We start from the raw sequence: 68,455 nt of genomic DNA on the forward strand, positions 1-68,455 counted from the left end.
TTAAATTCCCTTAACAGGAAGAAATGGCTAGAAATCACTCTGAGGGCTGAGAACTCTGAAGGGAAAAGTGTAATCTTCTCAGTAATACCCTTAAGACCATTCCTTTGTATTTGCTCTCTCCAGTTGTCGTCCCCTGGCTATTCAGGACATTACATTTTTGTTTTCCCAGGATGAGAAGATCACTGTTAGCCAAGATGTCCCAGTGCACGAAGGGAAGCCTCACATTGTCCACTTCCAGTACAAAGTCACAGAGGTGAAGATCTCCTCCTGGGATGCAGTGCTCTCAAACCAGAGCCTCTTTGTGGAAATCCCTGATGGATTATTAGCTGATGGAAGCAAAGAAGGGTAAGTTCTGGATCCCAAAGTTGCTTCTGTGGGGCAGGACTGTGCTTACATGGGTGATTGTGGATGGATGTCCCATCCCTGGAAGTGTTCCAGGCCAGGTTGGACAGGGCTTAGAGCAGCCTGGTCTAGTGGAAAGTGTCCTTGCACATGGCAGGGGATGGWACAAGATGAGCTTTAAGGGCCCTTCCACCRCAGACCATCCTGGGATTCCAAGCTGTGTGCAGGGAGAATGGGTTGTAAAACGGCAGCTCCATTGGTGGTTTGTGCACATTCTGCTCCCTTGTCTGCAGAGTCCCCCATAAGGARTATTTTCTCCCGGTGACATTCCAGATGAGTTACCATTTTTGAGTCCCAACACTAATTAAAACAAGCAATAAATGAGCAGAGCGAATCTTTGCATGCTTTGATATGGAAAGCCAACAAGCTTTTCTCTGATATTTTATTATTTTTTTCATTTTATTTTTCTGCTGGCCACTTGGCAAGACTATCTTGGCAGGTTTTCCTCTCTTTCAGGGAAGGAAAAAACCCTCCATCCTATTGATGCTCTCCTTGTCAGTAGGTGGATCTGCTGTTGGAGCGCTGCCGCACTGGCGCTGGGCTCTGCCAGGAGCTCTGATTTTTCTCTTGGCAGAATCTGGTCATGTTTTGTCCAGACAGCTCTGCTCTGGGAAGTTTGTGTAGACGCAGCTTCCAGAGCAGCTCCTTCCTGCCAATTGCCGTGCCAGAGGTCTCTGCTGCAGCAGAGATGGGGCTTTGCTGGATTCCTCTGTGGAGCAGTCAGCTCCTCCTAAACCTCCAAGAAGGCTTCATCCTTCAGTGACACGAGTTAATTAAGAAAAACCCGTCGTTGGGCACCTTCAGGAAGTGGCAGTGTTGTTGCTGTCTCACACTTGTCTCATTTGACTCCGAGTCCAGATAAATGTTTGTGTAATTTCTCTGGTTGGCCCGTAAATCTCTGGGCTCTCCGGGGAGCAGGTCCTTCTGGGAGGGGATTTATTTGCCAGTGTCATTGTGACTTAAAGCACAATTTTGTCAGGTTATTTTTAGCTGGGTGAAACAGCCGAGGAGAGGCCATAATTAAAGTAGTTCATTAACATATTAACAGGACCCTTGCAAATTTAATCTCCTGCACTGCGCTGACGGCTGGTTAATGAGATGTGGAGTGAAGGCCTGTTTGTCACTGCTCTGGCAGCGCCAGTGGTTACAAGTGACAGCAGTGGCTAAGCGTGCCACCCTGGGGGCTCRCAGAGGGGTTCCTGCAGCACCACTTCCATCAAGAGGTGGCAGAAATAATCCAGCTGGAAAGGCAGGAAGCGAGGATTCAGGGGGCAGCAGCTGTGCCATCCAGCGATGCGCTCAGGAATGGCTTTGCCTGCACACACATGCCCTGGGGATGGTTTGTTCTCCTTTGCTGCCTGCCAYGAGCTCAATTCTGGGTAGTTTTCTTTCCCGAAAAGCACAAAACCCTCAGATCCCCCATGTACAGTGCCAGGGAATGCAGCCTGGCCCGGGAGCAGCTGCGATATTCCGCTTCCTGCCTACAAAGGCTTCAGTCCCAAAGCACCACGGGTGGGGAGGGTGCTTGCGGCTGCGAGGACAGGGACTTGTTGTGACTCGGAGCAAGGACAGCTCTTGGATCTGCAGGGCAGGAAGCCCATTGTTTCAGCACCCATTGTTCACTGGAAGGGGACTGTAAACAATCTTTGTGTCTGAAAACATCCAAACACTTGATAATTTGATAATACTCAGGGGCTTCCTTGGGACAGGACTTCCCAGGGCTGATGTCCTTTTGTCTTCCCCCTCCTTGGCAGGTTGTCAGCACTGCTGGAGTTTGCTGAAGAAAAAATGAAAGTCAACTATGTCTTCATCTGCTTCAGAAAAAGCAGAGAAGATCGAGGTGAGGGCTGGCCCTGCACTCAGGTTTGCTCCTGACATTCCACACAGTGCTGCTGAAGCTGTAGAGAAACTCGGTAATCCCAGGGCACGACCCACAGGACCCTCCTGGTGCAGGGGTTGTTATGTGCTGAATTCTTGTGGGAATAGTTTCCTGAGAAGGAAATAAGCCCTTTCTGGAGGGCGAGGATGAGGGTGTGTTGTGGTTTCTCCAGCAGACCTTCTGCATGGGGCTTGGAGCAACCTGGTTTAATGGAAGTTGTCCCTGCCCATGGCAGTGGGGTGGAACTGGATGAGCTTTAAGGTCCCTTCCAGTCCAAACCAGTCTGGGACTCCATGATAAGATCTGCTTTGCTGTCCTGCCATTAAATACTCYGGTGCTTCTAAATGCTCCTGAAAAAAGCTGCTCCTGAATGATTTGGAGGGATTTCCTCATCCAGAATCAGTTAACATTGCTCTTTTGGTGAGCAGTGAAGTCTCTGTTTGGCACCAACCTGCTGTGGCTGGAAAATGAAACCAGGGAGGTGTTATTAGATGGAAAACAAGCACTTAGAGCCTGTTGCTCTGAAATTCATYGGCTTTTTAAAGATCTCCTGGCACTTTTGTCCTTCCCAGGCTTACAGGTAATCCTGGCGCTGGTTCAAGATGCTTAGGGCTTCAGGGGCTGCATTAGGATCTAAAGATAGATGTGTTGGGTGAGGGATTATAACCCTAGGGGCTGGAGGAGGTACTAGGCTGGGGACGTGTCACCCTAAATCCCACCAGACTCAGGCTGTATCCTGGCAAGTAATTCCAGCCCCAATGCTAATTTTACTCGGCAGCTTCATGAGCTGCACTCTGGCTTCTCCGAAATGAAAGGCCTTAGTAGAGCTAAGCTGAGCTGAGCCCRAGAAGATGTCATCATCCCATATTACCATGCCAAGAATAATTTCCAAATCAAGTCCTGGCTGTTATGTCACCACCAGTGCCAGTTGCGTAGGTGGCCCCCRCGGAGGCTGGGGACAGGGGACAGCCAATGCCAGCGGTTGTTTTAGGAGTTCTAGAGTGCTCCAGATCCTGGCTCCTTGTCTATGCAGCTGAAATTCAGTGCTCCAGGAGCTCCTCCACATGGTCACTCAGTGTCCTGGAGCTGTGTAGGGATGGACACTGCACGAGGGTGAGTGTCACAGGTCACAGGGAAGCCATTGCTTCAGTGACACAGGCACAGTGTCAAGAGAACTGTGTCTGACAGCCCCAAGGTGTGGGGACTTCTGGGCTGGCCTTGCTCTGAACTCTCTCACGTAACCCACAGTGGTTTTCCTGGGGTCCCACCCCCAGCTGTGCAGAGCTGTCTGGAGTCTCCACTGAGCTCCAGGACCTCTGTGTGGAGACAGCAAATGTCCGCCTCGTCCCTGAACAGGTTCCTGTTGCTGTCTGTCCCACTGCCAGCACTCCAGAGGTGCTGGAGCAGGATAAAGCAAGGGATGGCCACGTGCACCTTGRGAAAGCAGGGATGTACAGCTGGTACAGGCAGACAACCAACCATTGCTACTTCTCACAGGGGACAGAAACATTGCAGGAGAAACAAGGACAAAGCTGCTCCGCTGCACAGCTAAAATCCCTTCATACTTAGGAGCATCGATGAGCCCAGGAGGAGACAAAATCCCCTGTTGGAGAGGGCTGTGCTGCTCTGTACAGGGAGCTCTGGGTGCCCTCACAGAGGGTGTCCTATGGCTCAAAGGAGAGGSGGGTAAAGAGGATTATTCCTGCTGGTAACAGATCTCCTTCTCTTTGGTAGCTCCACTCCTGAAGACATTCAGCTTTTTGGGCTTTGAGATCGTGCGGCCTGGCCATCCCGCTGTCCCATCGCGGCCGGACGTGATGTTCATGGTGTACCCCCTGGATCAGAGCTCTTCCTCTGACGAAGAATAGCTGCACAGGGGGACTCCAGCGGGACCCCAACATGCTGTGGAGGGGAGAGAGGGTTCCACCTCCTTTCCTGAGGAAAGGGAAGCCAAGCTTCTGTTGGACTGCATTTCTCATTGTTAGATTGGGCTGTGTATCCCCAGAGTTGACTCTCATTGAAACATTGCCTAGAGAACTATCTATCACACATGTAACCATCACTAGGAAAAGGAAGATGTTTATGAACTGGCATAGGAGCTCTTCCCGTGCAGCTGCATGGTGTGGGAGCCCCGGGGTCGGTACCACCTCCGGGACTCCTCTGAAGCCGTGTCTGCCTCCTGCCCGCCYGGCGTGGGCTCAGCTGGGACACGACCTGTTCATTTCCCACTCAAGACTTCAAAAACAGCCTGGTTTGGTGTGGGGCACGTGCAGGAGACGCTCAAGTTTATCCTTTAACACTACATTAAACCCCCCGTGCGTCTCCACTCCGATGCTGGTTTAACTGCTCTAACCRTTTTTTCCCTTTTTTTGAAACTTCTTGCTCTTCCAGCTTTTGTTTTATGCGGTCTTAACCCTGTTCCATGTTCCCATTGCACTATCACAGCGTTCAATAAAAGGGGCATTCAGATGAACTTCACACACCTGGGGCTGCTTATTTGTGAGGAATGCTCTCCTGACCTGCACCAACATAGTTGGAATGGTCCAAAGGGCCAAGCAAAGCTCCTGCCTTTACCCTCCACCCCAGAACGGGCCCAGAGCAACCCTAAGTTTTCATTTCTGCTCCTGCTCACCTTCCCACAGGAATGAGCTCAAGGCTTGAGATGCCACCAGTGCTGTATCCAAACCAAAGGGTTGTGTGGGGGCTGGCATGCTCTCCTGATCCAGGGGCTGTTCTGGGAAGGCCGTGGTGCTGGCAGGAAGGCACAGCTCAGCCCAGCCTTGTCCAGTGCTGAAGAAGAAGGTGCCCTGTCCCTGTGGCATGGACTGTCCTGGCTGTCTCTGTCAGGCTGCAGGGAAGGGGGATGTGTCCCAGGGCTGTGACCTCAGCTCTTCCTGGCCTGGCKCCTTGGTTGTGGGAGTGTCCCTGTTGCACTCTCGCCCTTTGGCAGAGGATTCTGCTGGAAGCTGGACCTGAGTCATTCCATAACCATCAAGGTCAGTGTTTGATGTGGGAGAAAAGCACGGCTGGGAKAGGAGTGTGTGTGAATAAATCAGCTTTGGGTCTCTTGTCCTCTGTCCCCTCCACACAACCAAGGGGCCAAAGGGAGCTCTGCTCYCTCCAGTAGCACATGAGACCCTACCTGGCTTTAAAACCCGAGCTGGGCAGTGCTGATGGACTTCAGACACAGGATCCTTTGGGAATGGGCTGAGACTGCTGAGTGCTGCTTTSTCGGCTGGAGAAGGGCCCAGTTTYACCCTTCTTGCAGCTGGAGGTTTCYGCCACTCCAGCCCGAGACTGGCGTGTGCCAGGGGCCTGCTGCCACCCCAGGGTGTCCAGGCTGGCACATCCCAGGCAACAGGGTGGGAACCACTTTGCACCTTTGAACTGGTAAAATGGACTGGTAAAGTGCAGGATTCTGGTCACAGGAGCTGGAGTGAGGCCAATCCGCACTCTTCATTGTGCTGGAGACACGAGGCTGTGCCACTGTGTGCGCTCTCTGACAATTCCAAATCCTCTCCTGCCTTGCCTCGAGTAAAAGTGGGCAAATGTGGATTTCTCAGATAAAATGCTGTCAGAAACACCCTCTGGGAAATCTGGAAAGTGTTTCTGGTGTCCCTGGGTGCTGCCTCACACACGGATTACCTCTGGCGAAGCTGAAAGAGCCAAGCCCTGCCCTGCTCGTCCAGTGCCTTCTCTGCCCCGGGGCCATGGTGTAGGGCAGAGCCTTGGTGCCCARGGGTTCAAGCCTGGGGGGTTCTGCCTCAATTTATTGGATCTGAGTTCAGCTGCAGCGCCTGCCGGAGCCATCAGTGCTAGGGCAAGCCAGGTCCGGGGGCGCAGAGCAGGAACCTTGGATAAATGAGCACCAGGAGACTTCTCAGATGCCTGAGATGGGGAAACCCTCTCTCCCACCCCCAAAAATCACTGGCCACAGCTTTTGGGGCTAAAGGACCAGACTTGAAGGAAGAGGAAGAAAAAGCCACCCTCACAGGTTTGTGATTGTCTCTTAAAAAGATTTATTCTTCCTCCTTGCCTAAATGTACAAAGGCAAGAAGAGTACAGTTTGTATATATATATATTTATATATATATATATAAAAAAACAAGGAACTCGGTAATAATGTACACTTTACAGAAGGGCAGAGTCAGGAAGACTGAAATGAAACCCAACACAGCAACGCCAATGGAAACAAGCTATAAACACCAACGGTCTGACGCTGGGGCCAGGGGCGGTCCCGCAGGCAACAACTGGCCCAGAGAACCCGGGAAACGTCAAACCTCAAACCTATTCTGCATAAACCGTTGTTTCATTTAACACCTAAAGGGAGACTCAACTGGGACCCAAGTGGGAAGGTGGGGAGCAGCCCCCCGACCCCCTCCAACTGCCAGCAGAGCCTGCAGCACCCCCCAACACCCCCAGGCACCTCCTGTGCGCCCCTGGAGCCGCTGTGGGCCCCGGCCRTGCGGGGAGCCGGGCTGTGCCGGGCCGGCCGAGGCTGGAGGTAGGAGCAGCCAGCGGGACACTCCTCCACGGGTGGGATGTGGGGCTCTCCAAAGCACCCCGAGCCCGCCGGTCCCCAGCCCCGTGGCTGCGTGTGGCTCTGGTGGGYGCGGGGTGGGTCCATCACCCACCCTGTCCCTGCGGAGTGTGCCGGGCCACGCGGCCCCATCTTCTTCCAAAGACAAGGAAGAGTGGAAGGAAAATGAGTCAAACAACAAGAGCAGGCTGGGGCCAYTGCTGCCAGCGCCTGAACTGGGGCCAAGAGCAGCCAGTGCCGCCTTTCCAACCGGGTACGGTGAGATGGGGGAGAAAAGGGATAAGAAAACAAAACCCAAAACAACAGCTTTCAAACAATTGCTTTTTACAGTATGTACAGAGCCCGGCGGGCAGAGCATCCCCGTACAGCGGCCCTCGGGGCCGGGTGCAACACGGACACACACAACCGAGACCGATGGCCCCTGTGTCCCCCGGCCAGGCAGCGGGAGAGGTGAGGGAAGAGCGGGGGCGGCCTGGCCGCTGCGGAGCCGAGGTAGAGTGTCGGCCTGGGGAGAGCCACTCTGGGGCTGGGGGCAGAGGACCAGAAAGCCCCTGTCCTTGGAGCTGGGGAGCAGCYGGAGTGGGGATCAGCTTCCTCCAGGACTTGCTGACCCCAGCCCCGGCGCGAGGCCAGAGCAAGGCCCAGCACGGCCCCACGTGCCTCTGGCAGAACCTAAGTGTGCTTGTTCCTCTCTGCGCCCTGCCTGCGGCCTGGGGAAGCCGCCTTGAAAGATAAAGGTGGATGAAAAGGGGAGCMACAGCCCCCCACAACAGGATGTGCTGTCCCGGGATTTGGGGGGCAGAGGAAAGGTTGGGATTTGCAGGGCTGCAGCTCAGAGACCAACTCAAAAGCTACAGGCAGAAGTTTCAGACAGGTCTGGACCATGCATGGCCCGGGGGGCCCTGGCAGCCTTGGGGGTGACAGACACAGCCCTTGGCTCTGAGATCCGCTGCCCCCAGCCCCATGGAGCCCCAGCCCCTGAGAGCAGATGCTGCTTTGCCAGGGCCAAGAGCTCCCCAGCCTGCTCTGGCCATCAGCCATGCGCTGGCAGCTCCTGCCCACAGGCACAGAGTGGTGGGTGTTGGACCAGATGAGGGACTGGGAGAGCCCCGTGGCTGCCTCTGGCCGGGCTGACACCCCCCCGACCCAGCTCRCAGCAGCCCCCTGACACCCACCAAGGCTCTGTGAGCCAGCCCTTCCTTTCCTGAGACTGTGGCCCCATGGCAGGCTTGGCCCTGTGCTCCAAGTGCCCACCTGCCCCCAGTCCTGTGGTGAAGCAGCAGCTCGCAGAGACACGGTGGGGTCCCAAATTCATCGAGAAACCTCAGTGCTTCTGTTTCCTCTTCATATGCACCAGGCGGGCAAGTCACCTCCACCCCGAGTGYCGGTGCCCAGTAGAATAAATATTCCCGCAGGTACCGGCTCGCCCACTCACCAAAGAGGGGTGTGGGGGGCAGTCACTGAGTGTCCGACYGGGGGAGAAGACAGAGTCTGCCTCAGATCGCGGCAGGAACGTCAAGCAGAACAATTAACACCATTCAACTGATGTCTAAAGGAGTCTCCAGCGCTTCCCCATGTGAGCCAGTCACATGTCTCGTATGGCCCAGGCATCCTGGCGTGTCACGTCCTGCCACGACCCAAGGGCAAGTCAGCTCCCACGAGCCTCGGGCCACGGGCAAACCCGAAACCCTTGAGGGCACCCCGTGAGCACTCATCCCGGCCACCCGCGGGAAGGTGCGGYGGGAGCAGAACCTTACCGTTCTCACCTCCGGGGAGGCGGGTACAGGGAAGGAGCGGAGCCTTGCTGGCTGGCAACGATGGCTGTGGACGAGAGACCTGCGGGGAAGAAGCGCTGTCAGGAGCCGGCAGACAGGGCCAGGCGCTCGCGGGGACAGCGCACGGGTCCCCCCCCCCGGGTCCCCCCAGCTCCCCCGTGCTCACCTGTTGCATAGGGCAGGTTGTACTGCGCCGGCAGCAGCGAGTAGCCGAGGTGGTGGTGGTGGTGATGCGTCGAGAGCAGGCGCTGTGAGGGTGACGTGCGGGGCCGGTCGCCGCTCCTCTCCCCTGCGCCCGCTGCCCCCACGCTGCTGCAGCTCCCGCCGCCTCCCACCACCCCGCAGCCGCCGCGGTCCCGCTCCTGAGACGTCTTCTCGCTTATCTGGAGAGGGGAAAGCAGACACGCTGAGGGATGWGACCGGCTACCCCGGCGCACATATTGGGATTATATTACCTCTGCCTTTACCCAAAAGCATCCCGTGAGGCTGATAGGAGGTGGTGGGATGGCCAAAAGCCATGCGGAGGATGCAGAGCCTGTTTGAGGACAACCCATTCCTCACTGTGTCCAAGCTCTGTCTCCCAGTTCAGCCCAGGAGGGGCTGTGGGATGGAGACAGCCCCCACATCCCACCTGCCAGCTCCAGGGCTGAGGACAAGTGCCACCTGGTTGCTGCAGGGTCTGGAGAAGTCCCAGTCCTGGGGCCCAGGTTTGGCCAGTCCATCCCAAAGGATGGAATACTCCATGGCTGCAGGTCTCCAACAGCAGCAGACACAGTAAAACCACACAGCAAGTGGAGCTGCTCCCACCTGGCTATACGATCCAGGGACTACCCACAGAGCTGGGCAAAGCCAGCGCCCTCCTGACCCTCACCGTGGGTGATTTGCTCTTGTAGTGGCTGGCGTGCTGCTGCAGGATGTCCAGGGCCTTGGACTCAGAGCTGGATTTGCAGCTCACRCTGGGGCTGGCTCGGGACTTGTCGCTGTCATCGCTGCCGGATGCCTTGCTCCCATACGGAGAGAAGGAATAGCTGGAGGGTAGGTATGATCCTGGGGGGACAAGAGCAGTCAGGACACCAGGAGCATTCAGGCAGCACAGGGGAGCATGTGGCTCTGGATGTGTGTGAGAGGATGTCCTGCAGCCACCTCCCACCCTGGGAGCAGGGACAGCTGGGACGGRACACCCCTGGATGCTCCCGGCTCCCTACCTGGGTAATTCTGCATCATGACGGTGGGCATGGCGCGGTAGCTGGGGTGGTTGGGGTCGTACGACTGGCTGTAGGAGTAGCCGTGCATGTAGGGGATGTAGGACTGATGCTGCGTGAGGGGGGAGGACACGGGGACGTGGACGCTGGGCCTGGGGTCCTTCCCCACCATGCGAGCCTCCTCAGTGGGGGTCAGCTTGCACTCGGAGCTGGTGCTCTCCTTCCCATCCTCCTTGGATGAGGCTTCTTTGCTTCGATTTCTTTCTTCCTTCAACTTTCGGTCCCGCTCCTCTTTCCACCGCTCGTCCTCTGTCTTGATGTCAGAGTACTTCGCTGGGTACACATAGGTCCACATCCGGGGCTCAGCTTCCTGCAAGAACAGCCAACCATCAGAGCAGCTGCCTCCCCCTGGCCCCGCCTTTCCCAAACCCAGGCTGGGTTTGGAGGAGACCAGTAAACCCCACTCCCCTTCCCTGGGCTATCCTTGGCCCTTCCATGACCTCCACTTCTGGCAAGAACAGCCAGCCACCAGGGCAGCTGCCTCTCCCCAGCCCCACCTGTCCCAAACCCAGGCTGGGTTTGGAGGAGACCTGCAAACCCCACTCCCCTTCCCCGGGCTCTCCCTGGTTCATCCATGGCCTCACAGCCCCATCCTTTTCCTGGCCCCAAGGGAATCTCATGGAGTCCCACCACAAGCAGAGGACAACACGTGTTCTCCAAGGTGATGGCCCCAGCAAAGCCCAGTGACAGGCCTCCAGGAGCAAACCCACGGCTGGGCTGGCAGACAGGGCAGGGTATTACCTGTCTGTACCAGAGCACAGGGTCCACCTCCGCTTGCCGGCCACACTCGGAGCCAGCCTTGGTCTCAGCCGTCTCCTTCCCAAGGTGACCAGCCTCACTCAGCTTCACCTTGAGCCCCTCGGCGACTTGGCTGCCAGACAGCTTGGACGAGTCCTCCAGCTTGGGGATGATGACAGATTTGGCCATATCAGGACCTCCCTGCTCCTTGGGCTTGCTCAGCCCTGACTTGACGAGGTCTGTGAGGCTCGGGGCCTTGGTCAGTGTCGGGGGCATGGGTGGCTTCTGTTTCCACTCCTCTTTGAGTGCCACCTCCCTCTCTTTCAAGCCCAGCTCCACCTTCTTATCCAGCCCTCGCTGCTGCTGCTGCTCAAGRCTCTGCCGCTGCTTCTGCTGCTCCTCATACTGCTGGCGGTAGGCAGGGTTGGTGCTCAGCAGGTGAGCGTGGTAGCCCTGCTCGTTGTAGCCATAGGGGGGCACATAGGCATACTGGTTGTAGTAGAGGGACTGCATGTACATGTTGGGGCGCTGCTGGATGACCGAGGGCTGCTGGCTGGAGCCGCTGCCGAGCTCTGCCTTCTTCTCTTCACAGCCTTCGCTCTTCACCTTCACCTCCAGGTTCTCCTGCTCCTCGTCCTTCTTCAGTTTCAAGGCCTGCGTCTCAGCCGCAGACTGCCCGCTGGGGTTCAGGGGCCCCGGGCTGGCCTGGGGGTAGCCAGGGGAGTAGTAGGTTTCAAAGCCTTGGTAGTAGGGAGACTCTTTGCTCTGTGGTTGTGGTGGGAAAAGAGCTTTCTTGGCGCCTTCCTTGACCAGCTGCTCCGGATCCTTTGCCTTCATGCTCTCCAGCTTGCCCTCCCCATCCTCCCCAGCGTCGGAGATGTCGGAGTAAGCTGGGCTGTTAGTCTTCACTGAGCTGGCCTCTGCCCCGTTCTGGGTGACAACATGCAGCGGGGTCAAGGGCTGGGCTGGGGTGGTGTTCTCCAGCCTGCTGGCACCGCCGATGGARGGGCTGGGTGCATTGTCGGTGAAACTGTAGATTTTATCCGCCTCAGCCTTGATGCTGGCGAGCCGGCTCTGGTGGGGGTCAGATGAGCCGTTCAGGAGGCCCTCGCCTTTCATCCCCAGCTCACTGGATTCCCCCCGGAAAGGGCTCTTACCTTCCTCCGCTCTGCAGGCTTTGCCAGGAGTCAAAGGGTTTTCCACCTCTTTGGGCTCTTTCTTCTTCTTGTCTTTCTTTTTCTTCTCCTTGGAAGGGGTGAGGGCAGGGTTGACGGCRAAGGGCTCTCCCATCACCGTTGGCTTGGGCTGGATGGGTTTGAGCTGGGGGCTGTTGGGCATGGTCTGGACCACGGTTGTGGCAAGGCCACCGGAGGAGACAGGGCTGGCTGTGGTAAGCGTGGCAGTCTGGAAGGTGTAAATCGGCTGCGGGGGGATGGCTGGTGCAATGGGTCTGGCCGACTTCAAGCTTTTGGAAGGGATYTTCTCCTGTTTAGCACCAGAGGCTTTCTTTGACTTGTCCTTATCAACGCATCGTTTCTCCAGAGAGTCAAAGTCGTCATTACTCGTCTCATCAGCCACCGAAGGACCGTCCTCAGAGCCGTCATTGGACAGCGCACCCGGGTCTGTGTCCCCTTCCCCACCCACCTTCTTCTTRCAGGGAACCTTGGCGCTGAGCTTGCTGGATGGGGAGGGGCTGTGGGGCTCCATCAAGCGCACCTTGGGGGTGGCCGAACGAGCGGGTGAGAGCGAGCCCTTTTGTGAGCCGGCGGCACCATTGCAGCTCCCAACGTCGGCGTGTAGGGAGGGCTCCTCACCATACTCACTGTCCACATCCGCCTCCAGCTTGCTGTCATCATCCGTGTGTGCGTGGGCCTGGTGGTATTTCAGCCCATTGATGTGCTTGTACTTCTTGTTACAGTTGGGGTGGGGACAGTCGATGAGGATGGGAGAAGGGCAGTTGCGGTCCAGGACAGCCGGCTCCACTTTGACCGTGGCTGGTGGCACCGTGGCTGAGCCCATCGAGTTTGTGCGGATGCGTTTGCTGCCCTTGGAGTCCTCTGAGCTGGAGTTCAGCTCCATGTCAGAGAGGGGTTTGCTCTTCCGCTTGGTGACGGAGGAGGGACTGGCCTTCACGTCCTCGGCGGCGCCGCCAGGCGGGGTGCGGTGGTCCGAGGAGTTCTGGCTGCCCCGGCGCCCCTTGCTGTTGGCTCCCGCCCGGGTCTTGCTGCTGTTGCTGGTCCCTTTGCTGTCCGAGGCAGCAGCTGTCTCGTTGACCGGGGTGTTGCTGTTGGGGCGCATGCGCTTGCCCCTGCCCCGGCCGTTGCGCATCTCCAGGTCACTGGTGGGAGAGTCACAGAACCTGCAGGGAGGAAACACAGAGCTTTGAACCGAGACAGGGCYGTGCTGGGCTGTGCCATGTCCAAGGCACAGTGGGGCCCCCCTTACTCCCTCAGCACCAATCCTGCAGACTTATTCTTCCCTACTAACCGACAAAGAGGAACCAGAGAGATCYCCTGGGATGTGCTCAACCATCTCCAGTCCCCAGAATAAGGGATGTGTGACTGCAGCAGCAAAGAGTCATGGGAGCCGCTGGGTTGGGCGAAGAGGAGATGCCAACCCCCGTGACAGCCCCAGGGCACAGGGCAGACTATCCTGGGTGCCAGGGAGGCCACACAGGGCTGGATTTGCCCTCAGCAGTGGGAACCCACCAGAGTCCCCTGCCCACTTACCGGGGAGGTGCCCAGTCATGCTGCGTGCAGTCCAGCAGTGTCCCCACGTATGTCTTGTTCCTCCAGGTGACGTTGACCACCAGCATCCCTGCAAGGCAAGGGAAAAGGGTCAGACGCAGCTAGGTGTAACCCCACAGTACCAGGAACCTGTCCCTCAAGACAGGCAGGAGGAAGAGCTCGGCTCTGGGGCTGAAGGGTGGTGGACATGGGGTCTTGGGCTCTCAGAAGAGGTGAGATGTAGGGCCCAGGGCTGGAGAGGCACCAGGATGGGAGCTGGGGACTCCCAGCTCATCCCTTCCCTTGGTATGGCTCACTTAACGTCTCTTCCTGTTCCTCGCTTTCATGGGTATGTTAAAACCCAGTGACCCCCACAGGGCTGTGGGATTTCAGGGACGACCTGAAGATCCAYATTTGATCCATGTGTGCTCAGGTAGAGTAGGGAAGGTGATCTCTGTGGGAAAAGCGCTGGTGAAGCCCTTGAGGGAAATGCAGAAAGCCACCAGGAAGGCTGTGGAGCCCCAAGTGGAGCTGCAGACACCCCAGCAGGCCATGAACCATGAACCAGCATGGTTGTGAGCCTCATGACCTCCAGAAAAGGCTGTTACTGCCACTAGATGGCAAGCTGAGCCCAGCATTCCCACTCAGGTGACTGTCCCTGACAGGAAAACTCTATCCTGGTGGAATAACCTTGTCACCCTGCGCCGGTTTGCTCCAGCACCTCCAGGGACATCCCTCTGCCTAATATTTCCATCTGGAGAACCATCCCTGGAGCCACATCTTCCCATCACAAGGCAAAGTCACTGAAAATTCCRAAAATTTTGGAGTTTCAGCTTTTCCACACTAATTCAGAAGAGGAACTGCCTGGCTCACACCCATGCCGAGGCCATGGACCTCAGCCCCTCTTTTTGGAGGCAGAGGGGTCTTCCACAGAATCCCTCAGTGTTGGGGTATCTCCTCCCCTGYTCTGATTTCCACACAACTGCGAAGCAGAGTCCATGTATCCAAGCAAGCTAAAACTTGGGAAATAGGAAATGGGTTTGCAAGGGTTGATGAGCGCAGGGAGATGTACAGCCCCAGGAGATGGATGGAGCTGAGGGAGCCCGGAGCAGCTGTGCCTGAAGCATGTTTATAAATCTCAGCCCACATCCCCCGTTGTGCTGTGCCAGCAGCCAGCTGCAGGCTTCGGCTTCGGCATGGATAATAATAATACATGGAGCCGAGGCCCAACACGTGGGGCTCCTTCAGAAAGAGAAATGTAATGCAGACCTTCTCTTTCTCCTTTTCYTCCCGGAAAATGTTGGGAGCAGGTCATGGAAAGACATGGTGCCAGCACACGGCCAAGAGCCACAACCAGCTCATTGCAGTGAGCAAGAGAAGCTGGGCCCTGCCTCCCTGCCTTAGCACAGCCATGACAACCGAGGGAGAAAACAACTGCTGGGAGCCCATGGCCCCAMACATGAGAAAACTGATGGGAAGAATGGGATGCTGGTTCCAGGCATCCCAAAGGGGCTCACGGAGTGTGGTCTCCTGCTCCTCCTAATGCAGCGCTTTTCGGCAGGCAGGAGCCTGTCCTCCTTTCCTTAAAACCCAAAGAAGCTCCTGGCTGCATCCTGCACCCCAACCCATCCCCACCACTCCCAGAACACCTCCGGGAGCTGCTGTGGGATGTTCCCTGGCAGCCACTGAGGGACAAGCAGCACTAACCCAGTCTCTATCTCTCCCAGTTCCTGTGCTGTCCCCACAATTCAATCATTCTTTGAAGCCAGAGAAGATCACRTGCACCACTGGACTTAACTGCACGACAAACCACTGGAGTCTCTTGTGCATTCCAGGGCCCGTGTGCAATATTAGAAAGGAAATGCTGGCATTTTTTCCACCCTGATACCAGTCACAAGAGAGAGATGAAAGAGGAAGGGGCAAAGCAAGCCAGCACCGTCCCTCCTTCCCTGTTGGAACACCAGCCCTCCAACACACACCAGCCTATATTTAACCCACTGCAACCAATCATACCAAATCCCTCCTAATCCTCCAACAATAACCCAGGACAATTTAAACCCCGGGATAGATCCTAAGCAGCTTTTTTCACCCGCTGTGTCCCCCTCCCGTGGCAGAATGATGAGCAGGCACAGGCGTGACAAGGGTGGCAGCAAGGAGGCAATGCCCTCATGTCTCTGAGAACAGAGATGTTCTTGAACTGGAGGAATCCCACTTGGCTAACTCCTGTCCCACATGGTTTCATGGGAAGGTGACATCTTTGAAGCTCTTAAGSAATGGATACCTCTCAAATCTGGGCACAAACCACTCAGCATCCTAGTTACTAAGTATTCACACCAGACTTGTATCCTGGCTGGAAAGTTTAAAGGTGCGTATGGTACAAACTTGCCATGAAGGAAGGCAAACATASGAGAAAATCCCAGGATTAGAYGGGATGGAAGACAATGCTGCTGTGKCACCAAGAACCACATTGAGGCACATTTTCCCCTTTTCAAAGATTAATCCCCCAAGCCCAACCAAGAACATGTCCATGAATTGCTCCTTCAGCTGCATCACTTCCAGGATGCCCTGACTCTGGSATGCCCCTTCTTCCATTAATTTTTTCCCCAGTTGCATCATCTTTGAGATGATCTTCATCATTTCCCCTCCCCCTGCATCACTTTCAGGATACTCCAGATTTTCAATAAACTCTGCCCATGTGCAGAGATCCCACCTGACCCGTAGTGCCCAGGCTTTGGGACACAATACTCAAAGGTGTTCTAGGCCATCATGCTTCTGGCAGGAGACRGGGGACACCACAGGACTGGGGATGGCCAGCACAATGGCCACCTCACCCAGTGAGGAGACATCAGTGCCCAATTACCATCACAGGCAAAAGAGAAATTAATTTAATTTATTGCCAATCAAATCAGAGTAAGGTAATGAGAAATAAACCMAAATCTTAAAACATTTTTCCTGGCATCTTTCCAGGCTMAGCTTCATTCATCCCCAAAAGTGTTCAAGGCCAGGTTGAATGGGACTTGGAGCAACCTGGCCTAGTGGAAGATGACCCTGCCCATGTCAGGGTGTGGAATGAACTGGGCTTTAAGGTCACTTCCAAAACAATCCATTCCTCAGTTGTGTGATTCWAAACTTGATGCAAGCCAAGAGCTGCTCCATTGCCCTGGGGTCCTGCCAAGCAGTCCAATGAGGCTGCTACATCCCAAGGAGCAAAGGGAGAGATGCATCCCTYTGGATGAAGTGCTGAGATCCCTCTGGAGATCCTGAGGAGAGTCTCCAGGTGCTGCAAGCACCCCATCTGKCTTCACAGACAAGTCCTTGGTGTAGCTTTCTCCTTTGTACACTTGGGCAAGGGGACATGCTTGCTGCATCCCATAATGTTTCACAAGCTCCGGCTTCTAACAGCCATATCAAACATCACCCATGACTCCCTCCATCTTTGGCAATGGGAGGGCAGGGAAGAGATGCCGGGCAAAAACCAGGGATGATTCCCTGCCTTTTCACTCGAGGASAAGAGATGCCATGTGACCGGAGCCAAAACCAGAAGCGACCAAAGGCAACATCAGGGCTYGCCTTGTGCAGGGCTGGATGTGAAATCCTTGGTCCTGACAGTGGCAACCATCAACAGCCATCAGAGAAGGATCTCTGTGCAAGTTCACTGAACTACCACAGACTAAAAATACCCGGGCTGTGGGAAATCACAGGACGCCTCCAAGGCACGCTCCGAAATGGTGCCTGTGGAAGCGAGGGGTAATGAGGACGGACAGGCAGACATGCACAGAGCTCTGTGGTGGGGTGAGGAGCAGGAGAAAAGGGAAGGGAGAACAGCAACCACTCCTGCGGCACTGCCTCTCAACCAGGAACTGGCAGGGAGGGATGCTTTTGTGCTCCCTGACTCAGGGATGCCCAGTTCATTCACACCRTTGACCCTCTCCTGATTTCCACCCAAAACCCCCATATAAGGGCCTAGCTGTCATCAGCTTTGCTGCTGCCCAAGGGGGTCTCCAGCAGCCCTGGGATTTTCAGGGAACTCTGCAGCTCCAGGGCTTTTGGGTTGAGGGAAGTTACATGGGGACAGCAGGCTGATGGGACTGGGGAGATGGGGGAGCCCCACAAGCAGAGGGGGCCAATRCTCCTCTATGCTGCTGTGTGTCCCAAAACCCAGCCCTGCCATGCTTCCGCAGCTGAAGGTGTTGCACTCTATAAAGTGATCAGGCTCTTGGAGACACTGATCATGCAGTGCTGGGGAAGTGGCAGACCAGTGCAGACCTTCTGCAGGTTTCTTTGGAGCAGATCCACCTCGCAGATCCCCTGACCCTGGGATGCACAGAGTAGAGCTCCTGAACTCTCCTGCTTTGTGTTGCCTTCTCACAGATTTTATATTGTGTGACATCCTTCTGCCTCGGGGCAGCAGAAAAAAACATGCAGCTCCCAGCCGCCTCAATCTGGTGAATTTTTTCCATACAGAATGGACAGTAAAGTGGAGTGTGGAGGTCCCCATCCCAAGCTAGACATCACAGTCTTCCCCAGCATGGTCCATCCACTGCTCTCTTCCCAAAGAGCTCAGGTGCTATTTCACCAAATTGTTCCAAGGGGAACAATTYCAGTGCTCACACTGGGGCTTACTGCGATCCTGAGCCAGTTTCAAAACCAGTTTCCCAGTAGGAAGAGAGAAAAGGCAAACTGGGCCCACCACCACCTTCCCAAAGCATGGGACAAGAAGAGCACCCCAATGGAAGCAGCTCGTGGGAATGGAGGTTTCAGTTCAGCTTCCATCACAGATAACAGAGTCTYAGTGAGGAGTGGCTGGGATAAAGGCCAACAGCTTCATTCTCTGCACAGAACAGCGACGGAAGAGTGGGAGCAAATGTCCAAGAGGACTGCAAGGACAYCTGGCTGAGATGATCCATAGGACCCATCAACCAGCCTCCACCAGTGCTGCTGTCCTCACCTTTGTGCTTCTGGGCAATTTCTGCTTCCAGACACAAATACAAGGAGCGCACCCCACGCCTCCCAAGGCAGAAACCTCTGGCATCCCACTGAGGCTGGAGGGAAGGCCAGGTTCCAGCACTCGCCGTGGGCTGCTGAGCCACCTATTCATCCCTGCATTCCTTGGCAGAGCCCCAAGAGCAACGAAAACCCATCAAAGGACCTGGGAAAGCAAACCAAGCTGTGCAYGGATGAGATGAGGCTCCAGCGGAAAAAAAAGATTGGATTGGCTTGGCAAGAGAGCCGAGAGGCTGATCTCCCACTGAGTCGATTTTGAGAGCTCTGCTGGGGTTTTTTAATCCAGCAGGAGATTTCTGCTGCCTCCCAGGGTTTGAGCGTTTTTGTGACAGACCTGCGGGTTGCCAAGCAAAAATGAAGTCAACTCTGTTGAATTCCCGTGCCGGCTGGCACGGCCTTTCCCCTGGCACCTCCAGAACAAGTCAGCTCTTGTCGAAGGGCAGAGAAATGGCAGCTTAGATTTTCGCCTGCTGTATGGGCAAGGGGATAAAGCAACACATGGGGCTGRCTCAAGTACTGGCCCATTAGTCCCTTTGCTGGACAGATTATGGGCTGTACCCACACAGCATCTCTGTCCTGACCACCCAACTGGCRGCAGGAAAGCCCAGGACGTGTCAACAAATGACACAGCAGGGACATGGGAAGGAAGGGACTGCCATAAATCCCCGTGACACTGTCGGAGAGTGGCAGAAGCTCTGTGACACTCACCATCCTCCGTCTCCTGCCAGACGATGCCCTCCAGGTTCACRCTGGTCCCAGGCTCGCAGGGGCCCAGGCACTCAGGCTCGGTGGCCAGGGCCACATCGCAGGTGTTCACCCCCACGGAGCGGGTGCGTACCATAATCTGCTCACACGGCGACGAGATGTCATTGTTGACGACGGGGACAAGGAGGTGCAAGGGCAACACCGCGGGCGTAGAGACCGGAGACTCCATCTGTGGGAAAAAAGAAACACGTGGTCACCTTCAGGAATACTGCTGGGAACACAGATGGGAGAACAAGTACCAACAGGCATTTTCCTTCCTGGAGAACCTCAAGCTCAGGGCTGCCAGCCTCTGGTTTCCGTCCCACACCCCATCAAAGGACAAGGATCTCACAGGGCTCTCCCACCCTGGTGTGCCCATACCCACGCAACCTTRGGGAGCTCTGCAGTCACAGAGATCACGCCCAAAAGTCCTTATGCAGGAGATATCTRTGCTCCTGCTTGAAAGAGCTTTTGCCAAGTTCCTTCCCTGACAGCCTCTGCAATCACCCCCAGTGAGGATGCCTCTTGGCTATGGCTCAGATGTTAATRCAGACAATGACTTTGGACCCGGTGGCTAACTAGAAGAGCTTCTGCTYAACTGGCAGGACAGGACAAACGAGTAGCAGACTCCCTCCAGCACCCATGAAACCAACATACTTCTCCTTCCAGATCTACCCTGTGACTACCTGAAGACACAGGCCCTTGGATCATACCCCTCTTCCCTATACAWGTACCTGCTTCAGAGCCTGATCCAGCCATTGTGCTCTCTTTGCATATGGAAACCAGACCCCACAGCCAGAGYTGAGCTTGGAAAGCCAACAAGCCAATGTGCCAAGTGGAAACCCGGCCAAGCCACTCTGTTGCTGAGAAGCCAAGGTCCGTGGCCGCTCTGCCATGCAAGCAGATTACAGCAGTGTCAGGAGGAGGATGGTTGATGGGCTGATTGTGTGGTGGCCAAGGCAWGGGCAGGGTGGAGACCTTCCCATCCTTCAGGGTTCATCAACCAAGCCAGCCACAGCCAGCCACCCCCGCACCTTGGCTTGTGAGGACCTGCAGCAGCTCTCGGGTGAGTGGCTGGCTCCTCTTCAGCTCAGACCTCCTCTCCTCACCATTTGGGATATTCAGACACTGGGCTGCCTCAGAAGAGAAGCAGACTGAGCGGCAAGTTCTCACCTGGGTTCCAGGTCCAAGCAGGGTAAGATCCCTCTAGAGCACCCAGTGCTACTCCCAGAGTGCCCCKAAAATCTCTGCTGAGGGAAAACATGATAGACTTGGAGAGCCCAAGTTTGTGGTTATCAAGTGTGGACATGGGCACCAGTCCATGATCACTTCCAACCTTGCTGCTGGTCCTCAACAGCTGCCAAATTTGCCRGCTCCCTCTCTTGCTCACACACGTCCATCCTTTAAGCAAGGGAAACAACTCCAGCAGAACCTTGCAAGTCCACCCTCACCTGCCCCACGTGATACAGTGCCCACAACCGCAGCAAGATGCCTGGAGCATCCCACCTCCCCACCAACTCCTGACCCCAGAGATCCTCTCCACATCCCTGGTGACACAAATCTATAGGCAGAGGAGCAGAGAAGAGGGCATCCTRGCTCTGACAGAGCAAGTGGATTTGSTCTTCCAGCRGGAAAACACAAAGCACCTTCTGTCTACAGCCCTCTCCTTGTCCTGTATCCATCTTCTCTTCAGACAGCTCGTCAGAGCACATGCAGCTCACTCAGCACTAAAGATGGCCTGGAGGTCTCAAGCAGCAGTGCCTGGACTCTACAGTCCCCTCTCCAGCAGCACAGCTTGTGATCCACAACCACCTCCAATCTCCCACTAACAGGATCAGCTCTTGCCCAGGAGTCCATCTCCAGACCACCCACCTTTGAGGCCGTCCCATGGCCAGTGGCCCAACTGCATTCCATGGCATTCAAAAAGGGTGGTTTTGGTAGAAAGCAGCCCCAGGAGGCTGCTAGAGGAGCTTCCTGAAGACTCCAACAGGCAAATCACCCCCCAAAACACAGCAACCACATCAGCAGATCCAGGCAAGATGCTCCGAGGAAGCATGAGGCTTCTTTGAAGGAGTTCCTCAGCACCACATTCTGCAAACCACAAGGCAGTCTCCAGCAAAGGAAGAGCCAAGGAGGAAACAGGCAGGGCTGCCTGCCTTGAGTGGGCAGCAGGAACAGCCCAGGGGGTGGCGGAGACCGCTCACCCCCATCACCCCAGCAGCTGTGGCTGCGTGTGCATATTGGGGACCTGCGGGTTCTGAGACAGTTCAGCTTCCTTCCACTCTGCAACAGAAACCACAGTGCAGCACAGGAGCGTTTAATTACAGTTCCAGCTCTGCTAATTATCGCCCGGTCACATCCGTAATCTGCATTATGCCACGGTGCATAATAAGCAGCTCGCTGAGATCTCTCTAATAAGCGAGGCAGCTTGATGGGATTTCATATCTCACCCTGCTCTGGAACAAACAGCCTCTTTCAGCAGCCGTGGGGAGACAAGGCAGCCCTCCTGCTCCCTTGCCCAAAGCTCCAGAGCAAAATAAAAAGGCCCAGGGTGGTTCTTCAGGGGCGAGGGCAGGAACAGATGTTCCCCACTGGGACACAATCGAAGAAAACTGAAAGCCTTGCTGCARGAAAAGACAAATGGATCAATCCCTGAAATTCACCTCCCCCTCTACATGTGTTTTATCTCCTGGTGCTGTGGTCTTTTCACCCTCCTGCTTTCCAAGCAAGGTCAGGAGATGCAGGATGGCTGGGAGAGCTCTGTGTACCATGGGTCAGCTCTGTCAGCTGCTCTTCCCCTCGGTSGGCACGCAGCTTCCTCTGCCCAGGGAGCCCAGGGCAATGCTGGCCTGGGGGTGGTGGGCAGCACTCACACCCCACAGCAGKAGCTTTCATATCACCTCCAGGGCTGTGCCAGCTGAGATCCCCAGTTCCCAAAGCGAGCCCTGAACCTCCTGACCACCCCCTTACCACTTCTGGGCTCTAAATCCCCCTTGCAGAAGGATATTTTATTTCTCTTTCCAWGCTGGGTAGGCTCTAAGATAAAATATCGGCTACATGCCGACTGCTGGAAGGGGCTGGTGTGTCTGCAGCCACCCCCTGTGTGAGTTAYATGAAGCTTCCCCGTGCCGGCGCTGGCCATCCGTGTCCGCCCGCCGCTGCCTCCTCTAATGAAAGTCCTTTGTGTTTCTGGCGGAGGCCTTCCCATCACGAGGAACGTGCTTTCACCACYGCCGAGGACAGAAGTGGAACGGAGCCAAGCCTGGGCGGCAGCGGCCAGCACAGGCACTGCTCGATGGGGGAAAAGCAAATCCACTGAGAGTCTGGGATGACGCTGATGGTGCCGTGGGATGCAAAGCTCCAGGGGGAAAATGAAAACTTACCCGTCGTTATAGCCCCCTGGAAGGTGGGACAGGGTCCCACTGAAGGGAAGCATGGCAGTGGGTGCTGGAATGGAAAGATGCAYACAAAGCACTTCCTGCCATCTTAAACAGCGCTGGTTCCTTAGCATCAGCTGTCCTCAAGGGGACATCACAGCAGCAATTATTAACAGGAGGGGATGAGAGAAGAGTAAACCAGAAATAAAAGCACCCCACTGATTTTAATGCCACTCCCTGGACCATCCAGACCACCCATTCATATTTATGAGAATTTTGGTTTGTCCTCAATAATCAAAGTAAGGCAAGAAAAGTGCATTTTTGAGCAATAACAGCAAAAAGCGATGCCAAAACCCTTGAGAAGGGCAACCAACAGAGATATCTGTAGTCCAAGGACAGAGAGGATGTGAAGGTGTAGGGGACCCTCAGAGCTGCACGCCGTATGTCAGCCAGGACCTTGCAGAGCACAGGGTGAGACCACCAAAGCTTCTGAGATGGTTCTAGGCTCCAGTGTATCCCCATGTGAAGAASCTATGTAGCACGTGGACCATTTTTCTCACCTACAATGTTCTGTCACTCCTGCAGACACAGAGACAACCAAAGTCAAGAGGGAGCYTCATTTCTGGTCACAAACTCATGGCTGTGTGTGTCAGGAGACAGAATATGGACCAGAACTGAAACGTTACAGGAGCGCTGCTCAAGGCTGCAGCCAACACATCCCACATCACTGACCAGCTCAGCCCAACCTTGGAAGCTTTGACRTTGTCACTTCTGTCCTGCTCTGTCACCACATCCCCCACAGCTTTSCTTTTCCACAGTAGGAGCTGGGAGATCACCAGGGAGCAGATCCATCCAGCTGATAAGCATCTTTGATGGGCATCTCCAAACCCCAAAACCATAGAACCCACAGTGTCTCTTCCCCTCTGCTGACCTCGGGATTTCAGAGTCTTCTCCAACCTGACCCTAAAGCCGGGTATGCCAGAACCTGAAGACAAAATCCCTTCAYTGTCTCTGATGCCCAAGTAGAGCAAGTAGAGCTCCCAGTCACGTCCCCCAGCAACATCATCCCAACACACTGGAGGTACTCAACCCCAGGCCATGTGGAACAGGCTCCAGAAGATCCCTCCCCAAACAGTGCAGGTGCCACTCAACACTGACTGTTTGCTGGCTGCGTTTCTCCTGCAAGAAAGCAGCCAACAAGAGCTTCCAACAAACACCCACAGGCAGGGAAATAATGATGGCACAAGCGTCAGGTCCAAGGACCGAACCAGGAGTGTGGTCTGGGACACTGATCCCAGTGCTGTTGCCCGTTGCTCTTCCCTCTTGCTATAGTGAGGAGGTTGAGGTCACTGACACTGAGATGTGAGAAAGGGTTCTGCTCTAGAAAAGTCTCCCTTCCCTGGATAAAAACCAGCTCAGATAAACAAAGCCAATTATTTCTACAGACCACAGGAACACGCTTGGGGAATATACTGGGTTCCTTAGCTGGTAAATCTGAGCCCATAGGGCAACAGGGCAGTTGCTCCATGGAAAAAAGATTGACATTTCTGACAGCGCCCCTATCAAGATGCAGTAAATGCCACAAGGAAGGAGTAATGATTCCATGTGCTTCCATGTGTGCAGAATGGAGCAGGCTCAGCATCACACTCCCTGAGTTTGCTCCACAGAGAAAACAAGCAAGTGTGGGACCTCCTAGCCAGCACCACCACCAAAGAACCAGGCAATCTGGGTGGGAAGCAAGGATTTTTAAGAAGCAGAGGTCCCAATTTCCCAGCCTCAGGGTTCTTAGCATCCAAAACCAAACCAAGAGAGGCCAATTCCCCACCACTCCTTGGCAACTTGTTCCTGGTGCACCTCACTGTCTGCTCACACCCCTCAGGTTTGGGATTCATGGCATCTCCCAGCCATGGGGCTGTTAATGCCAAGGTGTAACAGGAATGCTCTGCCTACAAAASGTGCTTCCATGTCCTCTCCTGGCCATGGCAAGCACCTGCACCCCAGCTCTGAGATCCAGAGCTGCAAATGCCTTCCTTGGCCAGCAAGTCCTTGCAGGATGGCCAGAGGAGATGGTGGTCAAAAGGATGGCACAATGCAGCACAATGCTGAAGTTGGCAGCACATTCCCAACTCAGACTCATCTTTATCTGGGCACTTTGGGGAGGACCTGGCTGGAGAAGTCTGTTCTGACTCCAGGAGAGTGGGCCACAGGAATCAAAGCCTGGAAGATGATTTCTGCACAAAGCTCACATCCCCACCACCAGCACCACCAAAAMCAGATCTGGTCACGGTTAATGGGAACATCAGGGTGAGACATCCCAGTCAGTGACGCCGGAAGTAAAACCTCCCACTGSGCCAGTGATGGGGGACTGTTCCGAACACCCAGGTCAGGCAGACAGCCGGATGCTATCAGCCCCAGCCACACTGCTGGAGAAATGCAAATACAGCTCAGCATGACCTGTGATGAGCTGCTTTCTCTCCACGGCAGAGAGGGGAATAAAATCTCTGCTTGAACACAGCCGTGTTATCTCAGTGCTCGCAGCGTTTTGAGATCAAGAGGAGGCAGACACCGCAGAGGCATAGTCTTGCATATTACCATGTCTTCAATAAAGCCAGGAATAGTATCCAAAGCAGACATGCTGGCACCAAGTCACCAGCTCCAACCACTTACAAGACTAGCAGATCTGCTCTCAGAAGGGGAAAAAAAGGTGTCTCCGGCAAGAGAGAGGCAGCGAAGTGCAGTGATGAAAGGGGACAGGTGACATCAGTGAGAGACATGGGAAAGAAATCCAAGCTGGAACCTCTGTGCATTGGTCTCACCACATGTCATTGGGTACTTGCTCAGCCATCATCAACCACTGATTGCCCACAACGGGTCTCCTCCTTTACTGAATGAAAAAGTGAAGCAGCTCAGTTGGTGGGGAAAAGGGCAAAGATCCCATGTGGAAAAGCACCGGAGATGCATCTGAGGCATGAGAGAGCAGAGATGGTTGGAAACACAGAGCCTGACCACGGACAGCTACAAGAATCCTTCACCGTGACCAGCCCAGCCTCTGGCCCCTTCTTCAGCACCGCTGCTGCCATGGTCACCGGAGTCATCCTCACATCTGGCCGTGCAATCTGAGCAGATGACAGCAAGTGACTTCTCACTGGGAACCCAGATTTCCTATTAAGCCCCACAACCTGCACCCACCCTTCTGTCAACACRGTCACCATCACAGATGTGTGTCTGGCTTCTCACACTGCTGCTTCCTGCATTTCCATCCTCCAGCATCCCCTGCATTGCCGACACCAGCCACATGTCCTACAAGCCAGGCTTCTACATGGAATAATCACCGTGAAGGCAAGGCTTGCTCTTAATYATTTTCTTTCTACCAAAATAACCAGGCAGCTGTACCCAAAGATCTGAGCAGTGCTCAACACCTGCCATTAACACCAGGACTCTTTGTCCAGCACATTCAAGCAGGCACAGGAGAACATAACAGGTTTTAGGAGYGCCTCAGCACATCAATCTCCTCGAAAGAGGATATAAATCCAGGAGACCTTTCACAAAGCACTGGCAGCTCCAGCCACTGTTAAAAACCCTCTGATAACCACCAGCTTCACAATCCAGGCCAAATGACTCAGAGGTTGCACACAGCCAAGCACGGACATCCCTAAACCTCAAATCTGCAAGGCAAGCAAGAGAAATCACATGAAAAAGCAGCATTTTTGTGACCAGTGACTTTAACCTGCCTAAAGGGTCTGCCTTGTACTACACAGCACCCTGGCCTGGATCCTGAGCACCGAGCACAGGYCCTACCACCCAAGCAGCTCTAGGGAGGAAGAACATATTGCAGAGCTTGGCATCTCCATTTCAACAGATCAACAGATCAGTCTGAAAGAGACTGAAAAAGAGGCTCCTGAAGACAGCAAGAACACAAAAGTTACCAACAAACCTTGGCCAGGATCAGCAACCAAGGACTACAAGCCAAAACTGACACTTGGTAAGTTAGGGCTGAGCACAAGAAGCTGGCACAGCAGCTCAGCTCTCTGTTAGGGAATGGCAGGGCTCCTCCTGCCTGCCTCAACCTTTCCTTCAGTTTTTTCACCAAATTTTTCCTCTACCTCAGTCTCGCCAGTCTAAACCTCCAAAACATGGACACTGTGGCTGCTGGGGCTCCAGAAATTCATRCCAGGGCACAGCCACGTGCGCACATGTACACACATCCACCCACCCCCCAGGTGCAAACTCAGAGCCTTAATAATTCAATCACTTAATTAATGCTTATCCAGGCACAAAGTCCTTACCTTTGGAAAGCTGCAGTACATAGGAATCAACCAAAGGGGAGACAGCTTGGGACTTACAAACCATTTCAGTACAAAATTGGATTTTTGTAAATGTAAAAGGGAAGAGATGGATCCAAGCCTTACAGTAAAAATAAGCTGGCCTCACACCTGTGTTATCTAGGACAGGTTCTTCTGCCTGCTTTGTACAYAGCTTTGTTCACATCCATCCCCATATCCAGTGCCCACCGCCAAGTGGAATGCACAAAGCCACTGCAACCATTCTGTCACCGTGAACCCACGGTGGACAACACAATCGCGTGCATGGATATGGTTTTATTACACCACTAAGAAACCAACTTTTATACTGGTACAGCACACGAGATGATGTGATAAAGGGCCATGGTGTTTTCAGAGCAGAGCTGAGAAAGAAGAGATAGAGTGTGGGGTAAAAATATGGGTGTCGTTTGGGGGTGTTTTCATCAACCAAGCTTTGAGTGCGGTGTGGGGACAGCTGGACCTTTCCCAACAGCCAAAGCTGTGGCATTGGGTTGTGCCTCCAATATCCAAGGCCTCAAACAGGGCCAAAACAAGTGTCACTCACACTTGGAGTCACTGTGAAAGAAAACTGGGGGAACATGGAGTTACAAACGTACATAAGACAGTCAAGTACCACCCTAAGGTGATCCTTCCAAYGACCTAGAGGGGATCACCTCCAAGGTGCCATCTCAATATCCCAGGGTGGTCTGGGTTGGAAGGGGCCTTAAAGCTTATCTCATCACACCCCTTTGTCATGGGAGACACCTTTCACTAGTCCATACATGACAGAAAAGGACATAAGAGACAAACTGAAGGAAGTTCAGAGAAGAGGCACAAAAATAACAAGGCTGAGGGGATTGGTTTGGAAGAGATTAGAAGAGCTAAATATGGATAGCTTGGTTCAGTGACAGCTATGTGGGGACACAGCCATAATCTATAAACACATGGGGGATGAAAACATCAAAGGAGAGAGAGGAATTACGCAGGATGATGCAGAGRAGCAAGGAGGAAATGGGATGAATCAAGGATAGGAACATTTAAGACAGACATTGGCCACAGCTTCCTGGCAGGGAAACTGTTCCTAAGCACACCAGTATTTTCCAAGTGAGAAAATCATTCATCCTTCCATTGCTCTGCTCCCTCCCTCCTCCTWTCCTACAGCACTCCATTAATACCATACAGCATACATCACTCCTCACAGCACCCCCTAAGTTCTGCTGACACCCCAGATCCACCCCAAGCCAGGCTCCAAATCACCAACAAGCCACATTCAAGGTTTTCCCAAGACATGGCAGCAGTCTTTCTCCTTTGAGAGAGCCAATGGCCAGCAATTTTGAAACTGCCCAAGCTCAGATAGATTTGTGAAGTTTTGGCAGGGTTTTACTCAATTTTTGGCAGGGTTTTCTTTTCTTGATGTTATTCCACACCACAACCATGATAACAAGCATTTCTGATGAGAGAGCAGCTTCAGCTCTATGGTCCACTCCACCTTCATGGCTRGACCAGGAGATCCATGGCCAAGCAGGTAAGGAAAAGATCCTTCTCTCATTCCATCTCCCAACAAATGGCAGTGGCAAGATGGAGGATTTTCTAAGCAGTTCTTCTGCACAAGAAGCCATCTGCCCATGGCTACAAACAACGTTTGGTTTTGAAGGTCCTGTGGATMGTGGACGAGAAGCCAAGTCATGTGCCCAGGGCTCAGGCCTGTAAAATTTGTTTGGGGAAAGGGTGGAAGGCAAGGAGAGAACACTCAGTCCCTGCAAAGCAGGATGCACCTCCTGAGGCACCCACACAGCTCTTGGAGGAGGTCTAGCACTGGGAGGGGGCCAGGGGACCACAASTGTGACACTTGCCTTGGTGGCACCGTGACAAAAGTCACGTCCAGACCATGGGGTGCATGTAGCTATGGAGTGGGGGAAAAACAGGCAACTCCATTCAGTGGATGCTTCTTGCAGAGACTTTCTGTCACATCCCACATACACCACAAACACCAATGCGTTTTTACACAGGGGTTGTAGCCAGGTATTGGTGGCTTCTGGAGAGGCTCAATTCCAGGGCGAGACACACATATTTCAGATGCAACAAGCAGCAAAGTCTAGGAGGAGTTTCAGATCTATTTATCCCTCAGGCAAAAGGAGACATCTTCCTTCCATCTATTTAATATTAAAGACCCTGCTTTGGTATGATGTGCACGTCCCAGCCCCCGCAGGCTGCACGTTTAGGAAGCCGCCCGCTTGGCTCTCATCTCCTCTGCTTTGTAGGTTTTGCTCCAGTTGCCAGGAGAGATCCTGGTGCTTTCCAGACACAAAGCCAGCTCTGTTCCACAGCCTGATRGGGAGGTTACAGGAGGAGAGAGAGCAAGGAATGAGACCAATCACATGATACACAAGGATGTGGGTGARGAAGACGGTGTCACAAGTGCCCTATACCAGTGGCCACAGAGAGGGGACTCACATGTGGAATGTGCCTCTGCCTTCCAGCACACAAGATGGAAACCTCGCGCTGACACAGGAATGACAAATGTGCTGTGTCCTATGACTGCATCAGTCCCCAGACCTCAAACCCCAGTTTTCCAGCAAATTCTTTCAATCGTGTGATTTTTAAAGCAGCACAAGTCAATATTCCTATTCTGAACTAATGCTGGGCTCACCCCAATCCTTCAAGCAACAGTTTGCACCCGTGTCCATCAATTCCCATCGGAGGCATGCAAGAAAAGGTGCATGCAGGACACAGCAACCTCCATTGGAAGTTTTTCAAGCCAATTCCTGAGGTTCTATTAATTATTGAAATCAAACTGCTGCTTCACTATCCCTGAGCAGAACAGTGCCCGGGCACCGACCCCAAAGCAGCACAACACGTGCTCATATTGCCGTGAAATCTCTAGATTTCCTCTGCAAGAGGAGGAGGAATGAGCTTTTCACATGAATCCACAAGCTTCCRTCACCTACAATCACTCCAGATTTTAATTCCAGCCCTGGGGATGAAAAGCAGTTTTCCTGCCTTTGGCTCAAATGCCTCTCAATGCCTCTGCTCTGATCAGAGAGTGACAGACTGGTTTGGATTGAAAGGGATCTTAAAGCTCATCTAGATCCAAGCCCCCACTGGAGACAGGTCCATTTGCCAGGAGGAGGCAGGGCAAATGGACCTGTCTCACTGTGAGAGCCAGTGCCCCGCTGCTGGACACAGCTGGGCTCTGATGCCTGAAGGTCTCACCTGGCAGGTTTTGTGCTGACGACCAGCAGCCGCCAGCGGTCGAGCATGGCTGGGGAGGATCAATCGCTCCTCGCAGGGAAGTTGAGCAGCCAGGGAGGAGAGGAGCTSAGCCAGAGCCAAGCCAGACCATAACTCATCACCTGTAGGCCACCTACAGCTGGGGAGCGGTGGAGCCACAGTGGGGCTTTCAGCACATCTCAGGGAGCGGAGCTTCGTGATTCGCATCACAGGACTGCACCACCCGCAGCAGCGCTCCTCAAGAGCACTCCATGTAAAAATAGAAAAATAGCTTCAAGTAGCTGCTTCATCAGCTCCTCCAGACCATAGCGTGGGGAAGAGCTTGGATCTGAAATCCAAATCAGCCCCCAACAAATGGGGATGTTGACACCACCCACGGCTGAAGCTTTCTGCCAGCCCAATTAAGCTCCAGGAAGGTTTTTAGCCTCTAACCTCATGTTTCTCAGGCTACATGCAGGGATACCCACGGGTCACCGAATTCCTGCTAACAAGAAATCATTCCCCTTTGCCAGGAAACAAAGCAAAATGAGACAGAAAACTGTCACCACTGAAAAAATACCATCCAACACCAGCAGTCGCTGTGCCTCCTTCCACCCAGAAGAACCTTAGACAGTACATAGACATGTAAAAATGAGATGCAGGGGCTGGTAGGCACATGAATCAGGGGAGTAGCGAGGCCAAGTTTATATTCAATCAACACTGGATTTTTAGCTGGCACCCCTAAAATAAGGCAAAGATACTCTCGGAGATAGACCCATTATAAGCAAGCCCAAATCTTCATAATTTCTTGATCTGCTGAAATTTCTTTGGTTCTTCAAATTACCAGCCAGCTATGACAGAGAAATCCTAATGGCATGAGAAAGAGTGGAATAATAAAAAATAGTTTTAGCCCCAAGTATGCCATTCTCGAGTATTGGGCTTTGCTGGCCACCACAGCCCCAAACTTGGCCACACATCACTAAAATCAACCATTCCCCTGGGGGCCAGAGGGACCATGGTACTCACAGCTCAAACAGGCAGCCTTGTTTGGAAAGAYACAACAGTCATAAGTCAGAGACTGGAGGGTTTTTACACCCAGCAAGGGAGGCATAAATCAAGGGAGTCCTCAGCAGGAATGGGGAGTGCCAATGCTGCACCCTGGACATCCCAGCTGGCCGGGGAAAGGAGCCATAGGCTCAGCAATGGATTACCCTATGGTAGTCACCTAGCACACCCATGCCTGCACATAGAGGGTTCCAGCTGCAGAGAGCTCTTCCAAGGCAAGAAAAGTCAACAAGGAGCCAGCACTGGAGTCAGAGACCTACTGGCTGCATGTTTCCACCTCCTCCACCTCCCCTCCTGTCTTGGTGAGAGGGGGAAAAGGATCAGGGAGCTCCACATCTCCTCACCAGGGCTTTCCATGCCCAACAGTTGGCTTCAAGGGACAAAAAAAGAGTTCATTTTGACCAAGAAATGCTGAGGGTTTGGGGTCACATCCATAAAAAGGATGCCCTTAGCACTGGGGAAGCCACCACCTCACAGCTCCACATTTCCAGGTTCCTTAGGAAGATGGTCCCACAGTGTTTCTCGGCATGTAATTCTTAAAAAGTGATGTATCTCTTTTTTATAGTCCAGGATCTTGGAGAGTTAAAAGAAAAAAGAACCACAAAAATACAAAGTCAAGGCAAGCAGAACAAGGCAGGACACCAGTCCCTCCCAGGAATGCTACTGGATCAGCATCATGATCTAATGGAAGAGAGGATTCCTCGTTACCAGTGGGACAGAGCCTACAACAGAAGTTCCAGGAMCCCCGCAATGGTTGTCCAACMGCTTTTRGCAGCCTGAAGYAGCCAAAATCCATTTCTGTCTGTRATAAAYCCATCTTTAATCACACCACCTCTCWGAAAACATGGACGCAGCATGTCCATACATATCATTTACTCCTGCTCGTACCTAGGGAAAGGAGCAACAGCTTTTTATTGACAATAATCACACAAGACATTGTTTGGACAGAGGGAGAAGGTTCCCAGTGTGCCCACCAGCAGCTCTGGGATGGCCAGGACATGCTACTGAGCTGCTGGCCTGCAGGTCGGGGATAGGAAAGCAAGCACTGGCCAGGGAGCAGCAGGGATCCACACAGATCTGCAACATCTGGGAGCAGGCAGAAAGGTGCACACGAAGGCAAGATGTGGATGGATGGATGGATGGATGGATGGATGGATGGATGGATGGATGGATGGATGGATGGATGGATGGATGGATGGATGGACTTTTGGGTAACACCTGTGCTCCGAGTGGTGGGTGCAGAAAAAGCCCTCCTTGCTCACCCTTCCCATCATTTGGGATGTCTGCCAACATCTGACCTGATGGCAGCTTTTACCAAGCTAAAGCAGGTGACACCCTGGTGCCTGCCTGAACACCACCCAGGTCTTCTCTATAGCAGAGACTGTGGCAATGTCCCCTAAACATCACATAGCTCATGTGGGGACAACCAAAGAGCTCCCCAAGGGCTCCAAGAGGCTGCTGGGAAAGGAGAGAAGCACAGTTCATATGGCAGATCCCAGATGCTTCTTGGCCATGAAAACTAAAGACCAAATGGCATTTGAAGGGCAGTGACTCAGAGAAGGAAGCTGATGTCTGCTCATATGAAAGCCTGAGCAAAGCTRCATGGGCACCAGGAAAGACTTGAGGCTGGGAGGGGCACAAGAGCATTTGCCACGAAAACTTGGCAAAAATCCAGGAAATTACTCCCTTCACATGGAGTAACACCAACAGACAGAAGGGKACCTGAAGAACATTTCCGGATAAGGTAACAGTAACCAGGAAAAAAGTAACAARTAAGAATGAGAAAAGCCAATGGGGACACACCAAAGCCAAGCTTCAGTGCTGGTGGAGAAGCACCGAYATCCCGGAGTAGCAAGTGAAGAGACCAAAAGACAGAGCTGGCATGCAGCTGGAGTCATGCGGGGGACACTGCCTTAGGCAGYGCAGCGCAGGCAGGGAGAGACGTGGGAGGCAGCCTGGCAGAGGGAAAAAGCCTTTCTCCATCACATCAGCAACTTCCCATCCCACCCAGAGCGGATCAAGTGCCCTCTCTGCCCCCTGTGCCGGCAGCCTCCACAGCTGCCATCCTCAGAGATTGCTGAGCTGGGGTCCTGCYCCTTTACCTCAGCATCTCCCATGGTCCATGACTGTCACTCTCTTCCCTTGAAAGCCCAGAGACCATAAGTCATCGCTCAGCTGGCTTTAGCTGCTGCACAAATGATCCCCAGCCTGGCAAGATGTCTTGCCCATCAGTCATTGCCACCTTGGGATGGCAGCTATCGCCGTTACACATCAGCTGCAGGAAACCAGACAGTCCCTGCTCCAACGTGYTGCCATCCTTGGGAGTGCTGGGAGTCAGCCAGCCACCTCCTCAGGCCAAGAGAGACATCCCTGTGACAGTCCTGGCTCGGCMACTTCCCCTCTCTAGGGACCACCGCTATGGGCATGAGGCAGCCAACACAAAAATCTGCCCTTTCCCGAGCCAGCAGCTCCCACCTCGCACACAGGCACAGGAAGACCTTGAAGAAGGAAGGCAAGCAGCAAGGCTGCAGACACATCTTGTTTTAATTTGAAAACAGCAAAGCCYAAGCAATTAATGGCAGGGAGGAAGTGAAGGAGAGAGCAGGGCATTGRAAGAGAGAAAGGGATGCAGCGAGCAAAGGGAACCACTTACTCCTTCCCTAAGCAGAGGGGCACTATTTACAGCTGCAGCTGCGGTGGCCTCCCTGGCTGCATCCSACTCCTGGGGCATCTCCTGTGCTGCACTCAGATCACTACTGTGCCTTGTTTTGTGCTTTAAGTCCCAAAGTCATCTCCTAGCCCCCACCAGAGGTCTTCAACCCCTTCACACCAACAAAGCATTCCACASGCTTCCCAAGAGCCACAAGCCAGGCAAACACTGCTGCCAAGGGCAAACAGGGACTGGAGACAGAGCCTCCCACCACCACCCCACAACTCTGGTCTGCAATGGCACCATCACTCCTACCCAAAGCACAGACCAGTCCCCATCACACTCCTTCTCCAGAGATGTCATCCTGGGAAGTCTTCATAGCTTGACCCCAGAGATAACAGCTCCCCAGACACAACCCAGAAAGGAGAGGTGCTGAGATGCCAGGAAAGCAGTYGTCAAAAAGCAGTCAACCAAGTGCCAGGATCCATGACCACCTTTGCTGCATGTTTTGCCATGGGAAGCAAAGMTTAAGAAAAAGCCTGAACACAGGAGCATCAACACCTGGATAAAAAACCTTCCAGGAAGGGGAAATCAAGGAGATGCTGGCCTGGTCCCCACCTGGAAAACTCAGCTCTGAAAGGACAGCAGACAAATGAGGAAAGCACCCATGGGAATAGCCCACTGATGGTTTGCAGCAGTCTCACCTAACATTGCTCTTTGTCCCGCTGGCAGCCCAGCCCTCTAGGGCAGGCAGAGGCAGCCTCCCCTGGCAGCTCCACTTGCCTCTTTTCCCGCTGTTGGAATAATGAACTACAGCAATTTTTTGCTCTGTTTACAGTGTGCCARGACTGCCAGTACTCACAAGGCTCAGGGCCTGGTCGTGCTCCCTCYGAGCAAGTCCATGGTGCTTCATCCCATGATGGAAAATGGCTTTGGATCATTAACAAAGATTAGGGGATTCATCCTCCCTAYGATCTCAAGCACCCCAAAACTCAGTGCTGGTAATCCCAAGCATGGATCCAACAAAGTCCTTGGCCAAATCCCAAGTCCTCTTGCTCATGAGTAAACCTCAAAAATCCAAGGAGCTGGACTTGTGAATTCAGGTGTGCTTGGAGGAGAGGCATGAGGTGGTCCATGCCAAAAAGCTGCTGGCTGGAGCAGGGYGCTGGCAGCAGCTGCTTCTGTCTGAAGATATCCCCAGGAATGGCCCATTTGGCACCCGCCAACGGTGATTTTATTGCTCCTAGAAAAAGCAGTGCAGATCCCATTCCCAGCACATGGTGGCTCCCAGGACAGTTTAGGACTGAGCATAGCAGAGCGGGGGAGACCTGAGTAAGTTTAAACACCATGAAATAGAAACCTGATCACCCYATGACTGAGCACCAGGTAACTACTCAAAAACCAGAAAATCAACCCTTCATCACTAATCTTTGGCTGCTAAAGACTCAGGCCATAGGTAGGATTGGGCAGCAGTATTGGTGTCCATAAAGAATCATGCTCCCCAGCACAAAGAACACAGCTAGAAGGGCAAGACAGCAGTTTATCCAAGTTATTTTCTCTGCTCATCCCTTAAGGAATAACATTAAGGAGTTGAGGGGACTGGACAGAAGCCTGCCCTGCCTCCTCGCCCAGCACAGATGCTGACTGCACGCTCACCCAGCGGYGAGGAGCCATCCGGAGCCTCGCAGCGGATATCAAATTTGCCAAGAAGCTCAAGAGAGGCGCAAGGCACCGGCAGCAGCAGGCAGTGATTAATGGAGCTGACGTGCCTTCCCAGGTCACACATCGATGGGAGCCTCACCTCCTCTGTGGGCCAGCAGCCAGGCCGATTATCTGTCATATGCTGCAGGATGTGGTGCCAACAGCCGAGCACAGATCACCCAGCTTGTTTGCAAAAACAAATAATAATAATAAATAAAACCCTGTAGATGCAGGCGACCAGCTTTTGTTCAAGCCTGTGCTTGCCAGTGGTAGGTGAGCAAGCACATCAGCCTGCAAGAAAGCATGTAATGCCTGGAGGCTCATCCTCCCCAGAGCTCCTGAAAGTGCGATGGCAGCCAGCAGCAGAAGCAGYGCTCATGGGAGCAGCTCTGCAGCTGCCTGGCATCTGCCCGTGGGCGTTCTCCCACCTCGACTCACCCCAAATTCGRCCGCAGGGTTTTTGTGGTGTTACAGGCGTCGGGGTAGAGCTGGCTGCTCTGTGGATCCCAACGCTGATGCAGAGCTATCAGAGGAGGAAAGCAGTCTGTGCAAAGAGGGTGTTCACAGGGCCGCGCACACAAGCCACGTGCCTTTTGCAATTAGCCCCTGCTGACAAATGCACTTTTTTCAAAAAAAATCAATTTTGAGAAATCAATTTTTCAAAAATTTAGATTTAATACAGTATTTCCTCCAAATCTGTTTTCCTCTGGCAGATCTGAGGGATAAGCTGAGAACCACCTGCACTCGAGTCACTGAGCTGAACCACAGCAGTCTGAAGGACACGAGCTTCTGGAGCTGMTGGCTGCCAATGCTGCATTAACCTTTTTTCCCACTTCCTTCTGTTTTAGTAAGTAATCCCCAGATGCAGCCACTCGGCGGCAAGATGCCATTCAATATTCCTCGGGGAGTCTCAGAGCCTTTCCTCCCTCTGGGATCAACAGTGGGAAAAGGTTTGTGGTTCTTGTATGACAGTCCTGTAATGAGAATCCCATAAATTCCCAAGTGTAATTTATCAGGAGTTTTAAGGGAGAAACCAAATTTCACAGGAGAGAAACACAAGATATGGATTGAGACTTWAAGAAACAAATTTTTTGTTCTCTTGGATTCTGCCAAATGCCTTGGAGGATGTCAATTTTTGAAGGAAGGGATATTSAGAGATCCTCCAAAAGAAGATGTGGAACAACCTAATCACTAATGAAAGTACAGCCCAAAACAGCAATTCAACCTTGTGTTTTTATGAAAATAAATAAACAAACCTGACAGAGCCAAACAGTCAATGCACCATCACCGTGGCTGAGAGCGAAACAACAAAGATGTGAGAATTTGGGTGCAGACAGGTGAGCATGACCACAAAAAAGTTTTACTCTCATTTTTTAGCCCATTTTGGCCCTGTTCCGCTGCATGTCCAGCTCATGAAACAGGGCCAACACACTCTGTCCCACAGGACAGGTGGCTCCTCAGAGAGGTGAGGTCTCATCCACATGAAATCTAAGGAACAAATTCTCACCTGTGACTTGAAACCACCTAACACACCTGGAACCCATCATTAGGTAATCCAGAACCTGAGTGTTTTTACCCCTCAGATATATCTGAGGCCACACACAAGCATGAGCCAGCTGCTGCTCCACAGCCATTGTGGGAGCCCCCAGTGCCCGTCAAAACTGGGACCAGAAAGGACCAGGAGGTGATAATCTGGGAACAAAAATAAAACCTTGGAGTTGTGAGCCAAGCTCCATCCCAGCCGAGCTTGCGTGCTAGAAGTTTAAGAAGGGGGTTGTTTGCTGACAGCTTAAAGGATTTATGGGAAGGATTAACCATGGCTTTGCTGATGAGGGAACCAGTGGCAAACTCAGAGCAATCCCATGGGCATGGGAAGAAGCTGGAAAGAGGACAGGGAAAGGGCGGATGAACCTACAACAGCAAAAACAATAGGGACAGTTTGCTTTGCACAGTGAACTTGACTGCGAGCAGCTCTTGCCARCATTAGCAACCTTGGTTTGCTGCCCACCAAAAGTGGGACAGCCAGCTTTGGAGTCCCACCTTCATAGCCCTGGATCACTGGGGCAACGACAGGTGCCCAGAAGACAAACAAGTGAGAAYATTGCAGACTTCAGCCATGAGGAAAGGTGCCCAAAAAGAAGAGAGTGGGGAGTGCTGGGAGGAGAAGGACATGGTGGTGGGATTCCTGCTCTGGAGGTGGGGGAGGAAGGAAATCCTGCTGTGAGCAGCAGGCAGCAAGGAACCATAGATCCGCAGCACTGGTTGCTTCAGGAAAGCTTCATATTGTTGCCTAAGAACTCTGTGAAGTATCTACAGCCAAATCAGGCCTTATATCCARGTGAACAATACAGATAAAAAGCAGGAAGCAACAGATCTGCTGCAGACCACAGAGGAACATGAAYCTGGAGGGGTTTGCTCCAGCAGGCACGGCATACTGGTCACCAGGAACATACACAGACAGATCGATGGACTTGTCTGGCAAGCTGGAGCCCAACAACAAGGGCATGTTCCAGCTAGGAACAGCTAATCCATCCTCTCAACCCAGTGTAGCTGCTCAGCAAACAAGCACGGTCCCCTTAAGAGAAAGTGCAATCAGCCCAGATTTAGCTGGAAGAGGGTGGGGATATCGCTGAGCTCCAAGCCATGGTCTGAACCTTATCTGCTGCTTTAATACCTATCAGTGTTGATACAGATTAAAGGATTAGTCAGGATTACTGAAGGCAACCCCCCCTCATCCTAGGCAGCAAGGGTGGGCATGGGTGCGGCACAGCTCCAGCCTTCCCCTTAGACCACAGTGCTTGGCTGCCCCTTGGAGAGAAGGAGCCTGAGGAAACGCCTGGTAAGAGGMTCKCCATGAGCGATAGCAGCCATGGAAYGGCYGCAAGGGAGTGAGACTGGGCTCTCTTGGAAGAAAACAAAGAAGCCAGAATCCCAKTGGGAGTCCAGTTTGTTGTCCCTGCGGTTGCCTACCAACGCAGCAAATCTTCATGGACCAGAACCAGCACCCGAAGAAACTATCACATCACAATCCATCCATGGCTGTGTATTTCTGCTCTGGCCCAAAGCCCTTTTTTTCCCAACACAGGCATTTGTGCACTGTTGGGAAACTGCCTGGTTAAAACCTGCTTTCGATGTCGCTCAGCACAGCTTTTAATTGGATCATGTCCCTGACCCAGTTTCCCACATGGTTGCCTTRAGCATCGGTGTGAGAAGGGGTGGCCAGGAGCAGGCAGGACACTGGGGAGCAGTGAAGCTCCGATGACTGCACAAGGAGTCAGGAAGGTTCCTGTGCCCATGCTTAGGCTGAACACAWATATGTGAGGAAGGTCTCCTCTGAGATCTCCTATCTTCCAAGAGATCATCACTAAATACCAGCTGCGTCCAGAGAGCTTGGTCCCAAAACCTGCCTGGGCTGAAAGTGGTTCAGGAAAATGGCAAGACAAGAGATCACGAAGTAGAACAATCCCCCAGTGTTGCCTACCATCACCATGTATTCTGTTCCYTTCTCCAGGCAAGAGCCATTAAGCATGGAAGACCTGGGCAGCAGGACTTCACATCCCAGCCAGTCATCCAGGACAGCCCGACTTTAAACAACACGGGTGGAAGAAAACACATTTTGCCCAGGTGAAGGTTGCCCAGAGAACCTGTGCCTGCCCCATCCCAGGTCTGGYTGGACAGGGCTTGGAGCAACTTGGTCTAGTGGAAGGTGTCCCAGCCCACRGCACAGGGCAGAACAAAGTGAGTTTGAAAGTCCCTTCCAACCCAAACCAGCCTGTGARTCGATGAAACACCAAGGYAGAACCAAACCTGGCRCCTCCAGTTTCCTTGCTTTTCCCACCTGGACAATGGAAGGGAACAACAGAGGCACTGAAGCTGTCAGCAACAGGAAGACAAGCAGTGTTGGAGCAAAGACCTGCAGAGACGGACATCACTGATCTGAAACAACCACCTGCCAGAGCCAAGCTTAGCTCACAGAACCACAGAAAGATKTGGGTTGGAGGGAACCTCAAAGCTCACCCAGTTCYAAACCCCTTCCAYCTTCCAACTTCCCCACGTAGTGCACTCACATCCACATGCCAACATCCCATGTCCTGCAGTGATTCTGAGATGAACCCTTTGRATCAAACTGCAATCTCAAGGCAGTCTCCCCATCCATCCCCAYTCCCTTCAAACCATCTCTTCTGCAGTGTGAAGCCCAGGCAGCTGCTCCAGCTGTTTCTTCCCAGCACAACACTACCAGGCTACACATGGCTCAGAAAGGAATGTGGAACCCTGGCCACAAAAAATATACACAGGTAAAAGACTCCTTTCCCCTATGCAGAGAGGATCTGAGTAAYTTCTCTAGTAAGAGAAGATCAAAACCTTCACTAAATTGGCCACACCTCACTCAAAWGCAAACACAGTACAGCCACCTCTCCATAAGAAACAAGCTGAAGAYCTGCAGCGTTGGGCATTCAAATTATATTAAAAATGTCTAATTATGCTGAGATATTCGTTTTGGTCCCATAAAAGCAAGCAGGGTTTGCCCCACTAGGAGCACACCAGCAGAAGAAGCTGCACCGGGCACTTAGTGGCCAAGAGCAGTAAATCTGACACTGGAAGAATGTTCCAGCCCAAAGCCAGGACAGGGCGATTAAMCCCCTGCAAATTCTTGGCCCAGATGGAAGAGTGGCTGCTTTCAGCCTCCTTGGATAACAAGCCAGCTGGAGCCCTCCGGTGAGTCTCCAGAGCCAGGCTCCCTGTCCTGCCCCATGACCCCAGGCAGGAGCCAGAATGGTTCCCAGCCAGCATGCATGCGTTCAGCCATCCTGGGAATTTGAGGAGCTCTGCAGGCAGAGCCACCAGGGTGGTTTTTGGTGATGCTTTTTGATGGTGCTGTCCAGAGTTCATGTTTCTAGAGCCAACATAAACTCCTGAGTAGGAATACTCTGTCTCAACAACACAACCTCCTCCAAGTTAATATCAAAACTGTTTGTGGAGTCAAGTCTACCAGGAGTTGGACTTGATGATCCTTGTGGGTCCCTTCCAACTCAGGATATTCAATGGGTCATTACTTCAATCCTCTGCTCACGGGCCATGGTGTGATTCCCAGGTGGGACACGATTCACTAGCCAAAAGCCTTAGAAGCAAGTCCTTCTACAAGCATGCTTTTCAGAGAGCCCTGTTATCTGTGAGTTAACCCAACTGACCCAGAACAGCCAGTCCCAGGTCCTTTGAGAGAGGCACGGGACAATGTACAGCCCACAGGAGCACATTAAGCTTCCTCCAGAAGCTCTAACTCTGCCCCTTAGGAAGCAGACAGCGCTTAAACCATATTTTGCTTCAGGGCCATGCAAGTTTGGAGAACACATGCCGCATATACCTACACGTCTCATCTCCSTGTCACTGCGCAAGTTGTCAAAGTCACAGCATACAGACATGTGATTTTTAGAGAAAACACAGCCAGAAGGARGATGACGAAGGGGGCAGCGTTAAGGCTTCTGTGCTCTGCTGAGCTCAGCACTTCCCAGGTGCCAAACAACTCCAGTGCTGCACCAACCTACTTTCAGATGGATCTTCACACAAAACCTCACGGATCATCTGTATCACACTGCCACCCTCATATCTTCAACATCCAAAAGCTACGCCAGCTATCACACTCATTACATCAGCTCATCACAGGAGATGACAACCCATCCATGAGCAATCCATTGTGGGGTGTGAGGAAGATGGATGTATGCATCAGCAGTGTTCCCATCAATCCAACCACGTTGCATAAAGATCTCTCCTCTCAAGGATTCAGTCACCTCAACCACAAGTTCCTGAAACTTCTCTGATTRCTATTAGATCACCTCAGGCAACATGTAACAAACTCAAACACTCTAGTGGAAAATTTATAGTCCTCCAACCCCCCAGGAGGAATGACCATCTGGAGCATTTGGGGCTTCCTAGGATTGTTCTTCATGCTCACCCACAAATTGTTTTACAGGACAAAGTCCCRAGAGCAGTACTTAGTCTCAAGCAAAGATTATTTTTGGCAGCTTTATCAGAACAGTTCTCACTCCCTTAATCTCTCCTTGGACAAAAGCACGTTTAGGAAAACAGTCCAGATGTTGGAATATCAATAAAACAAAAAGCTGTGGTACAATGCAGTCTTGAAGAGTCCTTTACAAATAAACACAACTGGGGGGGGGAGGGGCATGGTTTCTGCTCAGCAATGCCAGGCCTGTGCACATAAACCAGAACTACAGGCTCCCCTCCCCAGGAATCGGAAAACAAAAGCTGGTTTGGGTTACCCAGCTTCAGGACACACACGCAAGAACTGYTCTTGCAGCTCTCCTGCCCCTAAATGGTCAAGCTACTCATACCACTCCACAGATTTTTAATCAAATTTTCCAAAATAACAATTTACAGAAGGAGCTACAGCTGAGCCAAGAAACTTAGGCTAAGAAGATGTTATGGGAAACTTGCCATCAGCTCTAAGTGACGATCTGGAGAGCTGATGAAATCTCCCATCACAGCAACAGGTTTGTCCACTTTTCACACATCTTTCTTTGAAGCCAGACATCATACACGAGGGTTTTGAACCTCACAGCAGCATTTCTCACTCCCAATAGCACTCAACAGCAACAGCTGAGCACCACTGAATCATACAACAGTTTGGGTTGGAAAGRACCTTCAAACTCATTTCATTCCAATCCCCCGCCATGGGCAGGGACACCTTCCCAGGTTGGTCCAAGTCCTACCCAACCTGGCCTTGAACACTTCCAGGGATGGGGCAGCCACAGCTTCTCTGAGAAACCTGTGYCARGGCCTCATCACCCTCACRGGGAACAATTTCTTCCCAAAATCCTATCCTATCTGGCACTGGGAAGCCATTTCCCCTAGTCCTCACACTCCAGGCCCCTGTCCCAACTCCCTCTCCAGCTCTCCTGGAGTGCTTTCAGGCATGGGAAGGTCTCCCCAGAGCCTTCTCTCCTGCAGGATGAACACCCCCAGCTCTCCCAGCCTGGCTCCAGCTTTCAGATTATCTCCATGGCATTCTCTGGACTCCCTTTGGTGGTTTCTGATGTTGAGACCTCCARGCTGAAGGCAGCTCTGCAGGTGTGGTCTCACCTAAGTGGGGCAGAGCCCCCTCCCTCTCCACTTGCCAGATCCGCTCCTCTGGGTGTAGCCCAGGCTGGCTTTCTGGGCATAGCCAGACATTGCCAGGTCACGTCCAATATCACCCACGAGTATCCCCAGTCCTTCCCCTCAGGGCTGTGCTCAATCCATTCTTCACCAAACCTGTGTTTGTGCCTGGGATGGCCCCAGCCCAAGGGCAGGATCCTGCACTTGGCCTTGCTGAACTTCTTGAGGTTCACACAGACCCACCTCTCCAGCCTGCCAAGATCAACCTCTTGATCTTGGCAGCCATACCACAGGACTGTCCTGAACTCCAAGGCCACCATTACTAAAAATYACACCATCTCCTCCTCCTCCATAGGAGCCATGCTGGCTATCTCCAGCAGGTCTGGGATGACTTTCATCATCTACTCCCAGAGGACWCAGCCTCAATTCCAGCTGACAAGTCTCCAGCATATTGAAGAAGGTTTATTTTCCCCCTCCCCTCCCTGCCGGGGGGACAGGAATGCTAATGGCATCCCATTAAACGAGCCAGAAGAAACCCAACCCACTCGAGCCACGGCCCTGTCTTTGCCCTTTCCATTCATYGGCAATCTCAGCGTGAAGTGCGGTTGTCAGAAGATTTCTTGTGTTTCCTTACCTTCTTCTGCCAAGTTCTGATTAAAATCCTAAGTGGTTTTCTCTTTATTCCATTTCCTAGAACTGAGAAGAAAAGTGGACCTGAGAGCAGCTCTGAGTGCTAGAGCTAACAGCCCCCAACAGAGCCAGGCCATCCGAGTCTCCCACATTGCCTTGTTAGAATCAAWGGGAAATTGAAAGCAATGCTCTTTCCATCTCCCATATCAGACCATCAGCTCCCAGAGGAGACTGGGTTTTAATGGCCTCGCTTTTCGGCAGGAGGCCGGGATTGCTCGGTCGACAGGGGCTGCTGAGGCACCTCACAGGGTGCTGCTTCAGTGCCACGTTTCAAACAGGTCARCCAGGGAGGAACACTCCCAAAGGCTTTTGGGCAACACACAACAGTGTAGCGGTGGGTGATGAGCAAAGCACAGCACTGCAAGGCAGGTCTCCAGGCCGAAAAACATCCAATCGACCCAAACCCTGGTCTCTCACCCCCACTCTACATGCTCTGTTTCATGACAGTGGCTTCAAATGGGTGCAACCTCTCATCACAGGCTCCTCGTGCTRCCAGCTTGGGATCTGCACTACACTGGATCCCCCTTTGCCCAGAGAAATCTGGCTGCTTTAGTGGCCTGGATGACGAAACCACTGGTTTCTTGCCCAGAAATTACAGGCACCCTCAAGGCTGCTTATTCTTGCTCCTGCGGCCAAAGGCTGGAGGCCATCGGGACACCACGAAGATGTCTCCTGTCCTCTTGTCCCAGCCAAGCATAGTTGAGGAGAGGCCCTTCCCTGCAGGAAGGCAGATGCACTTGGCCCTGGAGCTCAAGCATACTGAGAGCAATGTACAGGGGTGGTGCAGGGGAACCCCAAAACAGCCCCTGCTCATATAACAAGAAAAACCAGAAGCAGGCCTGCTGCTGCYCTCTCTGCTGTGTCTTCCACCTTTGCAAGGCCCCACACGGGGCGCAGCGCCTGCCAGAGCCAAGGCATTACTGATGAGAACACAGCCTGGAAATCCCAACATTTCCATTTTTTAATGCCATGAACCTCCTCATGCCTTGGGGGAACAGGTCAACATTGACCCTACTGAGAGACCAGAAGGACAAGACACACTGGTCCAAGCTACCGTTGAGTGATCTACCACAGGGAACACCAACAGCTCCTGTTTTCTTRATCTGGAGGAAGCAGCGGGGAGGAGCACAGGCTGTGAGCCCCTATAAAGCAGGGCCTCTTCCTGGGATGTGGCTCCTCCACAAGACAGGCMGGGATCTGGCAAAGTCATGGCACGTTTGGTCACATTTGGGCATGGCTTCACATGCAGCCTTGGCTTTTTGGATGCAAGATCCAGACCCAACCCAAAAACTGAAGCACCCACTCTCCCCCCTACCAAGGGGCTTTGACTCTTCCCCCACGTCAGGACAGCTCTGCTCATGGGGATTTGTAGGGCTGTAGGGATTTGACCAAAAGGCTGGCTTCCTTCAAAGGGGCACTCACCACTCAGCCCCTCTAGCTCCCTCACCCTGCCAACAAAGCACAGCATTAACAGCCAGCCTGAGAGACCATAAAACTCTAAATACCCAGAGAGCTCCTGCACCTTGAAGTATTAATGCTSAGCAAAGAAAGAATCCTTCCTGTCAGCAAACCAGCTCCATGATATATAGACACGGTCGCCTTCCTCCCCGCCAAGCCACAGAACAACAGCCCTGGAAGCCCTGAAACCTCACTCTGTGTACAAGGCACCCCATAGATCCACTGGTCCCACAAGTGCCCAGGTAGAAGAGGCTTCTCCAGCACGGGCCAGTTCTGCTTGATGACTTGGTCACCACTGCAAAGAGCTGCCTAGCACCCAGCCATCCTCCCCTTTCACCCTTGGAAAGCAATTTCCCCTGGCCCCAGAGCACACAGAACCCAGACCCAGGGCTCTCCTGTTCTTCCAAGCCTCTCTTGCCCATTCGATTTCCGAAACCTGGCTCCAGCTTTCATAAAATCATAAAGGCTGAAGAAGACCTCAAGTGCAGCCATTAACCCAGCACTACCATGTTCACCACCAAACCCCAAGTGCCACATCCACACACTTTTCAAATGCTTCCAGGGACGGTGATTCTACCATTTCCCTGGGCAGCCTGTTACAATACCTGATGACCCTTTCAGCAAACCCGTTCTTTGATCCTTTCTTGTTGCAAAAGGGACATCCATTCTTTACACCACAGTGGGTTAGAGGGACACAGAAWAGCAGACCTGGGGTTTGGTGTCCTGCAGGGGAGGGCGGGTTGGGATCCCAGGCTGGCAGGGCAGCACCAGCTGGAAATACTTGCTTGGAGCTGATGTAGTCACATTAGCCATGGCTCTCGGCATGCGCCACGTCTGGTGTGGGACCACGTGGACATTGCAGCCCCTCCACTGCACCACAACGGTGATGGAGCATCCCAGCTGTAGGGGTACCGATGATTTTTGGGACGGCCTTCCCTTTTGGACAGCACACCCCAACACTCCACTTGCCGCCATCCACAGACGAGCCACTGGGTGAATGCAGCTCTCCCTCCTCCAGCCCAGACTGAACCCAGAACCAAGACCCAGGGTCCTTTTCTGAGGGCTRATCCTAGGATGGCAACCACCAGCCACAGGGTACACAGTTCGCTCTGGAACATAGCACGGCCATCTGTTAAACAGATGAGAGGGCCATTCCCAGCATGGGAGGCAGCATACCTGCATTCCAACAAGTGGAGGGAGGGATGGGGGAGCAAGCGGAGGAAGGCTGGGAATGGTGTTCATTTGCATAGCACCTGGGGAAAATATCACAACACTGCATTTCCATGGCTAATTGGGGAGTGAGCGAGCTTCCTGGAATGAAATTACCTTCTGGCTTGGGAAAAAAAAACAAAAACACAGCACCACAACCACAGGATTTGTAGCTGCAACGGTGCCTTCTCTACCTGCTACCCAGAGCACCCTGGTGCTGCCCCCAACAAAGCCCATGCTCAAGCCTAACACAAGCAACCGATCCATGAAGAGAGCAGGGGAAACTGAGGCACAGCGGCTCCAGCATTTGCAATAAAGGAGGGCAGCCCAGGGGTTCTCTTACTCCCACAGCACCGGACAAAATCCACTTTTGAGCTTTACCATATCCCATCCCCCCAAGATGACATAAAACACAGTGACTTCCACATCCCAACCAGAATTCCAGCTCAGGCATGCAGAGCAGGCATGCTCTCCACACTATTCATCATGACACATTTCAAGACACCGAGTGTGCTTGAATGAGTACTTTAAAGTAAGTCCAGACACAAAGTTTTAAACCCACATCCATGTGAAAGACAGGGGAAAAGTAAGCAGATGTGAGTACATGCCGTCACCACACCATACAGAAGCTCTGTGGTAACATCTTCCTGCAAAGGGATTTATCCTGCCCACAGAACACCGGGATGGAGCTGACACCATTTAGCTGGCAAGGCTGGGGGCACAGGAGGAGAAGGGATGGGGAGCACAGCAGTTGGTCAAAGTGAGAGACCAGTGCGCCCCTAAAACCTTTACACCACAGCACGGCTCCAGCACAGCCATGCCCCATCTCCAGCCCCAGTGCCACCACCACTGCCATGCCCCATCTCCAGCCCCAGTGCCACCACCACTGCCATGCCCCATCTCCAGCCCCAGTGCCATCACTGCTGCCCATGCCCCATCCATCCTAGATCACCATCCATGCCAGCCCACAACCTGAGCTCACCCCAGAAAACCCCAAGCGCGTTTATTTACATCAGATCAGTTCCCTGATCTGGTCCGTGGGCAGGAATGAGTAACAGGGACAGGAATATCTTGAGCAGATGTTGTCACCAAATACAACATACCGTCAGGCTGCTGGTGCCTTTAAATCATTCTGGAGCCCGGCACTTGCTTCCCAGCCCTGGGCTGCTCTCCCAGCTGCTGCTCAACAGCTCTGAGCCCTGGGGTGGCTCCTTTTGCACCCAACGAGGACTTGAGCTCCAGGCACTGATCATCACGAGGTAGAAATGCCACAAAGCCACCCCAGAAGGTCACTGAGATCACCACTGCTTTTCTCCTGCCCACCTTCAGCTCTGGTGATTTAAGTGCCCTCTTGCCCAACCTATCTCCAGGGTTGCCAGCGCACAAGGATTCACAGAGAAGATGGATTTCACAGCTCCAGCCCAAAGCATCCTCGAGAGCAGCAGCAGAGCAATGCAGCACCGTGAAAGCAAGTGCACAGAAGATGTCATGCCTGCAGAAAACAAGGAAAAGGCAGCGAATCCCCAATCAAGCAGCCTTTAAAAGCACAGGAGGGGAAACGTAGGCAGGCTGTGCTCTGCAGCCCTTTCCCGCGGCCTCCCTGGCTGCCGGGTGGAGGAGCAGCTTTGCTCATTAGCGGGTTATTCCTGGCACACTCCCCCTGCATCAGCTCCCAGGCAGGGCCGCGGGAGCAGCTCGCTGGGTTTTGAAGCCTTCGGGGTCACACTGTGCTCCAGAGGCGCAAATCTTCCTTTAAAGAAATCTCCCTCGGCAGATAAATGGTGCTGGGTAACTGGGGTCATTAGGCTAATGAGCAGCTACGCCAGCCTGGAAGCAAAGCAAAAAACACCACAGAGTCTACCCAAGCCCGTTAGCCTCAAAATCTGACCCATCTCCAGCAGTTCCCATTGCTCTCAGGGAAGGAATCAGGTTCATGAGTCAGCACGATCAATCACCTGCCAGTCTTCTGATTAAAATCGCTCATCAACACACTGGGGGAGAGGATTTGCGGGTCGCTTGTGCCAAGGAAGTGGAGAAGGAGCTGTTCCTCCTCTGTCTCCCCTCTATCAGCCCCCTCATTACCATGGTATCATTCTGCTCTCACACTTCAGGAGCAGGGAGATGTTTTATTTCCCAGTGCTGCTTCATTTCCTACAACTACGTCCTTGATGGGGAGCCACGTCCTGCTCCTTGTTCCAGCTCCATGTTTTGGTATGACAGCAAATTCACTGGGATACAGCAATGCTGATGGGTCAGGCATCAAAGCTAAGTCAGCCTTTAGTCCTTCCTAATGCTGCCATCTGGGAATGCAACCAAGGAGAGATGCAATTTTCCCTTTGTAAAGCCTTCAGAGGTGGGATCAGCTGGAACTCCCAGCCTGCTACATCCAGTGGTTATAAAAAAAAAGCCCACATATAAATAACCTCTCAGCAGGAGCCAAAACTCCAGGACTAACCCCATGGTTTGAAGTGAACGAGGCCAATTTCCTCCTTTGTAGCTCTTGACACATGTTGGCTGCGTGCCCCCTTCTTGCCTTGTTCCTAGAGCAGAAGGCTCCAGGCAGCGGGGCCGGGACCGATAAGGAAACAAGTGGTGTCATTCCCAAGAACTCCCAACACAGCCCTGTCAGCAGCTCCGGAGGCGGCAGATTCCAGAGTGGCTGGAGAAAAGGAACCGCAGTGAGTGGATCAGGCAAGAGCCGGTAGCTGCCTGCACGCCCCTGCCACCTCCCTGAGCTGCCAGTGTCACACTGGCTGCCATTCCTCACAAAGAGCCGAGCCCTGCAGAGCAAGGGCTGGGAAACAACTTCTTCCCAGGGTTTAGGGCATGAGCAGGTCCCTACACAAGCACTGGGCTTCCCACACGCCCTAAAAAACCCTGGGGAAAATGAAGCACAGGGTGAGCACAGGCTCTAAAGCCAGCTTTAGAGGGGCTATAAAGCAACAATTGTTTTCACCAAAACAGCTCCACTGGGAGTTTCTCCACCCAAACTCTGGCCCCAAGACAAGGAACCCCACACTAGTCAAAATCCTAAGCACATCTTCAAAGCACAAAACTGGCACCAGCCCACAGCATCTCGTCCTGGCTATTCCCCACATCTAGAAATGTCCCTAAGAGAGCATATGGCCTTCGCCTGTTGAGCCTGGACCCAGCAGAGGCACTGGGGGATCTCATCTCTCCAAGATGGAGTAAAAAAGGAATCCCTCACCCCAATCCTTGTCATTGCATCCACAAACAAGCTTCATCCCTCCCCCCAACAATGAAAAAATGGCTAAAAAAAGGCAATCATGTTTTCACTCCAGGTAAAGGATTAATGGTGCAGGACACCTGGCACCTGAGGGYCCATCCCACATCCCCCTGAAGCTGTAGAACCAGCACTAGAGGCATCATGCAGGTCTGAATCCATGGGTTCAGGCAAGAAGGTCCGCAAAGGTGACACCAAAGCCACTCTGCAAACTGCCAGACAAGCCAGAAGCAGCAGGGACAGTGCAGGGATGTATTTTTGGGGAGTATTTCTTTTCTGGCAATTGCCACTGGTGTGGTGTCACCACCCCACTGCCTCCATTGCCACCCGACCCCGAGCACTCCCTGTGCTGCTACGCTGTCCTCCCATGGAACCACATGTGCATTTTCACACCAGTTTGCTGTGAACACACTGCAGTGTCTCCTATTTTACAACAGCTCCTCTCTATCAGGTCACCCACAGCAGGGATATCTGTTGTGAGCATACACAGGGCATCACCACACTGTGACTAGGGAGAAATTCGGGGGGAAAAAATGCACCAGTGGCTTCCACCCCCTCTCCTGCAGAGGGACACGGCTGAATCCACCCTCCTGGCTGCCCAAAACCGCAGTGCACGTGACCCAGAGAGGCTTTTCAGAAGAGCTGAGTCTCCAGCGGCTTCTGTTTGCCTTTCCCTTGTTTGCAGCAGCGTCGCATCTGGACGCTTGTCAGAAGAGAAGGAAAAAAAAAAACCCCTCCCTCCTCCTGCTGAACAACCTCTCAATCAAAACAAAGCCGGAGCGGCAGCCAAGAGCTGGGAGGCTCTTTTGTTTAATGCTCAACACCCCCTGGCTGGGCCAGYGCGCCCCAGAGTGCCGGGAGCGGATGCAGGGGCCTGGTGTGGGCAGTGTGGTGGGTGCAGGGCAGGCGAGGAAGGGGCCAGCTCGGCCACCAGCGCCAGGGCCAGCTCAGCAATGCGATGGCAGCTGGCGGGGCAAAGCCGGCGCTGCTCCTCTGTGCACGGCCATTTTGCTGAGCTCGGCTGCTTGCCGAGAGCTCCCATTCCCTCCCAGCACCAGTGTCCCCCCAAACCAAACCAAACCCAACCAAACCCAACCAAACCAAACCAAACCCAACCCCAACTCAGCCATCCCCAGTAACCCAACCACTCATGTCAGGCTCATGGGTCCAGAAGCACAAGCTCTTTTCTCTCCCTGCTGCAAGTATTTTAAGCTCCCACTGCTGCCCCTCCAAATATTTCATAGGGCTACAAAGAGCTGCTCAGGCACTGGCCACAGCCCAAGGCAAACCTGMTGGAGGTGCTCAGCCCATCCCAGAGACCCTGGAAGCTCTCAGCAAGGTTATTGCCAGTGGGTTTCATCAAGATCAGCCCCATCCTTGGAGAAGTTATCACCTGTGCCCTAACACAGCCAAGATCCACATCAAGAAAAAGGATATTTGGGGCATTGAAATMCTGAGGCTTCACCCCAGGAAGCAGTGACCAGAGCCACATCCCATGGAGTCCATGGRCCGTGTCCACAGGCTCCATCGCTGGCTGCTATGTTGGACATGGGAGCAAGTGTGAACTTGSCCATGGACACAGAGTCACAGAGCACCAGCTGATGTGGAGAAGTGTCTGGCAAAACCCAAAGCAAAGCTCCTTCCCGTGCCCAACGAGGACAACGCTGCCAAACCCTGCAGCAAGGTACGGGAAGAACACAAAAGCAGAAGTAGAGGCAAGTGGGGTGAGCTGGCTGGGGCACAAGCTGGCTGTGGCACTGAAGCACCTCATCAAGGAAAAGTAGTCCCYGTGTTTTGTTGGAGATACAACAAAACCTCCTGGTGGCAGCTGCCAGCTCAGCACGCACCTACTACAGAGAGGTCACCTACCMCAGGCTGAAGGCAGTGGAGGGGCAGACAGTCTTCCTTTCTTTGTCCACAGATGGACACCAGCTTCCCTGCTCGAAACGGAAGCGGGAGCAGCACAGGGTTAAGCAGAGGACAAGCTGACGGAGACCGAAGGTTGGGCTGAGTCACATTGTGGCTGTTCCTGTTTCGGTCTGAGCAAGTTTCTCGCTTCCCAGGCAGGGTTTGTCCCCAGGCCAGAACGAACCTGCCGCCTTTATCCTCTTGATGGACTGCCTGGAGGAGCTGCCCTCTCTCCCACAGCCAGCAGGTACTTCTGCTCTTGGCTTGTCCTTCGGACTCCACATGCAGTTTTTGGGGCATTGCTGCAGTTTCTGGATGACAGGATGAGCACAACGCCACATCCCCCACTGCATGCCATTGGTCCTCCACCCATTGGTGAAGAGCCTCAGGCTCTTCCTCAAGACACAAAACTGCTTTCCCACCCCTTACCATGCAGACACCTTTCTTCTCCTCACCCACGGCTTTCCCGGCTCAAGGGAAGCCATCCAGCTGCCCCCAGGAGGCTGATGAAACACAGACAATGCWTCCTCCTAAGTGCAAACGTGACACATGTTCCTGCAGATCCAGACATCAAATCCCTTCTTAAAATAGGGATCAGCCCTTCAGGCTGAGCCTTCACTGAGGGGGTTGTGCTTGAATCTGGACAAGTAAAATGGCAGAACCATCATCACCGGGTGTCTGCATATTTGAGTTGGAAAAGACCTTAATGGCCATCTCATTCCAATCCCCTGCCATGGGCAGGGACATCTTCCACCATCCCAAGTTGCTTCAAGCCCCATCCAACCTGGCCTGGAACACTTCCAGGGATGGGGCAGCCACAGTTTCCCTGGGAAACCTGTGCCAGGGCCCCATCACCCCCACAGGAAAGTTTCTTCCCAGTATCCCATCTAACTTTGTCTCCTGCAAGTAGGAAGCCATTCCCCCTTGCCCTGGCATTCCTTGTCCAAAGTCCCTGTTTGTCCCTCCAGCCCTTGTCCCCAGTCCCTCTCCAGCTCTCCTGGAGCCCCTTTGAGCCCTGCAAGGGGCTCTGAGCTCTCCCTGGATCCTTCTCCTCTCCAGGTGAGCACCCCCAGCTCTCCCTGCCTGGCTCCAGAGCAGAGGGGCTCCAGCCCTRSAGCAGCTCCGTGGCCTCCTCTGGGCTCTCTCCAGCAGCTCCAGGTCCTTCTGCTGTTGGGACATCATAGCTGGAGGCAGCTCTGCAGGTAGGGTCTCATCTGAGCAGGGTAGAGGGGCAGAATCCCCTGATCCCCTGCTGCCCACACTGACGGATGAGCCCAGGACACTGGGGGGGGTGGTTTCCAGCTGCCAGCACACATGAGCAGGGGCTGTGGAGCTTCTCACCCATTAACACCACACCTCACACTGGCATCTCCAACTGCAGAAGGTTTCTGTAGCTTATCAGCAAAAGAAATAAATCTTTAAAGTAGCAACACAGCAAAGCCCTGCAGGGTACAACCCAAGGTCCAGCTGACTCCAGTGCTGGCTGTCACAGTGGCCAGCACAGATGGCTACGAGGGAACATAACAGCCAAGCATGTTGAGGTATTTCCCAAACCAATTCCCAAGCTTCTGTCCTCCTCATGCATTTCCCAAGCCAAAACACATTGCCCTGTACAACCCCCTGATGAGTTTCTCCTCCACAAACCCACTCAGGTGCCCCAAATCATAGATGGATTTCCAGCATCCACAGCCTTTATCATCAGCATTCCAGTCCATCATGCAAAAGAGCACCTGAACAAAGGAACAACATCGCTTCCACATCGCTCTTGAATTTTACAGCCTTCAATCAYCTGCCTCAGGAGTCTTCCTCTCAAGTGGAGGAAACACCAACCTATTTAGCAGCCCTTGTCCCAGAGCCATCCTATGGCTCACCATCTCCACCACCCTTTTCTCCATATAGGCTCCCCAACAAATCTCTGGTCTCAGCATCTCTCCCACTGCCACTGTGCCCTCCCCACTCATCCCAGTGCCCACTGGGATCCCCACATCAAAGCAGGTGTTACTTCTCCTATTTCCCAGCCACTCTCCTGACACCCCAACACATTGCTGATGGCAACAGGGCCAAGCCGACCCAAAYGCACATGCTTGTGATACTGACCTTGCATGTGACAAACATGTGGCCTCACAGGCACATATCAGTGACACCCCATGTGCTGCTGGCAGAGTAAAGCATAGCCCTCCATGTGCTCAAAGTCCTCCTCATCTGCACCAGAAATCGCATCAGCCACTGTGATTGTCCAAAAACCAGAAAGGAGTCCCAAAATGGCCACGACCAGACATGGCTGCACAGCCACCCAGAGGCCAGCACCACTCGGATGGACAKGCAACCGCTCACCCTCTTTGCTGTGTGCCACTGGTAGGGTTTTTTGTGCCCCTGATGACCTGGGGGAGCAGCTTTGCCAGCTTAGCATCACTTCCACATGTTAATAGTGACATATCAAGTATCACCCGCAGCCAGGCTGGATCATCACCACAAGTGGGACAGTGCCCATGTACCATCGGCAGACCCAGGAACGAGGCAGTGACTCCTGTTAGCCCTGCTCCTTGTGCTCACCCACATGCCCATGCAGATCCCACATCCACTAACATGTTAAGGGATCCTTCTCTGCACATGATGCAAGCAGAGAGAAATAAACTCCTTCAGGAGCTGCAGGAAGCCTTGACACGCAAGGTGAAGCCAGCAGGATGCAGAGCACAGCACAACCTCTTTGCATTCCCTCAGGAGATGGAGCAGGCAAAGCACGAGGACATCACCTTGACTTCAGAGTGACAGAGGCCACAGAGGCCTGGAGCTGCTAAGCACAGCCACGGCACAGGGGAAATCAAATCTCAGAGGGTACAGCAGGATGGCACCTGGAGCACAGTGTCTGCAGCTGATGTGCTCACRCATGGTTCCCAACAGCCAGGCTTGACCAGTATCATTCCACTGCCGTGTTCAGACACAAGCACATCCACCTCCACACCTGAACCAGGAGGCACTGGTCACACATCATTGCTGGCCCCAGCAGTACAAGACACGCACAGTCTCGCTCTGTTGTCACCCACAATGCCATGTCCTAGCAACGCCATGAGAGCAGCGGCAGCAAAAGCACGCACGCCCCAACACCTTTCTTACCTTCTCCGACTTCACCTTTTTCAGCTGCCGGCACTCACTTTCTCCATCCTCCAGCTCCGACTTTACTCCCAAGGGATTGAGCGCAGCTCCTGTGTCAATAGCTATACTCCCAAGCTGCTCAGYMGCAGCAGGCTCTGTCCCCTGGCCCCCATCATACTGTCCCACCCTCACTGCCAGGGCCAGGGGCTGCAACACGCCAGGCTCCTTTTCCGCCGCAGCTCCCGCACCCTCACTCCTTTCCTTCTTGCTCTTGGATGAGCCACTCTCCTTCTCCTTCTTGGAGCCAGCCACACTGCGAGATGCCTTGGCCGACTTCTCTGAGCCCTTTGGGGTAACGGTGGGCACCAAACCACCCGAGTTCACGCCATCCCCAGAACGTCCTTGAGCCTCCTTCTTGCCACCAGCTCCCTCACTGGGAGTGAACAGGGAGGACCCTGGGGTTGGCTTCCCACTGTCCTTGCCAGTCTTGTTCCTTTTCGACTTGGATTTGCCCTCCTTGCCCTGCGGGCCCGGCACTGGGCTCACAAACTTGATGTTATCCGGTAGCGTTGCCACTGCATTGGGTGCCGGGAGCCCCACCTCCTTGGAGCCCGACATTTCCAATTTCTGCTGATCCTTCTCCAAATCAGCGTCCAGGTCAATGATGAGATTCCCTACACCAATGTCCCACTCATCCCCACTGTCATACGTCTCAACCGGGTTCGCATCAATTCCTTTCCCTCCGGAAGCTCCGCTGCTCAAGGACATCTTAGAGTTAACGGCCCCTCACGGTTCAAGGCTCTTCCCTGCCTCTACGCCCTGGGGGTCACCTACGTCCTTGGGGGGCTTCCAGTGGTCGGGGTCTGCCCAGGTGACGGCATCGCTGCTGAAAGAGAGAGCAAAGAGAACAGCGTTACACACAAAGAGCCATGGGCAGGCAGGTAATTGACAGCCACCYCTGCAGCAGAGATCTGGGCAGGGTAAAACCCCCAACCTCCCAAATCCCCCTCGAAGCATCCTTCTGCCACCCCCTGGGCTGGGGCTGCTCCGCAGCTACCCCCGCAGCAGCAGCCATCTGGCACCGGTCCGCGATCAATACCAGCCCTGGCAGGTCATGGCTCTCGGCTCCAACAAGACATTACTCACACATTTCCCCGCTCGCCATTTCCCTCTGAATTATCGAGCACTGCCCCTGGGAGGGAGGATTGATTCCTCTCCTGCCAATGCCACCCGGAGGGAGGGCTCCTCTCCACACCAGACTCACTGCAAGGGACAAGAGCTGCTCGCCAGGGAAGTTGAGTGCCTTGGTGGGAAATAAATCCCAGGCTTCACAGTGGCTGTGACACTGGGACACGTCAGAGCAGCCAAGGCCAAAGCCAAATTGCAGCTGGAAGCAAAAGGATTCCCATCCCGCATCTCGAGCAGTGCAACACAGCAGCMAGATTTGGGGTGTTTACCACCATCACCTCTGGCCATGATAAAGCCTCCAATGGGAAATGGAGATGCAATTGTACAGGTACCCCATCTTAACTGGGAAGAGGGGGCTCAGTCCTACCTGCCCACATCACAGCTGGCCCCGGTGAGCCCAAAATATCTCCTCCCTGCTTCCCAGCCCCTCGCCCAGGGAGAGAAACAAAAAAGACACCCACGCGCACCCTGACACAGCACTCTGATGAGACATAATTAACACATGTAACAGCTTCTTCCCAGCACCACCCAGCCAGGCTGCCGGCTCTCCAAAACCCTTAAGAAATCCTTGACCACCCATTTAGATGAGGTTCCTCTCTGGCAGCACTGTCCTCCCCCTCCGCGCCAAGCTCCAGGCCTGCCTGTCCTGGTACTATTTACAAGCGACACTTCAAAAACAGGTGACTTAAAGAGAAATAAGAAGGGGAAAAAAAAGAATCCACACCACACGCACACAAATTTCTTCAAACCCCAGCAGGCAGGAGCCTGGAAAGCAGCTTCACGGTGCATTTCCAGAGATGCAAACACTGTAAAAATGCCAGGGATTCTTTCATCAGCCAGGCTGCCGCAGCCAGACCATTTTCCATCTGCTCCCCACAGCATCCTCAGCTCTGTACAGCTAATAATCCACTCTCTGACAGGTCATTACGGAGATTTTTAACCCCAGGAGCTGGGGGCTTGCGTGCAAGCTGGAAATGAAAAGCACTGACCTCTCATTTCAGCGGCAGGGAAAGTGCCGAATCAGGAGATACTTTGTGCACTGGAGTCGCTAACGGCTTCCCAAAGATGCCCTGCCTGTTTCTATGGCCACGTCCTCCTCCTCTTCCTTCTCCTACCCCAGCACCTGCTCCTCAGTTCCAAGCTGGGTGTCCAAGCCAACCCCTCAATCTGCCTCTCCAGAGCCTCTCTCCAAAACACTGATAGGGCTGGAGACTGGCAGTGACCACCTCACTCCTGCACGACATTCTCTGTGTCACGGATGCACAGCAATTCTTTTGTGTGGGTGGGCAAAGCCAGTAACTAGCTGGATGAACCAGATTTTTGGTTAGTAACAGACCCTTCCCAGCCCTAAGCTGAGGCATGGAATCCAGGAACAATCCCAGTGGTGCACCGCTGATGACCACTGATGCGCGGGACCAACCCACTGGAACTACCAGCAGAGCATCAAGTTGAGTCTSCAAACCCAAGAGCTTCCAACTCAAATTTGGAGCACACAAAGGGCCATGGTGAGCTCAGGTCAGAGGGAAAACAGACAAGGATCTGACCTTGCAGTGGCAGGAAAACGACAATTTGTAGGGCTGTACTGCAACCTGCATAGCATCACCTGGTCCATGCAACACCTGCATGACACCAGCTCGGCCAGCTCTCCACTCCCACCAGGGAATTCACCTTGCTGTTCCGAACATGCACACACACACACACACACACACATATCTCCATATATATTATTTATACATGTGGAATAAGGAGAGCAGATGAGCGGGACTTGGGTCTGAAACTCTCCAAGCAGCAGCAGCTTTTCCCAATTCCTACCACAACAAAAGGAAGAAGGAGCCCAGAAGTCCGCTGTGTCCCTGGCAATTAGAGAGCCAGGAACAATCAAAGGGTTAGAAAACAAGAGGAGGAAAAACCCTCACCCTATAGAGGAGGTTCCAAGGGAGCCCAAGCTCTGCTAGTGCAGACGGAAGGGAACCACAAACAGGATGGACAGGAACATGCTGGATTGGCAAGAGCAGGGGAAAGGCACGTAGTGCTGAGAGTGGGGCAGGGAACTCGAGACATGCCACCACAGGAAGAGGGATTAGGGCAGGGATCAGCCCTTTCCAGGCCAGAGTTGAAGGCTGGGACCCTTGAATGAGATCTAGGGGGATCTCCTAAACATCCCCCATTGCATGTGACTCTGAAGAATTTTCCACTTTTTTTTCCCTCCCCAAAACTCCCATCCCAGTTTCCCATTTCTCTACTCCACTACTGCAGGCTCAGTCTCTGCAGAGAGAGGTACATTTTGGGTCCCTCTCCCAAGCCAGACCCCCAAAGGATTCCAGACTGCCACACTGTCATTATTTTGGGTGCACAGGAACCCCTGGCTACTGCACCTTATGGCCCAGAGAAAGAAGCTTTTCCCACTGCCTGCTTTGCCCAAGCTGAAGAAGAACCGGGTGGTAGCCAGATCCTCCCCACTCTCCCRCCGGGGGAGTAACGCTGCCACAAATCACAGCATCTCAGGAAACAGCAAGGAGATTGATTCAGCTGTAAACGTGTCCTTCCCCTTACCTCCTGCCATTGCAGGATTGATCCCCGCGCAACATGAAAAGCATGTGCTCACTTGTTGGCCTGGAGACCTGCCAACAAAGCATTTTAAGAGCAGTCCTGGAGCGCAGATCCTACAAGGAGACAGCTTTCTGCTTGGGAATGCTGCACACACACAGCACCAGACATGAATAATTCAGCTCCATTAGGTGCTGAGACCTCTATAATCCACATCTATTGGCTGGGACAGAGCCAAACCGTATTCAGAGACAAACCTGAAAGTTCACTTTCAGGGCTGCACACACACCTAGAGACAGCTCTTCCACCAGAACAGCCCCACTTCCAAAAGGCAGCAAGGAAACCACACCAGCCCACAGCTCTTTGTGCTAAAACCGGTGCAGGATGCTCAGAACCCACCAAACCCGCACCACTCCGGCTTTCTCTGCCGGTTACCGGAGGCCAGGAGACCAAAGCTGGGAAGGATTGACTGCCCAAGGGCAGCAAGATGTAGGAGAAAGCTCTTCTCCTGGCAGCAGCCAGCCCACACATAGGGAGACTGTCTCATAGCCATGTGCTCCAGCCTGCAGCACTCCAGGATCAGCCTCTGGTGGCTTCCAGACATGACCAAGTGCAATTTTCACCCTGATTAACTTTCAGGAATGCCCACAAGAAGGAGCGGCAAAGTGGACAGGGAAGGGGGGGGGGGGAGAAAATCTGCAGGACGCAGCATYTCCTCCAGCAGGCACAAAGCAGGGGGCAGAGGGTTTGGTGAGATGGTTGCTCCGGCTGGGAGCGACCCTGGAAAGCAGAGTCCTCTTCTTCCTCCCGAAAGAGCCAAAGGCAGTGGCATGGAAGAGATGCTGTGCCTCCAGCTTGCCAAACCCCCAAAGGGCTCCCCATGACTCCCCAGCTGAGGCAGCAGCACGAGGGGCCACAGTGCTGAGGCCCTTCCTCCCACCGCTGGCAGCCAGCCGGCCGCTCTCACCATCCGCTGCCTCTGCACAAGATCCCTTTTTGTTTCCTTTTACGACTAAAGAAACTCGGGGCGGTGGGGGGGAACACACTGCCTTCCCTGCGTTGCCGCACTCGCTCCCCACTCAGCTCCTACCGCCGTGCCTGTAATTCCCCAGCTGGGCTTGTTTGGGTTGGATTTTTGTTAAGTAACTCCCATGTCTTTTCTGCAGATTTCTTTTTAAGATGTTCCTTTCTCCCCGCCCCCTCTCTCTAGAGCTGGGGGAGAGAGAAGAGAAAAAAAAAGAGAGAAAAAAGGAGAAATGTTGAACGTGAGCCAGCTGGCACGAACAAGAGGAGACGGAGAAATCTGCACAAAGGAGCTTCCTCACTCACTTGCTGCTTTCAGCTCAAGAAATTACGCAGGGGAGGAGGGTTCGCTGTCCCCCAGACATCAGTCAGGCCGAGGCAGACAAAGGAGATTTGCCATGACACCCTCCAGAACTGCCACCCAGTGGGGGCAGGAACCCTCCACCGCCTGCGCCCCGCGGGAGTCCGAGCTGTTGCAAAACACGCCGAGGCACAGGGCTTCAAAACAAGCTGTTCAATGTGGAATTAAGCAAGATTTTGAATGGAGGAGCCGCACTCCCGCCTCCACGTTCGCACAAGGCGCCGGGAGAACTTCGGTGGCTCTCAGGGCTGAGCAGGACGGCGCCGGCAAGCTGCCAGGAGGGAGAAGGCTGAACCCAATTTGAATAAAATGGAGCCACCCTTCTTTTTTTAATATGGAGGTGCACCCTGTCAAGACTACATCTTCCAGCATGCACTGCAACCAGAGCACCCAGAGAGACAGCTACAAACTTAGGCCAGGACTCCCAAGTTTCCGAAGGCTGAGCCTTGACACTGGAGATGAACCTGACACAGGGCAGCGCTCGAGCGATGAGTCATTTGTTGGCATTCTTGAGAAAAGCCTGAAATATTTCAGTCCAGCCATGACAAAAGCAGGACAGACGAGGTCACTGGAAGAGGCTGGAGATGGAGGAAAGCGGAGAGGTGAGCTGAGACCACTTTTGTGCAGGGGCAGCCAGGCAATCACCCTACCTTGAGCAAACCTCCAGAGATTTATCAGCCAAAACACCCACCTGCTCCCAAATACATACTCAGGCCTCAACTTCACATTCATCATGTGAAGGCAAAAGATGMTCTTGGGATCAAAATTCAACATCACACCCACTCCCATTCACTCATGACCTTAAAACAAGACTCTTATAGCAACACTCTACACAACTGCAGCACATGACAACATCCAGCAAAGCTGCCGATATAAAAGACAGGCACACGGTGCCAGTGTGTTTGAGGAAAATACCAGAACAGCTAAAACCTAGCATTTGCTTCATATTGACACCTCTACAACCTCAACACCACAAGGATCAACTGGACCTAGGGCTAAGACACCCAGGGTTCTTGAAGACGTCTGACTGGCAAAGCCACCCTCACCAGAACCCCTCAGCTCCCAACCGGCCACACACAGCCCTCATACACAAGGCACACAGAAAGGGGGAACACAAAGAGGACCAAGCATTACAGGCTTTCCTTTATATCAGGGAAAACTGTAACAAGTACCTCTTTAATACTCCCATCAGTCTTGAAAGTGTCATCACCAAAGTCTCAATTTTTTTTGTCTGTTCGTGCCTCAAGAGCCCACCGTTCTTCAGATTTACAATTATTTGATTTTGATGTCTCTCAACTTATGCATTTTTTCAAGGTACTACTTCTGTACTGAATAAAACACAGCTCACATTTCCTCTACCAACGCACAAGGAAGCCCAAAAGCTTCACATTTCAAGAAAACTGTCAGTGACAGAAACGTCACATGGTCCTCAGCACATGGTCCTCAGGTCAATCAGGAGGCACATTGACATCTAAAGACCCACACGAAGGCACCAAACGCTCCATTCCATTCCAGTGAAGGATGGCTGGCATTCTTGGAACAGCTTCTTGGAACTCTCTCTGCTGAATGACTCTGGAGTCACTTCTCCGCTAGGAAGCTGAGCAAGCACCATCCTTACGCACAAGCCTGAACATCCATGTTTATGTAACTCAGGCCACAGAACCATAGAGCAAACTAGGYTGGAAGGGACCTTGAAAGGTCACCTGGCTCCAATCTTTTGTAGCAAATGGAGATCCCATGAGATTATCTACCRCCCTGTCCAGTCACATCTTAAAAACCTCCACCAACATAGACTCTGACTGTGTCCTAGAGGGGGTTGTTTCAGGAAATGTTCCTGAATTCCATTTTCATGTTGAGATGAAACCTTTCCCAGGGCAATTTTTACCTCTTACCCCTTGACTTCTCCATACGACTCCTCTCTGTAGCAGCCCTTAAGTTCAGCAAGGCTCCTGCACACACAGCACCCCTGCTGAGAGCTGACGGACCTCCTGCTAGGCAGGAGCCAGGTTTGCAGGAAAGGCCGCTGTGCTAGGGTAACACAATGGCAAGGACTGGAGCAGCATCAGGCACAGCACTAGACGGCAAGAGTCACCCCAGCACTTTGTTACAGCTCTGACAGCACTGTCCTGTGCRAGCCACAGCCCCTTCCCAAGCCTTTGCCATGGAGATGAGCAGGGAGCAAGACTCAGGCTCTGGATCACAGCATGCCAGGATAGACATCTTGAAGTAAGCATGACCTTGCAGACTCTAAAATCAGCTGAAAATGGCCAAGATCCTTCTCAGCACCCAAATCCACAAGCGCAAACTGGTGCCCGGTTTCTAAACCTTCGCCTGCACAGGAAAAGAGGAATTGAAAAACYCACACGTGTGGGAGAAAAAGTATTCAGTAGGTAAAATGACAGAGCAGCTTCCTTCCTGCAAGCTCAGCTCTCGGATCAACCCTGAATCAGGGCTGCCCAACAAGGATTTACCCCTCATTGCTGTGTCTGCATACTGGAAAATGCCTCTGTGTAAATGCCATGCCCAGACCTGCCTGCAGTGATTTAATAATAACCAGAAACAAAGCCCCATCTTCACCCAAAATCTGCATCCCCTGCTCACCCCATGATGCTCATGTGACATCCTGTGGGTGTCACGGCATCACAGGCACCCAGCAGGTGCCCAGCAGGCACTGGCAGTGCCACAGGAGCAGAGCAGTGTCACCACAGGGTTTGGCTGTTGAACGCTGACACACAGACCGTCGGCAGCTACAGAGTGGCAAAAGCAAAAAGCAACATTGTGAGCAATAATCTGCCAGGATTAATCCGGATGCACTTTGGGTGAGTCTACCCCAGACAAGCCAGTGCATTCCGGCAGCACCAGACACCACCCCAGTGATCCCCTACCACCACAAAGGCCATTCTTGTTGAGCCCAGCCAGCCGTGTCACTGTTGGCTGGTGCCAAAAATAACATTAAACACTCAAAACGAGACATCTGAGCCAATCTTCTTGGCACTGCAATGCTTCCCATAGGGATAAACCTGGGGAATGACTGTCCCTTGAACAGAGAACTGGTTTCTACTGTGAAAGTGGAAAAGCCACGTGGATTTAAAACCAGTGCGGTTACATTCTTGCTAACCCCAACACAGAAGTGAACTGATTTATGAGAGGCTTAAAGGTATCTGAACTGGTGGCGTGTCCTAACACACAGCCTAAAAGCAGGTAGAGGGCACAAAAAATAACCCAAGAGCTTCCCAAACCTCAGTGTTCCATGCAGGCTGGAAGACTGCCAGCAGCAAGAGGAAGCAGCAAGATGGATGTGGACCAGGAGAGATCCTCAAAGCATCAGTCACAGAGACGGGAAGAAAAAAGACCTGGCAAAGACCAAAGACAAGCAATGGGCATAAATAACCACTGGAATAAGTGCCAGAAAAGGGAGCTTGCCCTCTTCCCCTGCTCACTCAACGCCGTCAGCAGTGATGCAGGAAGGCACCCAGGTGTTCGCAGCATCCYGAGCTCAGGGTGTCAGTGGGAGCAGGGAGGGTGCTACTGAACCAGCCACTTGCTCCCTTTCCTTATAGGGCTCTGAAGGCAGTGAGGCTCCTCACCATGCTACTGGTGTCCCTGCTCCCCCAGCCCCATGGTGGGCCCAGGTCCAAACTGGGTTCTCAYGGTCGCAGACATGCAGGATCACCCTCCACAGAGGTACAGCAGGAACAGCAAACCACTGGCTGCACTGCCACTCTGCACCAGTCAGTATCTCTTTTCCATCTTCATCCAAAGGAAGAGCACCTGAGTGACCGCAGCTGAGCGGTGTCTACCAGCCACAGTCCTGCCTTGACAGGAAAGGGGTACAGCAGCGCAGGTCAGAGAGGACAGACAGCCTCTGGCTTGCTTGCTCCCAGGGAAAGGACAGCTTCTGGGCTTTATTTCCTTTATCTCTTTTTTTCGGAGCAGAGCACACAGCCAGCCTTGGCTGTTTCCCAGCCTTCAGAAGAGGATGAACATCTCTCCACTGCTCCAAAACCGAAGGAGCTGCCACTTCACCTATTAATGCCTTTAATTCCCTTCATTCGATAACCCATTAGGGCACCTTGGCTCCCAAAGCTGAGGCTCCGTTTGCAGCGAGGCCAGTGCGTGCGGCTGTAATCCCTCTTCCTGTCACATCATCAGCCTGGGAACACTTTGGGAAAAAAACAACCAGACTGTGAAGCAAAGGAGGAGGGAAGGCAGATGCAGACAGGGACAAATGCAAGCAGAGCAAGTACCATGCCGAGAAATCCCTCTTTTTTTTCCCTGGGAGGGATAATAAATAGGTGTATCTCCTAGATTAATACGGCACATTTGCAGAGCTCTGATATCCATCAGAAAGTTGCTAATTTGTGCTAATGACCCATTGCAAATTGCCGAATTTTGTGAATTAGCCAGCGTACAGGAATACAATAAAACCCAGTGAAAATCATGCATCAAAGCAGGCTGGGCTTATTTGGGGAGTCCTAGTGCACTTGGAATTACTTGTGGCAATGGATGCAGAGGGCAGGTGCAGATCAGATTTGAAACCGCCTCAAAAATAAACAAAAAATCCTCAGGACAAGAAGAAAGGTTACTAAACAAGGTTACTAAACCTTTGGGGATGGAGCAGTAATTCTCCCAGAGATGAGCAAGATTCTTCCTCTCATACTGGATTCATGGTGGTTACTGTTAGTGAAGTCATTACACACCTCATTTTCACTCCTTTAAAGCTGCACAGCACACTCCTCCTGATCCACCTTCACGCCCTTGGAGAAGCACCAGGAAAACTCCAAGTCGAATCTTTGGACCTACTTGAACCAACAATGCTCCGTTTAATCCAAACCAGAAATGGGCTCAGAAAATTAATTAAAATCAATTTTGTTATCAATAAATTGGCGTAGCCCCATCGCACATGATGGAGCACTGTAGAGATCTCATCATTCCAGCCACTGGAAGAATGAGTGGCCCAAGAATAGCTCAGAGGGAAAATCCAGTGCCACAAAACCCTTGTGTGCTTGGGGAAAGAGCAGCATAAAGCAACATCTTTCCTTTTATTACACCATGAACAGAGAATTGTAGAAGTTGAGCATTTAATGTTTCAATAAAAAATATCAAAATTCTCCTGAAATTATCTTTATTTATCCACAAAAAACTGCACTTGCATCCTTTCATGCCCCTCACACCACATCTGAGCTGACGCTCAGCAGTTACGTCAGTGGGTTTTGTGCGTGTGAAGGACACTCAGCTGCAGCAAAAACAAAACAACCTCTTAGGCTCATCTCAAAAACTGTTTTTTCACCCAAATGCATATGGGAATTGGTTTCCTTTAAAGAAAAAAAATCAATCACAAGAGCAACTGGAGCCCCAGACCAAGTTTCCTGGTCAGGCAGTAATTCCTTATTTTCTTACTGCAAGATTGTTCAAGCTCAACCTCACTCCTTCCTCTGACACCACGTCATACCTAAGGCACAGACCCTCGGTCTGCAGGAAAGTGCATCTGCATGGTAAAATAAGCCATATCCCAGTGGGATCTCTTTTCCTGCCCTTTCCCAACACAAAACAACACCCTTCCTCATCCAAGTCAACCCAGCATGGGGACATAGAGCAGACCTACTGCTGACAGGGTGGTCAGAGCTCTGGTTGAGGAGCCAGACGTGGCCACCAATGAGCTCCCAGGGTAGTTGGGTGCTCCAAGCCAGCTTATCTACCTACCCCRATCTTAGAAAAGGTCCTTCATACACACACGGGCTCCTCAACCCACCTCCACCCCAACCCCAAACCCTGATGGAGTCAGGCACCCCCATGCAAAGGCATCCTCATCCCACCACCCACTGCCACAAGCACCTAAATTAGGATGTTCCCAAGTGAGCAGGCAAGATCCAAGGGAAAAGGACCAGCTCCCCCATGCCCAGAGAGACAATAAAGCAGCAGAAGAGGCATTACGGGAGAACTGCACACAGCCTGGGCCATTTCCACGTGCTTCAGGAGCTTTGGTGCTTCCCAAAATCTATCTCCACAAAGCAGCTGCAATGGAACACAGGTTTGGGAACAGACATGCGACTGTCCCAATCGCAAGCTTGTCTATATGCTGCACGAAGCCTGCTATCATAACCATGGACTTCTCCATGATCTCAGTGGTCACTGCTCACTGCCTTCACCGTATATGAGCCACCGAGCACAGTTAAACTGTCACCAGCTCCTGGCAAGGTCACCTGCGGCCTCACCTCCTCCTCTGTAGGAAGCCAGCATGTGATGCACTCCCAGGAGCATCTGCTCACTGCCAGCTCTGGCAGGTCCCTGTCTCTGGCCAGGAACATCAGCAGCGGAGCCAACACTCAAAGGGCATCGCTGCGCACACAGGATGTCACACAGCCCCAGAACAACATACCTGGGACCATAAATACCATCTTATTTACATAATGCTCCGGATAAAGGGGACAAAGAGGCTTATTGCATTACATCTGGGACTAGTATTGCATCATTGCCCACAGGCCCTAATCCCAATCAGAGCCAAGCTGCACAGGGAGCAGTGGGACAGTGCTGAGGTATATTCCCACTCCCAGCCCACACAAGGTCAAGCTCAAGGCCCTGCCTCTTCCCACCACAAGCATGCAGAGAAAGATCCCTACACCTGGACAATGCCAGTTAAATCAGGCACGACTTTGGTCCCCCTACCACTGTCAGCTGAGTCCCGGAGTGGGATCCCAGACATGGGACACAACACACGGCCTGGACACAACACACGGACATTGACTTTGTCTGGGAAATGATGCCCRCATGGAAGCGCTAGAAAGATTAGGCAGCTCCTGGTTTTCTTTAATTTATGCAATCACAATTAAAAATACACTGTAAGTACAACCTGGAGGCAATTTTTGATTCAAGGCAGCCCCATTCTCCAAGAGAATAAACCAGACAGAGCAAACTCAGCTCAATCCTTCTTGCTAGTTCAAAATAAAGACACACAAGCTGTTGAATAGCTCCAACACCACATGAGGACACCTTAACTGCCTTTGAGAGCCCTTTTTTCTCTGAAATGGCACCTTTTGAGCATGATTTACAGGGAGAAAGCTTTTGAGGCAGCAGAAGCAATGAGTGACCACCGTCATCCAATAAGCCAGGTGCAAGGGAGCGAGGGACTTTGCAACTGAGGCAAGGRAGGAATTATTTGGGGTTACCTCCCAGCACAGGGCTACAGATGATCACATGGATCCCCCCAAATAATCACATCACTTTCAGCACACACAGAGGTTAACAAGTGTGTTAAGAGACACCTCCATGCGCACACACACTGGCCCCTGCGGCTAACGAACAGCCTAATGGCGACTCACCAAACACACAGACTGGGTCCGAGCGCCTGGCTCGGAAAAGGGAATAAAACACCCTCCCTGTGCTCTGGCCGTACTCAATTACAGGTCATTACAACTTGCTTGATAATTAATTTCCTCCAGTGACTCTAACCGGAGGCAGCCCTTGCTCTGCACGCCAGGCCAGTCCAGGTGAAACATTAAATCCTTGTCCTTTTGCACCACAGAGACACYGTGCTCCAGGCACTGCGCACGTCTCCCTTCTCCTCCTCACAGGAGAGAAGAAAATGTCTCTGGATGAACAAGGGCATAAAAGGGCAAGGATTTGTGTTTTGCGACTGAAACAGCTTCAAAATAATAAATTATTAATTATTTCTGGTCAAGAGTTAATCAATAAAATCAACTGCCTGGATTTTCTGAGTGCTGTGCATGTGCGGCCACATACCGCCAACAAAGAGCTAGAAATGTGCGGCATAATCCGATGCTGGAGTCATCGCACAAAGCGTGGAAATAGGTTTTCCTGAGGATGTCCAGGCGAGGAACTGCCTGTGCACGATGGAGCCCGAAAAAAAGACAACCCTGACACCGGCATCCTTGGATCTTCTGGAGAAGGGGGAAAGAGCCCATGGGGCTCTTTGGTGTGTGCTTCGGAAAATGAGTGTCTAACGCCACCTCCGAGGGAAAGGGCCTTCCCAGAAAGGGGGGGAAAAGGAAAGGAAAGGCAAAAGGAGGCTGCTGGGAGATGGAGGGGAGCCAAGTCTCGCAGACCAGACCTGAACCTGTGACCTTCCCCGTGTACACAACGGGCGGGAGAGAGCACGGCAGGGAGTGCTTGCCCCGCCGGCCGCTGCAGCCCTCGCGGGACACCCGGCCACGTTGTCACCGGCCGGGTCACCCCCGGACCGGCCCCGCTGGCCAAAGGGGGCTCGAAAGGCTCGAAGGAGGGCGGCTCGTCCTGGGGCACCGGACCACCGGCACACAGCTCGGCCCCAGGGGTGATGCCCGGACGGGCTCCGCTTTCGGGGTCTGACCCCCCTCCAAATTCACGGGGATTCGCTAAATGCACTGGGGAACATTTAATCTTACGGGATTTGTGCAGAGAACCCTGCTAGCACCACAAAAGAGCTGTGGTCCAGGGAACAGTCGCTCCCGCGGTCCTTMTGCTCCTGTGCCCCCCAAACCCTCCTTGCACAGAGACGGGGGTGAAGAGGGGTAACCCCCCTCCACTCCGGAACACCGCTGTCCTCTCGGGAATCCCCTCCCCGCCTGCATCGCCCCCCAGCCCCGATCCTTCCCGCAAAACCTGGCACGGTGGTGACCCCACGCAGGGGACACCCCCTCCCTTGCAGCCATGGGCACCCGAGACTCTGAGCGCGACCCTCGCGATGGCAAAGACGGGCCCCGCACCCCTCGGGGGGACCCGACCCCCAACGGCCGCGACAGCCGCGAGGGCTCGACCCCAACGGCTACGRGAAGGACCCGCAACCGCCCCCCTGGTCACTGCGGGGGGGCCGAAGGGCACACAGACCCCCGGCCCCAATGGTCCCGGGAGGAGGCACCCAGCGCCCCGTCCCCAAGGGTCACGGGGGGAACAGCCCCGTCCCCACGACCACAGGTGAAGGAGGGGGAGGCACATATCCCCGTCCCCAAATGGTCCGGGGGGGACCGCTGCCCATCCCCAGGGGTCACAAGGTCACAGTGTGGGGGGGGCGGCACTGAAACTCCCGTTTCCAATGGTCCCAGGGGAGGAGCACTCAGAGCCCCGTCCCCAAGGGTCACGGGGGGAGCACAGCCGCGTTCCCGAGGGTCACAGGGAACAAGAGGGGAGGGCACATATCCCCGTCCCGGCGATCATGGCCCACGGCGGCGGCCCCGGGCCCAGCCCTAGCGGAAGGATGGGGCGGGGGGGGGCCGAGGCCTGAGGGGAGCCCCAACCGCCGCCCCCCCCGCGCCCC

General features: G+C 53.2%; 2 protein-coding genes across 2 annotated transcripts in view; one reads left to right on the forward strand and one right to left on the reverse strand.

Annotated features, from left to right (window-relative positions):
- OAZ2 (ornithine decarboxylase antizyme 2) overlaps positions 1–4,761 on the forward strand; it is a gene marked incomplete at its 5' end in the record, with an annotated part of 9,386 nt that extends 4,625 nt beyond the window's left edge. The window contains 3 exon segments of the mRNA XM_057380511.1: positions 170–345; positions 2,157–2,242; positions 4,016–4,761. Coding sequence (XP_057236494.1) covers positions 170–345; positions 2,157–2,242; positions 4,016–4,149 — 396 coding nt within the window.
- Positions 4,762–6,263: 1,502 nt separating this feature from the next.
- On the reverse strand, positions 6,264–54,972 carry ZNF609 (zinc finger protein 609). Its single transcript, XM_057380509.1, has 9 exons — positions 54,108–54,972; positions 19,035–19,260; positions 13,326–13,413; positions 10,600–12,955; positions 9,802–10,168; positions 9,468–9,643; positions 8,763–8,979; positions 8,579–8,657; positions 6,264–8,448 (listed from the first exon to the last, which is right to left on the reverse strand). The coding sequence occupies exons 1-8, from the start codon at positions 54,852–54,854 to the stop codon at positions 8,584–8,586; spliced, it is 4,251 nt and encodes a 1,416-aa protein (XP_057236492.1). The 5' UTR covers positions 54,855–54,972; the 3' UTR covers positions 6,264–8,448; positions 8,579–8,583.
- Between the last annotated feature and the right edge of the window lie 13,483 nt (positions 54,973–68,455).

The sequence above is a fragment of the Malurus melanocephalus genome, unplaced genomic scaffold (genome assembly GCF_030028575.1).
Source record: "Malurus melanocephalus ecotype Western Australia unplaced genomic scaffold, MMel_1.1 scaffold_457, whole genome shotgun sequence".
Lineage (NCBI taxonomy): Eukaryota > Metazoa > Chordata > Aves > Passeriformes > Maluridae > Malurus > Malurus melanocephalus.